The 72,089-nt window shown below is 37.8% G+C and overlaps 1 protein-coding gene and 1 pseudogene across 1 annotated transcript; both read right to left on the reverse strand.

Moving 5' to 3' along the window:
• Window positions 1-8,233: 8,233 nt before the first annotated feature.
• On the reverse strand, window positions 8,234-22,153 carry LOC149263241 (bifunctional levopimaradiene synthase, chloroplastic-like; annotated as a pseudogene).
• On the reverse strand, window positions 21,878-27,502 carry LOC149263242 (bifunctional levopimaradiene synthase, chloroplastic-like). Its single transcript, XM_089387442.1, has 15 exons — window positions 27,298-27,502; window positions 27,059-27,091; window positions 26,608-26,690; window positions 26,198-26,507; window positions 25,860-26,043; window positions 25,543-25,760; window positions 25,332-25,452; window positions 25,025-25,137; window positions 24,690-24,919; window positions 24,308-24,420; window positions 24,110-24,208; window positions 23,804-24,022; window positions 23,151-23,289; window positions 22,828-23,076; window positions 21,878-22,576 (listed from the first exon to the last, which is right to left on the reverse strand). The coding sequence occupies exons 1-15, from the start codon at window positions 27,449-27,451 to the stop codon at window positions 22,265-22,267; spliced, it is 2,577 nt and encodes an 858-aa protein (XP_089243568.1). The 5' UTR covers window positions 27,452-27,502; the 3' UTR covers window positions 21,878-22,264.
• Window positions 27,503-72,089: the final 44,587 nt, after the last annotated feature.

Here is a 72,089-nt window from a genome sequence, read left to right on the forward strand (position 1 = left end):
GAGTTGGACATGCGTGCATTATGATTATGATGTCAAATACTATCAGCAAGATTACATTTATATGCCAAATAATGTGATTAATTAAGTCATGGCATTAAACGTATTTAAAATAAGGATTTGGATACAAATACATATAGAATAATGTTAATCAATTACAATTGTTAATGGACCGATTATAATTGATTAAAAATAATAGCAGTAATAAATTTGAGTTGAATAAGGAAATCAGAATCTATTATGATTGATTGATTGATTGATTGATTGATTTCAATCAATCTGAAATTTCAGACAGACTTGTTTCAGCTAAATTTTAGGCTGCCCTAGGATTGGGGTTTTGCACTGCTATAAAAGGGCTGAGTCTCCAAGGCTTGCAATCACTCATAAAGATTGTCTGCTCCATTGAAGACTGGAAGGATTGCAAGCTCTTGGAAGGATTCAAGAGCCAATAACTCAAGTCAAGACCAGGAGCCTTTGAGGATGGAAAGTAAGTTCCGCTGTGCATTAATTTCAATTTCTTACAAAGGAGTAGATCTTGGTTGGGGTTTAAGGTAATTAGGAAAACCCTCTCAAGTTAAATCCATCAATTGGTATCAGAGCCACCCTTATGTAAGAACTGTCATCTCCCGTCATGTTTTCTGAGTTAATCTTGATTTTTATCAAATCCTGATATAATCGTTACGAATGAAGCCAAACTGATTTTTTTTTTTCGGTTTTGTATAACAGTCTAATGTTTTGAAAAGGATTTGGTATTTTATTTTCTGACTGACACGATGAGTCTATTTTATTCCAATTCTTGCTCCTTTTGACTGTAACTCCATGGAAAAATTCTGCCACGTCTTGGATTTCGCCACCACAGAGAACCTGCAGCTTCCCTTTATGAGGGCCATCTTTATCCGTTCACTGAACCATGATTGATCTGTTTACAAAGGCAGATCGGAGATCGGATTTCGATTTCATGAATTTTTTGAGCTTTACTTTTGTTCCGAAGCAGTTGTGGCCGATTGAACTGATTTAGACATTTTATTCCCCTTAGCAAGAAATATTTACGTTGTTTTTGTCGATAAGTTAAACTTTTAGCTCTTATCTGGGTATATTTTTAAGAAAACAACTTGCAAAATGTTACCGGAAACTACAACGAGAACAGTAAATATTAATATCCAAGGGTGCCATATGATTTCTGAACAACCTTTTCCATCCTTCTGTCTGCGGATTTTTTCTCAACTGTGGAATTAGCCTTGGCCAGGGTAATTTAATATTTATTTTATAGCGAATTATAGTTTGTGGAATTATTTTGGGTAGGGTAATGTAATATCTTTTTATATAGCGAGTTATCGTTTGAGATTCCGGTGGCTGCTGCAGCTATCGGCCGGTGGTGTGATGATGGAAAATTGAGATTTTTTGGTAAATCTATTAAGAGGCTTCCATGACAAGCAAGTCCAGGGCTGTTGAATTTGAAGTTGTTTAACTTGTTGAATTTGAAGTCGTTTAACTATTTTAGATTTTGAAGTTTTTGGTTAGAATATGGTGGAACAATTTTTATTTTTAATTATTTAAAAATTGTTTTTAATGTATAAATAAATGCAGTGCTCTAAAAATCTTTGAGACAGATGCAACATTTAGATTCAGTGCCCTAAGAAAATCTTTGAGACGCATGATTTGATAAGTATGCAAAGTTTACCAAAATAACTTGTAATGCCAACAAAATCTTGCCTAATTGCTGGCAAGTTTGACCCAAAAATATGCGCACAAAAATAAAAATAAAAAAAATTACACTAGAATGTTGACTTTACGTTGCAATGATTGAATCTCCATCAATGTGACTTGTATGTTGGAACAAACGATAAGAACTAAAGACATCAAATACACAAATGGGGTCTGTTTACAGACTAATTATTTAATTGATGGAGATTCCATAAATGTTTAAAAACTTTTGGCTATAAGGGCGAAAATATGGTAGAGTAATTGTAAGTAATTGTAAGTGATTGTAATTTAGGTTATAATAATTATAATTACTATAATTACTATATATACTATGCTATATTTAGGCTAATTATTAGGATTTAGATATTATTTAAAATTGGTATTAACACCAATTAAAGGGTATAATACTGAATTCTAAATTGATCACAATTATGGCATAAAAATTTGTATTAACGTTAATTACTGATATAATACCAAATTCGGATTTTATCACAATAATGCTAATTATGGCATAAAATTTGTATTAACGTTAATTATTAATATAATACTAAATTCGGATTTTATCACAATGATGCTAATCATGGCAACCATAAAATTATTTAGTATTCTCTAAATAAATTATTGAAGCATTTCTAAAAGGTAATCATTGTAGAAACTGTTAAAGTTTTACTAAAACCTAATAATTATTTTGATGAATATAGTTGACATATTAAATTTAAAAGAGTTATGAGATACTGTATTCTATATAGGACGAGTGGATTCTATAGGTACGTCCTAGATTAGGTTTTAGACATAATTTTGGAATCTAACTAAAGATGGTGTTTGGTATACATGTGTTGTTTTCGCATGAGTCAAGCATTGATGTTCGCAAACGAACCGCTCTCTGTAAGACGATTGCAAGGATGACTCATGACAAGTTGAAGTAACGTGCTGGCAATGGACGTGGGTGTTAGCTTTCCCAAAGGAGGGTTGGCGCCTGCTAAGTTGTTTGGTGCATAAGGGTTGCCTGAAGGTAATGATTGCACCCAAAGGTGTTTCATTACTGAATGGTGTTTTGGCTAAAGTTTTAATTGAGCAAATAGTTTTACACATGCCTTTAGATAGATTTTAGAATTATGATTAAATCGTGACGCATCGTATCTAAATTATTTCCTTGTTCTTGAATTTTTTCAGATCCAAACATAATGTTAAGTCTAAGTCAGATTAAGCCCCTCATGGGGAACAATTTCAAACAGTGGGAGGAAAAGCTGAAATTAGTCTTAGGGATCATGCAATTGGACACAGCACTGAGATTTGATCGCCCCAAGCCTAATAAAGAGAGTGAGGTAACTCCTCAAGAGAAGGCTGATATTGCTAGATGGGAGCATTCAGATCGCATGTGCATAATGGTGATGAAGCAAACGATCCATGAGACTTTTCGAGGCATCATACCTGATACAGAGACAGGCGCTATTGAATACCTTAAGGCCCTTGAAGAAAAATTCACAAAGAGTAAAAAGACTGATGTGAGTACACTCTTTGTGAAGTTGGCAACAATAAAATACAAGGGAAAAGAAGGGGTTAGAGAGCATGTTATTGAGATGACAAGACTTCAACATGCCTTGAAAGGGCATAATTATGACATCTCTGATGAGGTTCTCATTGAGTTCATTTTTCTGTCTCTCCCGTCTAACTTTAGTCAATTCAAGATGACTTATAATTGTCAAAAAGAGACGTGGACATTACCTGAGTTTGAGGCTCGGTTGGTGCAGGAGGAAGAGAGACAGAAAATGACTAAGGGAGAAAGTGCTCATGTAGTAACATCTAATCCTAAGGGTAAAGGCAAGAAGCGCAAGTTTACTGCCAAGGAAAAGGGACCTACCAAGGTAGCTGCAAACAATGCCGCGCAGAAAAGCAAAAAGGAAGATACTTCTGCGAAAGCAGGAGAAAGGAACTGTTTTTTCTGCAAAGTGCCAGGACATACAAAGAAATTCTGCACCAACTATCATGCATGGTTGGCAAAGAAAGGTATGTCTCTTGCTTTGGTTTGTTCTGAAGTTAATTTAAGTTCTGTATCTAGATATACTTGGTGGATAGATTCAGGTGCAATGACTAACATCAGTATGTCAATGCAGGGTTGCCTAAGCCATCGCAAGCCAAGTGAGGCAGAGCGCTACGTTTACGTAGGAAATGGCAATAAAGTAGAAGTGGAAAGCATAGGAAAATTTAGATTATTATGTAAGACAGGATTTTATTTAAGTTTTGATGCTTTAGTGGTTCCATCTTTCAGAAGGAACCTAATTTCTATATCTTATTTGGACAAAAATGGTTATGTATGTTCATTTGGTAATGGAAATTTCAGTTTGTGTCAAGATTCTAAGCTTCTTGCTTCTGGTATCCTGTCTTCTTATGATAATCTTTATTTTCTAGATATAGACACTTCACATTCAGAGGCATTGCATATAGATAATAGAAAACGTAAATTAACTTGCGAGAAATCTGCAACATTATGTCACAAGCGATTAGGACATATCTCTATGAAAAGGATAGAACGTCTTGTGTCTAATGAAATTCTCCAACCTTTAGATTTTACAAACTTAAGTGATTGTGTAAATTGTATAAAGGGAAAACAAACTAATAAACGTAAGTATGATGCAAAAAGGTGTAATGATGTCTTAGAATTGATTCATACGGATATCTGTGGTCCTTTTCCAAAGACTACAAGAAATGGTGACCGTTACTTTATCACATTCATAGATGATTATTCAAGATATGGTCATATTTACTTAATAAAAGAAAAGGCGGAAGCATTAGACGTGTTCATAAAGTTCAAAACGGAAGTTGAGTTACAACTTAACAAACGTATAAAGTCCATTCGTTCTGATCGTGGTGGTGAATACTACGGTCGTTATGATGGATCAGGAGAACAACGTCAAGGTCCCTTTGCAAAATACTTAGAGGAATGCGGAATTGTGCCTCAGTATACGTTGCCAGGTTCGCCTGCAATGAATGGTGTTGCTGAGCGACGAAATCGCACCCTTAAAGACATGGTGAGAAGTATGATTGCTCGTACAACTCTACCTGAGAATTTGTGGGGAGAAGCCTTAAAGACTGCAGCATACATACTTAATAGAGTGCCTACTAAAGCAGCTAACAAGACCCCTTACGAGTTATGGGTTGGGCACAAGCCTAGCTTGAATCATTTGAGAGTTTGGGGATGTCCATGTGAAGCTAGGCCTTATAAGCCAAGCAAAAAGAAACTGGACGAAAGAACCGTTAGTTGTTACTTTATAGGCTATTCTGAACGATCTAGGGGGTTCAAATTCTATAATCCAACAGAACATACAGTTTTCGAGTCAGGAAGTGCAAATTTTTTTGAGGATAATGAGTTTGTGGGGGGAGATATGACAAAAGATAGTATTTTTGAAGAAGAAGAGACGAATGCGAATGAGACTATGGACCAAAGTCCTAGTTTTGTTCAAATTCCGATTGCGTTTAGAAATACATCTTTTGACAATGTGCAAACTTCATCATCCCAAACAACTCAGTTAGAAACTCAACATGGAATAGAGAACACAAATGGACCTGAACCCAACCCAAACCCTCACATTGACATGACAAATGTTGATGGCCTAGGGCCTATGGGAGAGTCAGAAGTTGGTAATGATGTTCTTCCTCTTGTTGAAGATCAAGTTGTAAATGAACCTCAAGAAAATCTAGAGCCTGTGCCAATTAGGAGATCTACTAGAGAGAAAAGATCTACACAATCAAAGGATTATGCATATCTTCAAGAACATGAGTTTGACATTGGCATGTTTGAAAATGATCCTGTTAATATCAAACAAGCTGTGGAAAGCTCTAACTCTCAAATGTGGATTAATGCCATGAATGAAGAGATGAAATCTATGTATGACAATGACGTTTGGGATATCGTTCCGTTGCCTAAAGACAAGAAACCCGTTGGTTGCAAATGGATATTTAAGACTAAGCGGGATTCTAAAGGCAATGTTGAAAAATACAAGGCACGTCTTGTTGCGAAAGGTTTCACACAGAAAGAAGGCATTGATTATAAAGAGACTTTCTCTCCAGTTTCATCGAAAGACTCTTTAAGGATTATATTGGCGCTTGTAGCACATTATGATTTAGAACTTCATCAGATGGATGTAAAGACGGCGTTTCTCAATGGTGACATTGATGAAATGATCTATATGAAGCAGCCAGAAAACTTTGTATCAGGTGATGCAGGGTCTATGGTTTGCAGACTTAAGAAATCTATCTATGGGCTAAAACAAGCATCTCGGCAATGGTATTATAAGTTTCACCAAGTTATTAGCTCATTTGGTTTTGAGTCTAACATAGTAGATGAATGTATATACCTTAAGTTCTGTGGGAGTAAATTTATTTTCTTGGTTTTATATGTAGATGACATATTGCTTGCCAGTAACGATAAGAACATGTTGCATCAAACTAAGAATTTTTTATTTAAGAACTTTGAAATGAAAGATCTTGGTGATGCATCATTTGTTCTAGGGATTGAAATACTTAGAGATAGATCTCAAGGTATTCTGAGGTTATCCCAGAGGAACTATATCGATAAGATTCTAACAAGATTTGGCATGCAAAACAGCAAACCAGGAGATACCCCTATATCAAAAGGAGATAAGTTTAGTCTGAAACAATGTCCCCAAACTGACTTAGATAAAAACCTCATGAAAGATATTCCCTATGCCTCAGCCGTGGGTAGCATCATGTATGCACAAGTATGCACGCGTCCGGATATTGCATTCATTACCGGAATGCTAGGGAGATATTTGAGTAACCCAGGTATGGAACACTGGAAGGCAGCCAAGCGAGTGTTGAGATACCTAAAGAGAACAAGGGACTATATGCTCGCGTATCGGAGATCGGAACAGCTCGAGGTCATTGGATACACCGATTCTGATTTTGGAGGATGTGTCGACAGCATGAAATCAACATCAGGATACATCTTCATGATGGCAGGTGGTGCTGTGTCATGGAAGAGCACTAAACAGTCATTGGTAGCCTCCTCCACTATGGCAGCTGAATTTGTTGCATGTTTTGAAGCATCTAATCATGGCGTATGGCTGAAGAACTTCGTCACAAGTCTGAAAATTGTGGATTCTATTAAGAAACCACTCAAATTATTATGTGACAACAATTCAGCAGTGTTATACGCATCCAACAACCGAAGTTCGTCAAAGTCGAAGTACATTGACATTAAGTTTTTGGTTGTAAAAGAGAGAGTGCAAAATAATGAATTATGTATAAAACACATAGGTACAGACTCCATGATTGCGGATCCTCTTACTAAAGGATTACCACCCAAGAATTTTCACCAACATGTTGCTTGTATGGGTGTAATATCTGTTTAGGATAATTAGAAAAATGTGGGAGTCTGAATATGTTTTAAGTTCTGTTTTTTGATGTTCTATGTAATGCAATTGTAAACAATTTTGATGATATATACAAGTTGCATTCAGTTTCAGTTTCATTATTTCTTTCTTTAAAGTTTAAGTTTTTGGCCTCATACAGTAAAGTAAAGGTGACTCAATTAGAAATAGGCACGTCTAATCACACTTGCGTGTAATTTCTAAACTATATGTCCAAATCAGATTCATGTCATTCAGTTATGTTGGCAGCGTGATTTATGTCAGTTTAGTTGCGAATAAATGTGACAAATGTCGCTTAAGTCCTTTGTTAGCATAATTGATGGACAGAATTGTTTAAGAAATACGATAAGTAAAGACAGAAAAGTTGCATGCAATAAAGTTAAGTATATATAATCAAAAGGTTGCACTTGTCCATGTGGGAGATTGTTGGATTTAGAGACGTCTAATTACAATAATTGAGTTGGACATGCGTGCATTATGATTATGATGTCAAATACTATCAGCAAGATTACATTTATATGCCAAATAATGTGATTAATTAAGTCATGGCATTAAACGTATTTAAAATAAGGATTTGGATACAAATACATATAGAATAATGTTAATCAATTACAATTGTTAATGGACCGATTATAATTGATTAAAAATAATAGCAGTAATAAATTTGAGTTGAATAAGGAAATCAGAATCTATTCTAATTGATTGATTGATTGATTTCAATCAATCTGAAATTTCAGACAGACTTGTTTCAGCTAAATTTTAGGCTGCCCTAGGATTGGGGTTTTGCACTGCTATAAAAGGGCTGAGTCTCCAAGGCTTGCAATCACTCATAAAAGATTGTCTGCTCCATTGAAGACTGGAAGGATTGCAAGCTCTTGGAAGGATTCAAGAGCCAATAACTCAAGTCAAGACCAGGAGCCTTTGAGGATGGAAAGTAAGTTCCGCTGTGCATTAATTTCAATTTCTTACAAAGGAGTAGATCTTGATTGGGGTTTAAGGTAATTAGGAAAACCCTCTCAAGTTAAATCCATCAGACAACTCTGGGGCAAATACCATTGTCTAACAGCTTCTACGTAACAGCGTTATTATAACGTAACACACCGTAATGATCAAGCTTATATTCCTTCAACTAAGTATTGAATCTAGGCAACGAGTTGGAAGAGGCAGTTTTTGACATGCTCTTTAATTTCCATATTATTTGGAAGTGTCAAACAGTCTCCATCCATGTAAAACAACTGCGTTACTCTGGCCGAACCAAAAACTAGTCTCCCGCAACTGTCAGGTATTACATCTCTGTTGTTCACAAACTCCTTATTCAATTCATCAAGGGCGTTATCCATAACACTATGCACATGTTTCAGAGCTTATTCTTCAGATATCTCAGGATGGTCCTTCATGCAACACTCTATGGCAGAAGCCAACTCCCCTTGATTTCTCTCAGCCTGCATTTATATTTAACAGTACGGATTTCAGTATAAGAAACATTTAAACATTAGTAGCAATTAAAGGATATGAATGGTCTTATGTTTAATATATGTTAAATATACATGCATTAAATTAATTTAATGAGTAATAAAATCATTTGCAATAAGTTAATTTAATGGTTTCCTTTACTGTTTTTACAATTATATATTAAACACACATTATTTGCGGTAACAGTCAATTGAAAAAGCATTATTTTTATGGGAGGAATGAGATAAAAACAAAAATCAAGGATGAGGATTTTATCGTTTATATAGTATGGTGTCTGATATAAATAAAAAGTTTTCATTATATTTATTAATGGAAATAAGTTTATTTAAATTAATTTCATATTTATATTAATCAGCTTAAAATGTGTATATCAATTATATTAGTAAATGCTCATGTTAATTACAACAGATTTGAGTGAGGTGGATTTATTAATTATAGTTAATCAAAATTAATGAGATTCATCAAGATTAACAATGTAAACCTTAATCAAAATTATATTGTCTATTACATGGTATTTAATATATAAATTGTTGAATATGAAAAATAAATACTAAGTTTTGTTGTCATTAGTTAGACGCACTGTCGTGCCCAAGAGGTACAAAAATCTGGATTCTCGACCAAATTTAGAGAGTACATCATTTGTAAGAACCTCCCCAGTGAAAAGAGCACTTATAAGAACCATTGTTCCCATCGCTGCTGACACACTAGCATTTTCAATATATTCATCATAGGATGGTACGTATCTAGTTGCAGACCATTCTGCTTCTTTAGTATAAGCTGCTAGTTGGACCTCCCACTGACATATACCATATGAGTGAATCATGAATCTATAATCAATAAAAAAAACTACATAACCAAAAAATGATAAGAGACTTAATACATACAACTTTTTGAATGTAGCTTAGCACGTCACACCCTTGCTTCTTGCGTCCTTCTTCAGCGATTTCATTAAACGTATCGTAGAAACCCTTTAAACATGTTTTCATGTCCTGTGGCATTTGATCTACCAATGATAGATCCCATCCCATCTAAAAGGAAAGCCAATGAAGTAAGTATGTACTTAATAATCAAACCAATTGAAATTATGTAAAGCTAGGTATGGGAGGGAATCACACTCTATCATATGGAATTCTTAATCTCATATAATAGAGGGCTCACCTTTCTAAATCATATTTATAAGTTTGATGCATTGTGCATAGATGACCAATCATGGAAAAGTGCTAGGGACATTCAACTACCTGAGGGGAGGGAATGGGAAGATTATATCACCAACTTGAGAAACAAGGCATCTCAATAAATGATAAGAGGGACCAAATTTCAAGGGGGGGGGGGCTTGAAAAAGGGGCATCCTTCCATAAAAGAGATATACAACTACATCCCTAGGGAGGAATTGGGACAGAAGGGGGACTCCTGGATTCATAAAATTTGGAAAGGGGATAACCCCAACAAAATCAAGTGTTCCAGCTAGGTGGCTATAAAGGGGATATGCCTACTCTGTAAGGTAAGTAGTGAGGATAATGCACATTTATTTCTGGGATGGTTGTTTGGGAAGGGATAATGGACTCCTTTGGCATCATGCAGATGGATCAATTCACTACATTAAGAAGTTGCATATGGAAGTGGATTAAAACTCATGACAAATTTTGTTTTCTCCCTCTATATCTCATATGGATCATTTGGAGGAGCAAGAATGCACTCATATTTGAGAACAGGAATCTGATAGTTAGGGAGGACGTAATAGAAACAGTGACCTATTTCTTGGAGATAGGACCAGCTCAAATTGCAAGCAAGCAAAGAAGAATCATTTAGAAAAACATATGGCATACACTCCCACTGGGATTCTTCAATGGTGCTTGCAGTGGGAGGAAATGTGGATGTGGGGTTTACATAGTCATTGAGTGGGGAAAAAGCTATCATTTTTGGTGGGAAGGAGGACAGGGCACGAACAATAAGGTAGAGATAGTGGTGCTATGGGGAGTGTTGATAGCAGGGAAATGGTTAGGGGGGAGTTTTGATAGCACGGAAATGGTTGGGATTGGAGAAACTACAGGTCTATAGGGATGCAAAAGGCATTACCTACTCGGCTAAGGGTCTGAATAATTTCAACTCTCTGATCTTGAATAATTGGATGAAGCCCATCAAGACTATGGTGAGCACATACCAACTCATCAACATTGATCACATATATTAGAGTCAGTATTTTCATACTGTCACAAATGATCAAATATGCTCTTATAAAGTGGTATTAGGGTGTCAAAGTCAATTTTTTTCATTTCAGTGAGTCTTCAAGTAAAAATTTGGTCACTAGGTATCAGGTCTAGGATTTGTTTTCACTCCTTCCAAAGTCTTCCAAGTATTGGTTCATGTCACCATTCAGCTGAGTGTACCATCATTCAAAGAGTTGTCATCATTATTTCAGGTTCCAATGGGTCATTTTACACCTTGTTTGTGCTTCAACTGTGGTTAGGTAAGGCTCATTTCCCTCTCCCAGGGTTTTGAAGGTAATTTTTCTTGGATGGTCAAATCATCGACAAAACTTGTATCCTGATGCTCATACACCTTCCCCTATCCTTAATATACCTTCTTAAACACTTCCCATCACTGATATCCCTCAAATTCATCATTTTCCCACAAACCCTAACCTATTGCTACAATTTGACACTTTGCTACGTTAGGCCTATGTTTTTCCCTTTTGGACCCCTTCCCCTCACTCAATCCTTGAACTTCCACTTTCCCCTGCTTCTTAACATCCCTCCCTACTTCACAAAATTTTCTCAAGAATTTAGAAGCCCCTCATCCCCTTCATTTCCCTTCATTTCTACAAATCCCTTGTTCCACATATTGAGATAGGTTTTATTCAAATGATGTTTCTGAGCAAGAAAAGATGAATTTGACAAAAGTGAGAGAGGCTTTTGTCCATCATAGACCCAAGAAGAAAAAACTCCTTCTTTGTTTACACAGGTGTCATGGTTTTGGAGAAATGTCAAAACTACAGGTGTCATAGGAGAGTTACTGCACTTCTGGAGTGACCTTCGGTAAACCAAGTTTTATCCTAGCTGGAGTGTCCAAATGACTTGCTTGATGGGTCAAATGATAACTAGACACAAAGGGCTTTCCAATGAGCTATCATGAGTGCAATTTGGAGTTGAGGAATACCTCCAAAAGTTGACTGCAACAACACTCTGTATTTTAGCAGCCTCATTCTGCACATTTTGACTAGTCTTGGGAGATTGAGCTTTTGACAGGCAAATGAGCTCCAAATTGAAAAATTCAAAATTTTGTAGAAAGAAGATAGGACAAGCTTTCCAACAAGCTATCCCATGCCTAATTTTGACACTAAGAAGGCAGTCAAAAGTTGTTTTGAAGTGGCGTTGCGCATAGAGACTGAGCGCTGCGTGTAGGCGAGTTTTGGCAGTGTAAAAAACAACTGCGCTGCGCGTTCAGAAGGGCACTGTGTGTTGAGCCAACAAGGGCCAAAAAGCCTCCAGCTACCTAAAAACATCAAAAATCACCCTCTCTTCCCTCAAGCAAGTAAGTTTCCTCACCGTACTTCATCATTGGTTTGTAATTGAAGTTTTTAAAGGTAATTTACAATGGCAAAAGTGAAACCCTAGATTCTTCCTTAATTATACCCTAGAAACCCTAACCCCCATTATTTCTCCCATCACCTATCACTAAAGCCCTGAAACCCTCCCCTATATCACTCCATAACATTTTATATTCCTTTGTCCTTCATCCCACAAGCTATACTTCAAAAAAGGACCCAAGCCCCTCTCCCTCATTTTCATGATTCATACCGTCCCATTCATTTCCTAGCCCACCAAATACCTCACAAGGTCATCTCCCATTCCCTTATTCCTAATCACTCTTGCTCACTCCCTTCATCCCTTTCTAGGAGTGCACAGCCTAAAAATTTGCAAACATGGACAGAAAAGACAGAGACTATGAGGAGGAGGAAAACATTGGCAGTGACAGTTCAACAGAGAGACCTAGGCATCAGAGAAAACCACACAAGGGAGGAAAAATTATCAGGGAAGAGCCATCAAACCTCAGAGAGTTTGAGGCCTCTCATTTGGCTGTCACTTGTTTCAGGCATCTAGGGTGATATGAATTCTGTGAGCAGGTAGAGAGATTTCAACACCACCCTGAGCTCACCAGGCTTTTTGTAGCCAATCTCCGGGACAACAAGGTGACTCTTGTTGGGGTGACGTATACAGTTTCACCCTCCATTATTGCGGATGCAACCAGGATTCCAAATGTAGGGGAGAAGTGGTGTAAGACACAGGACCTGGATGAACACTATTATGAGCCTTACATCAAACCCAGGTACAGAAATGAAGCAAAAAGGATTTTTCCGTTTAGGTTCCTTGAAGATAAGTATGCCCCCATGATGAAAATCATCATGAAATATTTCACTTGTGATGGCAGATTTTCCAGACTGTACACCTATCACATCAGGCTTCTCATGCATTTTACCAAGGTGAGGATGTTAAACCTCCCTTATTTCTTGTTCAAGAATATTGAGAAGATGGCCCACTTTGTGCAGAAAAAGCCATACCCGCAGTAGATGAGTAGTCTTTATCATTATTCCCTAATGAAGATGATTGTGCTTCATCATCTTAACCTCCTCAACATCTCCTGTGAGACATTTATTGCTCATGACATCTTCAGGGGTCCTCAAATTCCTCCACCAATGTCCCAAGAATCAGGAGGACCTTCTAGTAGTGCTCAGGTGAAGACAGATGAGAAGGCCAAAGAGACTAGAGCTACTGAGGTGCCCAGGACCTACATGACATACCAGAGGGGCACAAAAAGATTGTTTGCAGTTGATAGGCAAGTGCTTGCTCCACAGGATGTGGAAGGGACTTTGCCTTCTTCATCAACTCATAGGCAAATTCTTGCTCCATAGGATGTGGAAGGGGCTTTGCCTTCTTCCTCAACACAGCAGGAACAGGTGCAACATCTGTACAAAGGGAAAGAAAAGATGCCAGGGGAAAGTTTTGATGATGAGGAGGAAGAGAGAGACTTTGATTTGACAGAGCATGATGAGCTGGAGCAGCATTATACTCATCATGGCATGGAGAATTGACTTAGAGGCTCAGGATGAAGAAATAATAAATGACATCATCATACAGGAAAAGGAGGCTTAAGTCCAAGCATTGATGGACAATTTGGAGAGAACCAAGTATGTCATCACATATTTGGAACAAGAGAACAAGAGGTTGAGTGACAAGCAGGTCATCATGGAGCTGGAACTTCTCAAGATAAAACAACAAGGTGACAAGGGTGAATCAGTTATGTAAAAGGAAGAGGCACCAGTCACTTTGACTCCTATTGAGAAGGAAATTGAGGATGATAGAGAGATTTGGCTTGAAAGAGTCAATTTTCACCTAGAGAAGTTGTTGCAGAAGGCCAATAGGGACAACCAGATGATCAGGCACATGGCCTACCTCTACAGGACCCGAAACAAAATTTGCAACATGAGGGTCAAACAGATGAAAGCTAGGCTAAGGCGGGCTCTAAATGGAAAAAAAGAGGAGGATAGGCTTAGGTTGCTTGTTGAAGCTTCCCTAGCTCATCAATATGCTTGATGATGGTGCCACTCACCACCAATTTTGGTCAGGTTTGGAGGAGATTTTGTTTTTTGCAAATTTTGGAAATTGCACACAGAGAAATCCGGCTCAATGCGCAACGCCACCGATGCTGCGCTTTTTTTAAGGACACCCAATGGAAAAATGGATTGCATTTTTGGATTCAGAGCAATGCGTACATGCACCCTATGGATTTGCTAAGTTTTTGGAGCAGAATTGGTCCACCAGAAAATAAAAAAACACCCTAAAAATGACTTTTCTGCCACTTTTTAGACACACAGAAGTAGTCTTGGGAGAATAAAATTTTGAGGGGTCAAATAAGCTTTGAATTAATAAATTCCAAGTGTTTTGGAAATTAGACTTGAATAGCTTTCCAATGAGCTATCATGAGCTTAATTTGGATGCCGGGAAGGCCTCCAAAAGGCACCTGAATGTGGCGCTGCGCGTTGGACTAGTGGCACTGCGCACAAGGCAAATTTTTCACAGGATGGCTATTTTTCTGTGTTTTGACTGTGTTCATGGATTTTCTCTCATGGAGTATGTTTTACTATTGTAAATGATGACTTAGCTTGTAAATATGATGGATAACTAGTAGTAGAGGGTAGATTCATTAGATTAAAAGTCAATTTGAGCTCAAATGAATCAGTTTTTCACTTTTAGAGGCAAGTTGTTAAGATGCCTATATTCCAGTTTCTTGTTCAGTGTTAGATTAGCTCCTCATCTTAGGGATTCGACCCCTGAGGATGGGAGGAGGTTGAAATAATGCCTATATCTTCTTCTTCTTTCTCATTGTAAAGGGTTGGACTCAACTTGATGCTTATGCCTTGATTGTACATCATTTTGTAGCAGTTTAGCAGGAGATTAATAAAAATTGCAGCTATTTATTTGGGATCCATGTGGTATGAAGTTTAGTTCAGTTTCTTCTCTTGTGATCATATGTTAGAATGTTTTGTGTACTTCATTAATCATTTCATTGCTTCTAAGTGAATGTTTTCAAGTTGATAGGCAGCATTCATAACATCACTTCTCTACTTTGGGGAAATTTTCACCATTATATGTTTTCTATAGTCTAGGAAGGATCCATGGTAATCACATGCTCTTCCTAGCTCCTCACCAGTCTTAAAACACTTCACCCATCAAGCCCTAGAGTGCTAAGCCTTATACCTACCTTGCCCCATTGAACACCCTGCAATTTTGACCTAATTCCCTAGCCCTAACTGTCTGGCTCCTCTTGATCTAGCAAAACCCCTTCAAAATCAAATCAAACCTTGTGCTACTATACCTAGCCTAATATCATTTTCCTAATCCAGTCATCTTGGCTGAGATCCTTACGGAAAGAGCCCTCTCCCGGCCTAGTAGGGCTAGCTACTTGGATAAGCGTTGTTTGTGGTTACCCTAGCATTGCCTTCTTTTAGCCCTGAGGTTCAATTCAAGTGATAACAACATATATAGAGAAAGAACTGGACTGCAGATTTACTTTCCAAAATGGGCATTGGGAAAGATCGTGGTAAGTTTTTTTTTACAGCATTTGAACATGGGGTTAAGATAAATGCTGGAAGTATCAACTCCTCAAAGAGTTAGAAGTAAATGCAGGGAATGAAAGACAAAAAGGTTTTTCTTACTGTAAGAGGATGAACACATTCTGAGTTTTCACTTTATCATAAAAGATATTTGGACTAAGTATGTTGGATAGTGAACTAAAACAGTTAGGATTATAAAACTAGAAATTAAGGTTAGCAGGAAAGAGACCTCACTATCTTTTTGGAGGTAATGTATGCTGAAGAAACAAACTGTAATAAAAAACATGACATATGTACTATCTGTTTTATTTTTAATACAAAACCTTTTTTTTATTTAAAAAAAAAGCTACTTAGACTGTAAATGGGTATCCTTGTGCAATGGATTGCAGGGCTGGAAAATATCTTGGAATCTAATTGTTAGGAGAGATCAGAACTAGATAAATATGTTAGAATCTCACTGTCACCAAAAATCAGAATTAGATATTTTCAAATCTATAAAGATAGATTGGTTTAGTTGCTACGAGTTTTATGGTTTAATTTGGAACATGAATATGTATGCCTGAAAACTGTTCCAGACACTTTCGTTAAAAAAATAGGAATAAAAAAGTTAGTTCGAATCAACTAAAAATTTACCTTTTCACAGATTCTGTAAACAGGTTAAGATTGTCTAAAGTTTCATGCTTGTCATAAAGATCATCTAATATGACGGTGAAAATAGCAGTTTTTGTGTAAACGGCTCTGCAGGTAGCAAACTCTGGCTCAAACAAAAAGGACGCTGCTGAGAAATATATTTCGGCCACACGTTCCTGATCAGTGAAGCCGAGCTCTGAGAAACCCGATGAATTCCATCACCTTTGAACAGTGAAAAATATATTGTTAGCTTTCAGTAAGGAAGATAGACTTAATATCAATGAAATGTAAAGGTGGAGTAATTAGTAGCACCTCCGAATATCCTGAAGCTCTTGTCTGTGTAAAGCTTGCAGTCGATTGAAATCCAATTTTGCTAATTCCAAATATTTTTTGTTGAAAACATTTGGCATCCTGGAAGATGGAGTTACAGAGGGAAGTAAATATTAATGGAGGTTTTATACAAATAAAAACTATTTTAAGACATTGCTGTTGTTTAATAATTTATTTCTTACCGTTTTTTTCGGTTACATAAAGGAGTTGACACAGTATCTTTATTCTTCTCCATAATACTAATTGGAAAAACGGAAAAACTCAATCATACGATCTTGAAAGTTAAATTTACTAAGTGGTTTTATGAATCTTACATATACAAAATTTTCCCGACCCAGAAATCCTTTGGTCCATAATTTTCAACATAGCTTCTAGCCTCCAGCCTTGGCATACTTCTATGCTAGGGATATTTGAGTGAATACTCCACCTGGAGAAAAAATTATGAAAGATCGATTGAATATATTAAACTGTAAATTGAAATAATGGTTTTTAAAATCTAATTTAATCAACAAAAAGAGAATTCAACTGTTTGAACTTGCACCTACTGACCAAATCCTTGAAATGTTTCCAAAATCTGGAATGATTAGAATAGTCAACAATATTCTGACCAAATCCTTGAAATATTTCCAAAACCTGGAATGATTAATAGCCAACAATATTATGTGCCTACCTCTCCCCGAAGATTCTTTTTAATAGCCCATTTGTCAAAGGAATCCACATACTCCAAAGCATGCTTCAGATACCTTTCCGTATAGAGTTTTGCTTCCTTCATGATCGTTTCTCACGGAAGTGCAACGTGTGAATAAGGATTGACATTTAACATGTCTGTAACTCCTCTCTGTGATTGACCCAAGAAGAAAAAGAACTCTCCATTCTCATCTCTAAAATTTTTTAGAACATCTGCCAAAAATGTTGGTTGTATAGTTCAACAGCCTGAATGAATTCAAAAACAAGGCCATTGGCACAATTCCCAGCAAAATATAATAGCTCTCTACACCAACATTTTACCTGAGGATACATTGTATCCATGCAGTCTCAAGATTCGAAGGCCCATGGCTGTATCGTCGATACACGGACAGCATTCTCCCTCCCCCATCCAATGCCTCTAATTTCGTCCCAGTGGCGGCACAACAATTTCAATCCGGATGATGACTCATATTTGCTACTCGAAAACTTCGTGTGAAAATATTTAAATATAATGAGTCAGTACATCACCGAGGCTTTCAACTTTCAAAAAATTTCATATATAATAATAATTACCATGAGCTGATCAACACCTGAACCTGTAAGCATAATCCAACGCGTCCTTGATCTCCTCTTTGAAATGGCGATCAATCCCTAGCCTCTCAACAGTATCAACGGACCACAGACGTTCAAATAGATCAACCAGATATTGACAAGGCACTGCAATAACAAATTTTCCACAAATCAATTCTATGCAATTTTCAATTTGAAACATAATAATTTTTAGAGGTTCATTTTTACAAATTGTTGAGAAATTTGGCTCATTTTACAGGAGTGTATAATATGGAAGGTTGTTAGTCTTTCATCAAAATTGAAATTAAATAACTATAAAAAAACATTTAAATAATAATTGGATCTCTCAACTCATATTACATCTGTATTTAGAATAGATCTCTCGACTCATATTAGATCCTTATTTAAAATAAATCTATACTGATATATAAAAAAAAAGACTTCATGAAATTATAACAGTATACCATGGTTGCCAAATTTGTTCAAGACGAAATTCAAGAATTCCAAGCATTTTTTATTCAAATAATTTTTTTCAGCAAGAAAAATAGTCTATTTTATATTATGTTAAAACAATACATAATTATGAAGGATAAATCGTCTTCATAAGCCCTTTGGAATCCACAACATAACTACATGGGGTAGAAAATATTCTACATACATACAACTGAACTATAGATTACAATTTGCAACAATTGTGGAACTACGATTTCTCTGTCATAAGTACAAATATATCACAGAATTGTCAAAGAGACTCTAAGCTATAGATATGTCCTAAGACATTTACATATCCTGTAATTCAGTGTACAATTGGCATTCCTCATGTGTTTTGTTTACAGTAGCTGAACCAAAATTTGTATAAAATTTTAAACAAAAACAAAAAAAAAACAGGGTTTTTTTGTTCAAATTATAACAGTATACCATGGTTGCTGAATTTGTTCAAGAAGAAATTCAAGAATTCCAAACATTTTTTGTTCCCAGTATGCATGAACACAACAGCCGTAGATGCCGGCAAGCCCAGAAATGATCCATCCCTAGATTGAAGTTTCATTATTTTCTCCCACTCTACTATTTCTTGCAGTCCTTCCAAAGAATACAGTAACGTCGTTGGAAAGGTATAGAGAAGATTAGTAGGAAGCCTAATCCAAACACCACCAAGGTAAAAGGTAAAGTTAATGAGTTAGTTATCACTTTAACTAGAGATCATGGCATGGAAAATTTATCAATGACAGAGGAGATTCTAACCTTTCAAGCTTAGCTTCCCGTTTTTCAATGATTTGCTTGATGAAAGGCAGTTCATAAGGCAGATCCAGACCTAAGGCTTTAGCTTCTTTTAGCATTGCAGGAAATACTTTTTCTTGAGGAGAGCATGAAGGAAGAGAGATAGAAGGGGGGGAGAGGGGGAGAGAAGGGGGAGAGAGGGAGCTAGGGAGAGGAAGAGGGAGGGAGAGATAGATAGATATGGAGAAAGAGTGTGAATGTTTTGGGGTGATACAAAAAGACAAGAGAGTCAGAGGGAGATAGAGATATAGATGGAAGGTGAAGAGAGGGAAGAAGATCTATATATATATATATATATATATATATATATATATATATATATAGAGAGAGAGAGAGAGAGAGAGAGAGAGAGAGCATGTGTGTTGGGGGGGATGGGGGGGGATGAGATAGAGAGACAAAGAAGGAGAGATGGAGTGAGCTATAGATATAGATGGTGGGGGGGAGAGTGAAGAATATTTCTTGCACTAGATGCATTGATTTCAGTGTAGATGGTGATTTCTAATCCTATTTTATTGCTTGCACCGAAGGAGATAAACTAAATTAGAGGGGAGAGGAGGAATGAAGAGAGAGTGATGGAGAGGAGTGAGAGAGGGTGAGAATGTTGAGAGAGAGAGAGAGAGAGAGAGAGAGAGAGAGAGATGGAGGGGGAGAGAGGAGGAGGGAGAAATTGACAAGGTTAGAGGGCAGAGAGAGAGAGAGAGGGATAGAGAGGAAGAATGAGAGAGAGGAGGAGAGAAGGAGGGAGAGAGAGGAGGAGAGAGGCAGGGATAAAGAGATGGAGTTGGAAGGGGAGAGAGGGAGGGAAGAGGAAAGACATAGAAAGAGAGAAGTGGAGAGAGAGAGAGAGAGGGAGTGACAAGGGAGAGATGTAGAGAGTGTGTGTATGTTTGGGGGTGACATAGAGAGAAAAAGACAGAGAGATGGACGGAGATATAGATATAGATAGAGAGGGGAGAGAGGGAAGAATATTTCTTACACTAGATGCATTGATTTTAACATATATCATGATTTCTAATATTATTTGATTGCTTGCACTAGATGCATTGATTTCAGTGTAGATGTTGATTTTTAATGATATTTGATTGCTTGCACTAGATGCATTGGCTTCATTGTAGATGTTTATTTATAATCCTATTTGATTCCTTACACTAGATGCATTGATTTTAATGTAGATGTTTTCTAATTTTATTTGATTGCTTGCACTAAATGCATTGATTTCAGTGTAGATGATTATTTATAATCCTATTTGATTCCTTGTACTATATGCATTGATTTCATTATAGATGGTGGTCTATAATCCTATTTGATTTCTTGCACTAGATGCATTGATTTCAATGTAGATGTTGATTCCTAATGATATTTGATTTTTTTAGATGCATTGATTTCAGTGTAAACGTGATTTTTAATACTATTTGATTGCTTGCACTAGACGCATTGATTTTAGTGTATATGTTTTCTAATTCTATTTGATTTCTTCCACTAGATGCATTGATTTTAGTGTAGATGTTGATTTATAATTATATTTGATTGTTGGCACTAGATGTATTGATTCCAGTGTAGACGCCGATTTTTTATTATATTTGATTTCTTAGACTAGATGCATTGATTTCCGCGTAGATGTTGATTTCTAATCCTATTTGATTTCTCGCATTAAATGCATTGGTTTCAGTGTAGATTTTTTCTTCTAATCATAGGTGATTGCTTGCATTAGATGCATTGATTTCAGTTCAGATGTTTTTTTCTAATCATATTTGATTGCTTGCATTAGATGCATTGATTTTAGTGTAGATGTTTTTTCTAATCATATTTGATTGCTTGCATTGGATGCATTGATTTCAGTGTAGATGTCGATTCTTGATTTGAAGTAACTCGATGTATGATGGTACATTAATTTATAAGTGATTTGATTAACATTGTGATTGATTTTAGTTTAAGCACAAAAATAATTAACAATGTGCATTGATTTTTGTGTTATAGTAATTCAACCTATTAATATTGGAGAGCAAGGGATAAAAGGTAAGATGTTTACTACAATAGCTTGAGTTAAAGGTTTGATTGGTTTATGATTTCAACTACACTTTTCATATAATCGATATGAAAATATGTCAAAACTAACAAGGGTGACAATAAGAATAGTAGAAGAAAATAGTTGAGATTGATCACAATGAAGAATATTTATAATTGACCACATTCTTATTATTCACATTTTTTTCATTTAACACTATTACATTGTCACTTTGCATTCAAAAGTTTTATTTCTTTATTTTTCATAATTAAAGTTATTAACAATCTTAATCATCTCAATAGATTGAGATAGCACAACAAATTTAAAATTAAAACTACTCTTCAAGATATATTTAGTAATACTTGGATGGACACTATTAAGAACTAAGTAGTTGTGAAAAACGATGATACCTAAAATTAAATGAAATAGACGTGCAGTATCAATCCTCCTGCAAGCTATTGACAAGTTTGTATTCCTTTTTCATCACCAAGTAGTTACTAATAGACAATTACATACACATATAGAAATATACCACAAAAATTGTAACATTCACAAATATTACCATCCAAATCAAAACACATAAACACACAAACCACCCAAAGTATCCAAACACAGACACACACAAAACACTCAAAACATCCAAACACAAATTTAGAAACCATTCAAGGTAAACACAATAGACTAAATTAAAGAACATAATCATTGGTCATTTCAGGCAAAGAAAACATAATGTAAATTTTAAAGTATGAAGTTTATCTCAAACATATACATAATAATGATAATATAAAATTATGACATTGCTGCCCTCATTTGGAAGCAACCTAGATCCATCTAACTCCGGATTGATCATGCCTGTCGATGGATGATAGATCCGAAATTAAATGGATCAATACTGTTATATTATCTAAATATACTTGGATGTCATAAAATACTGAGTCTGAGTCGTTTGATGGCAATGTCTCTTGCGGAGCCCCTCATGGCTAGTGGTAAAGAAACAAGACAACTCTAACAAATACTAATACCAGGCAACAACTTCTATGCTTGCGTTAATATAATGTTAACACACTGTCATGAAGAGCCTTAAATTGATCAAGAATTGAATCTAGCTACAACCGGTTTGAAGAGGCAGTTTTTGACATGCTCCTTAATTTCCATATTATGTGAAAGTATCAGACCGTCTCCATCCATGTAAAAGAACTGCATTATTCTTGCTGTTTCGAAAACCAGTCTCCTGCAATTGTCGGGTACATCTTTGTTGTTCACAAACTCTCTATTCAACTCATCGAGGGCGTTATCCATGACACTATACACATGTTTCAAAGCTTTTTCTTCAGATATCTCAGGATGTTCCTTCATGTAATAGTGTAGGGCAGAAGCCACCTCGCCTTGACCTCTCTCAACCTGTATTTACATTTACCAACGATTTAAATATTAGAAACATTTAAACATAAGTGGCAATTAAAGGATATGAAGGCTAATATATGATAAATATTAAAACCCATGTAATAAATTAATTTAATAAGTTGGTAAGCACAAATACACATTATTATTATTATTCTCATACCAAGAATAAAATTAAAAAACAATAAAGCAATGATTTTCCTATAACATGGTGTGTTTAATGTAAATTGTTGACTATGGAAAATAAATACCTGATAAGTTTTGGTGTCATTCACCAAAAGCCCTGTCAAGCCCAAGAGGTACAGAAATCTAGATTCACGACCAAATTTGGAGAGTACATCATCTGTAAGAATCTCCCCACTGAAAAGAGCACTAATGAGAACCACTGTTCCCAACGCTATTGACACGCTCGCGTTCTCTATATATTCATCATAGGATGGCACATATCTAGTTGCAGACCATTCTGCTTCTTTAGTATACGCAGCTAACTGCACCTCCCACTGCCATATACCATATCAGTGTAATCAATACAAAACTACATAACTAGAAAAATTATGTGAGACTTAATACATACAACTTCTTGAATGTAGCGTAGCACGTCACACCCCTGCGTCTTACGTCCTTCTTCAGCGATTTCGTTAAAGGTATCGTAGAAACCCTTGAAACATGTCTTCATATCTTGTGGCATTTCATCTACTAGTGACAAATCCCATCTAAAAACAAAGCCAATGAAATACGTATGTACTTAATTCTCGTAGGTTAATATATACAATCTAAAAAACAAAGCCAATGAAGTACGTATGTACTTAATTCTTGTAGGTTAATATTAGGAAATATTGAAATATATACCATCTAAATAAAGATGTCTTTTTCAAGAATATTAAAATATATGTTTGTAGATTTTAATGATTAAACTAGTGCAAATACAAAATGATAAACTGAGTCATAACTTCAGATGAAAAAGAAAAACATAAAAATATCTCTATCTTTATAATTTTAACAATCAGATCAATTAATAAATTAGGATGAAAAAGACAAAATACATCCATCTTTATAATAATCAAACAATTGAAATTCCAAATTTTAAAGTACGTATAAAGATTCGTGAGAACCTGGTGACTGTAAGATTCTCGGATATTGGGATATTCTCGAATCTAAATTTACAAGTATAAAGATGCTTATTTTCATAGAATATCTTTTCTTTTTCAAGTAAACCAAACCGTTTACCTTTTGACAGATTCTGTAAACAGGTTGAGATTGTCTAATGTTCCATGCTTGTCATAAAGATCATCTAATATGACGGTGAAAATAGCAGTTTTTGTGTAAACGGCTCTGCAGGTAGCAAACTCTGGCTCAAACAAAAAAGACGCTGCTGAGAAATATATTTCAGCCACACGTTCCCCATGAGTGAAGCCGAGCTCTGAGAAACCCGATGAATTCCACCACCTTTGAACAGTGCAAAATATATTGTTAGCTTTTGGTAAGGAAGATAGACTTAATATCAATGAAATGCAAATGTGGAGTAAGTAGCACCTCCGAATATCTTGAAGCTCTTGTCTGTGTAAAGCTTGCAGTCGATTGAAATCCAATTCTGCTAATTCCAAATATTTGTCGTTGGAAATGTTTGGCATCCTGGTAGAGGGTGTTACAGAGGGAAGTAAACCAATGGAGGTTTTATAGAGGCAAAAACTAAAAAACTCAATCATACGATCTTGAAAGTTAAAATCTTACGTGTACAAAATTTTCCCGACCCAGACATCATTTGGTCCATAATTTTCAACGTAGATCCTAGCCTCCAGCCTTGGGATACTTCTATGCCACGGATATTTGAGTGCATACTCCACCTGGAGAAAAGTTATCAAATACCAATGATAAAAAGGGCTTATGAATTAATTAATCTATATATATATAATTTTGATATATTTTTAAAATACTCAGTAATCTATATATATATATATAATTTTGATATATTTTTAAAATATTCATAATAATCATTAATTAATTATAATCTTTAAAATATAATTAATTATAATTTTGAGATATTCTAATTTAAAATATTTCCAAAATCTGGAATGATTAGGATAGCACATAAAGAGGCAGCAATATTATGTACCTCTCCCCGAATATTCTTTTTAAGAGCCCATTTGTCAAAGGCACCCACATCCTCCAGAGCATGCCTCAGATACCTTTCGGTACAGAGTTTTGCTTCCTCCATGATGGTTTCTCCCGGAAATGCAACGTGTGAACAACGATTGACATTTAACATGTCTGTAACTCCTCTCTGTGTTTGACCCAAGAAGCAAAAGAACTCCCCATTCTCATCTCTAAAAGTTTTTAAAACATCTGCCAAAAATGTTGGTTGCAGAGTTCAACAAACTGAATGAATTCAAAAACAGGGCCATTGGCACAATTCCCAGCAAAATATAACTCTTTACACCATCAATTTACCTGAGGATACATTGTATCCATGCAGTCTCAAGATTCGAAGGCCCATGGCTGTATCATCGATATCAGGGACAGGATTCTCTCTCGCCCATCCAATTCCTCTTTCGTCCCAGTGGCTGCACAACAATTTCAGATATAATAATTATGAATAGTAGTTGGTTTGAAATATATCAAATAAACTGATATGTGATTAATCCTAAAAATGATCGTAATATTTATCAAATAAAATGATATGTGATTAATCCGAAAAATTATCACAAGAAACAAAAATAATTCGCGGAAGTTTTTAGAATGCCCAGAAACATAATACCCATAAACATAATCCAATGCGTCCTTGATCTCCTCTTTGAAATGGCGATCGATCCCTAGCCTCTCAACAGTATCAACGGCCCACAGACGTTCAAATAGATCAAGCGGATAGTGACAAGGAACTGCAATAACAAATTCTTCATTCTTAGCATTTTTCACAAATTATATAAAAAGAAAAGGGCCTTCCTGAAATCATATTGTCATCTTGATACCATGGTTTCCGAATTTCTTCAAGACAAAATTCAAGAATTCCAAGCATTTTTTGTTCCCTGTACGCATGAACACAGCCGCTGTAGATGCCGGCGAGCTGAGAAATGATCCATCCTTGGATTGAAGTTTCATTATTTTCTCCCACTCTACTATTTCTTGCAGGCCTTCCAAAGAATACAGTAACGTTGTTGGAAAGGCATAGAGAAGATTAGTAGGAAGCCTGATCCAAACACCACCAAGGTAAAGTTAATCAGTTAGTTATCACTTTAACTAGAGATCATGGCATGGCAAATTTATCAATGACAGATGAGATTCTAACCTTTCAAGCTTAGCCTCCCGCTTTTCAATGATTTGCTTGATGAAAGGAAATTCATAAGGCAGATCCAGACCTAAGGCTTTAGCTTCTTTTAGCATTGCAGGAAATACTATTTCAAATCCACTTGGCCTGTGGCTATCAGCCTCCTCCTCTATTTTTCCAGCTTGTGTCTTGAAAAATTCAATCCCTGAAATATGTACAAGTTAAAAACTCTTCACAGGAGAGAATATACCATAATTTTGTCACTGTATGAAAACAAGGTAAGGGCAATGCTGATATCGACATATTTCTACTTCAATCCGTCAATCAGTCACAAGGGCTTTGATCGATGCAGTACAAACCTTTTTTTACTTGTGAGTCTCCAGTCTGCCATATAGTAAGAGTAATAATAGATGCAAGAGTAGCTAGTATTCTGTCATATGACAAGAAGTAGAATTCTTCACCCCAAGAACCATCTTTCAACTGATTTTGAAGAATCCAATCAAGTGTTTCAGGAAACTGAGGCTTCTCAGAGCCATCAACTGCTGGAATCCTTGCTACCCAAGCAGTATCATATGCAGAGGGATTAACTTCCCCATAGCCCATAGATCTAAACATATTCTTAATCTCTGATATTAATATCTCGATACGCTTCTCGTCTGATGGTGAAACCTATAATTATTTCACGTCATCAATTATAATAATGGAGGCGGAGCTGCTACAGTACTGATGTGCATTAATCAATCGACAGGCACTGACATTACTTACTAACCTTGTGAGATGGCATTAGAGATTCGATAACATGATCCTTCCATAAACCTGGAGGATATTCTCGTTTCACCAGTAGTGTAGGATCTGAAGGTATCCAACAAAAACAGTCAGGGATCACGAGATTATAAACATTTAAATTGAAAAATTATTTCCAGATCCATCACATAGGTATTTGGTTGTAGAAATTTGGAATTTGACATATCTCTTTTCTTAAATATAGATCACACTTCGTGGTTCGAAAGGTAAATAACAAAATACCTGAATGACATATTATATGTTAGATCCGGAATCATCGATAACAAAATAACTAAATGATGAGTCGATAACAAAATAGCTAGACCGAAAGTAATTCTCAACATAAATCAAATCGCAGTCTTATTAAAAATTAAATTATTTTCTACCAAATGATATAGCAGATTTTTCAGTAGACTGGTAAGTGAGGGAGGCTGTACCTTCCCCAACACAAGCAACAATCTTTCTTGAACCTGCATATCAAGATACATTAATCAGTTGAGCTGAAATTAATGTGATATAAAAATAACCATAGTAGTTATAGTGGAAATTATCTAGTGTCCTTTATTCCCAACGAAAACAGGAAAAATAGATTATCATTCTTCATTTAAATGTAGAATGATAAAATAAAAAAAAGGAACTATATCTCAGAAAAACACAATAGAAATTATATAGTCACCTTTAGTACCCCATCGTTGGTACAGGTTTCTCCGTTTGCCAGCACTAGTTCCTGCATTAAGCGAGCTATGGAAATGTGGAATGCACTGTCTGTTACAATGGTGGTGAGGTCCAGTATGAATGTGGGATGACAATGAAGAGCAAGGCAAGGCCATCTTCCTAAATGCAACACCAGTTGCAGAGATATTGAACTCAATCAGATGATATGTCACCTCATAAGAATTTCTTATAAATAAATAGTAGTGGCCTACGTACAGTTATCTTCCCACAAAGGTCAATAGATTCCCATAATTTGTCGGATCTACAGATCCTTAAGTTTGTCACTTGTTAATAGTATTACTTGGACGGTTGGACATTCATAATACATCAAATCAATGGCGTGGCGGGCTAGAGTGAAACAACTTTTGAGAATTTGTGACTGTATACATAAATGCTGAGCGGTTCATTCCTTTGTACAACTTAATTTGTTGTCGCTCTGCGCTACAAATTTACCTTACTTCAAAATGAAGCCAAAATTACCTTACTTCAAAATGAAGCCAAAATGGATATTTTTGCAATTAAGGTCAAGATAGGTCGTTTTAACTTTCTACGATGCAAATGGCACTCAAATGTCCCCTGATATTTACAATGGCATAAAACATTATTAAATCATGGCTGCCTAGAAATTATCATAGTTTATAATGTCCCCTGATATTTCATAGTTTATTGATATGAAATATTTAATTTTCTTAATAGAAATTATATTTTATCATTTGTACCACCTATTTCTTGGCGTACAAACTATAAAAAGTAAAGTTATTTTTTATGGGACAATTTTTTCCATCGAAAATATTTTGAGTAACTTACAGACTTATGAACTTAATCCCTATCATACGTTAATATAGATTAAATTTCCTGGATAAAAGTTCCCAATCATAATCTCTCACCACTTACATTCATATAAGCTTTCCATTTATAATTATGTTGAGGAACAATTTCTTTGTATTGAAAGGAAAATTATCTTAAACAATTCCACTACTTCACTAATTCAATATTTCAATTCGAATAACCCATAGGGTTTTGGATTGACGGTGAATGATTGCATTGTTAAGACACTCCTTGCGATAGGTCAATGATTCAAATCCCTCATGCGTGCTTACTTACAAAAAAAAATAAAAAATACTTCCGTTCAAATATTTATTGATTCTAGAATTTAGACATTTTATCTTGAACATATCTTAATGTTTCTCATGGAAGCACTTATCCATTTCTTCAACCAACAAATTTATTTGATTGTCACCATTTTCCGAGATCACTTTAACACTCACCTATATCAAAACCACTACACCCTCAAAATAAAAAAGTGGAAGAAAATTCATGTTATTGAAAAATCTACAATAAGATATTAAAGCACTTGACACAAAAATTTAGTTTATTGAGAAATCTTTCACTAATAATCACATTAGAAATATTTTGGTGATGTGTTTCGAACCATCTAGCATGGTTCATCTTCAGGACAAGATGGAGAATCATATCATGGCACCATATTAAATAAAGAGAACAATAAATTATAATGGTTGAAAAATAACAACTAGTTTCAAAGAGAGAAATCTAACTGTTAGAACATAACTGTTAAAAGTATTTAAATATAATAAGTGATAAACTACCAATGAAATAAAAATATTAAAAAATAAAGATAAAAACAATAAATAAATGTAAATAATAAAAATCAAAATCAACATATTTTTTGGTCAAACTTAAGGAATTAAAGGAATTAATCCAATTAATAAGAATCTAAAATAATAGGTTAAAAAATGAGTAAATCAAGGTAAAGAAATAAAAATAAATAAATAAACAAAAAATAATAAACAAAAAAATAAATAAACAAAAATAAGAAACAAACAAACCATAAATAAATAAATAAAAATGAAAAATAAAAGAAGGCTTCAAAATATAAAATGTCAAAAAGAGAAAGTCAAAGTTAATCAATAAGGAAGAGATGAAATCAATGAAGGAATAATAGTAATATAAAATCACAACTAAACCAGGGATATTGAAAAGTATTAAAATGTTTAATAATAATTTGAAAAGGATTGAAACAAACAATAAATAAATAAATAAAAATGAAAAATAAAAGAATCTTCAAAATATAAAATGTCAAAAAGAGAAAGTCAAAGTTAATCAATAAGGAAGAGATGAAATCAATGAAGGAATAATAGTAATATAAAATCACAACTAAACCAGGGATATTGAAAAGTATTAAAATGTTTAATAATAATTTAAAAAGGATTGAAATAGTTAAGGAAAAAAAGAGATTGATCTCTTTTTCTTTTTTTTAAGGATTGAAATAATTAAGAAAAATAAAGTAAATAAAATAAGAGATTCATCTCTTTTTTTATTTTATTTTTATTTTTTTATCAAAGTATCTCAATCTCTATAAACTTAGGAAGACAGGGTAAGGACCTAACAATTGCTAATTTTCCAGCAATCATCTCTATTCAGATAACTAGGCCTCCTTTCAATTTCTATGGCCTCCATAAACTTATGGTGATGGAAATGATCAATCCTTGCAATGACCCAAGCCTCTTCAATCCAGATGTGTTGTTTTGTCTTCTCCCCATGTTGTACCAAAGCTGAGGTGCGAGTCCTCCCATGTTTGATGTCGGGTGCGTGCTCATGAATCCTTTGATTTATTGAGTGGTCACTTTCACCAATGTTGGGTGTCCCAAAAGAACAAAAAGATTATGTGTCTTCTTGTGTATTTCTGTGCAATATTTTGGAAAACTCCCACATTTGTTCAAATGCAAATTTGCTTGGCAACTAAGTTATTGTGTACCAAATAATTTCTTATACCCAAATCTAATGGTGAACATTTGTGGAATATGATTACTTTGAAAAACAACATAACTTCCAATGTTATTTACGTAGTTGACAATGGTATTATGTCTATTTGGAAACCATTTTAGTAGTTGCCATATCTAGTTTTCAAAATCCACTATAAAATTGAAGTCAAGTCTAGTGGCAGAGAATACACATAAAGTTGAGAGGCAATAGTGATTACATAATATATATGTAAATTTAACATTCTCTTCTTGATTAGACTCTTGCTGTAATTTTTATTTTTATATCAAGAAAGAGTGGTAATAGAAGAGTTGGTACAATTTTTTCTTATAGATACTTCATTATGGCCTATGGATAGTAGATTTCCTTTTATATCATGATCTCTAAATGAAGGTAAAACTATAGATATAATTTTATAAGTGATAGTATTTGTCTCTTTCTTGCATCTAGAGAAACGAAAGATGCCTATGAGCAACAGATAAGAAAGTAATATGTGTGCAAAAAAAAATTGTATTATCTTATAGTTTTTTTTGTGGTTGAGTCCTTGAATGATATTCTAATCATGTATAAATTAATTTATTAAATTTGACTCATCAAGAGATCATGGATTGTATTGTAACTAAAAATAATTCACTTGTTATCCATTTCATATGCTATTTGGTTTTGTCATGTTTTAGTTGTTATAAGGACAAGTAACAAGGAGGAGATAACTAGGAGGAGAATAAGTAACCCTAAGTATGGGCATTATATGAAATAAACATTCTTTTATGAAAGTATTTTATTCTTCTTTTTTTAAATGGAAAATATAGGAGGTATTTATGATTGGATAGCCAAGTCGGTTGATCACTCCTTCATTTTTCCTAGTTGAGATCTAATGGTTAGGTCGTAAGCATGTTGGTACTCTTAGGAACGTTGAAACACCTTATGGGTGCATGGTGTAATTCTATCTTTTTATCTTTCCTCGAGGCTTTACTCCATCCTAGTGTTGGTATAAATTATGTATTGTAAATATGGCTATAAAAGTGTTGTCACTCATACTGTAATAAAGTTTCATGAACACAAGAAACATTCCACACAAACAATGATAAATTTCAATAAGATGCATTAGTTAAAAGTTAATTAGTAAATGTGCTAACACATATAGTGGATTTCCAAGGGTTGTGTTACAAGAAAGTTTTAATACATTGTAGATATTTATTTGTGCAATGAGACCCTCAACCTTTTTTTCTCATGTTGTTGTAGGTATATGTAGGATTCTTTTACATGCATTGGTTCATTAATATTGTTATGCATTTTACCATTCTCTTCATTTAGTAGCATGCATCCTTTCACATATCAAATCAGGTTTCTATGAAAATGGACAACTAAGAAAGCATGGTCTATTTGGGACTTACTCCATTGGTGGTTCTTACTCGTTACCTACTTGACTAATAGAGGAAATTCAAAAAGTAACACATCACGTGATAGGACATAGGATAGGAGGTAAGCAAGTAAATAGAGGGGGCATGGATTGAATAAGAGAATTTTTTTTTACTTGTCTATGTATATTCAATTTGAGTAGAAAAAATTTACACCTACTTTAACGATTCTAGTCCCTATTAGAAGATTTGAAAAAAGTGATCCTAACCAAAATAAATGAATATGTTCTATTAGGCTATATTCATCAATTAATCCTTGATAAAAAATAGCATAGTGTCCACTGTATGTAACCTAAGGTGTGTGCATGATATCAAATAAACATTCTTTTATAAAAGTATTTCTGCCATTTTTTTATTACAAATATAGGTGTTTATGACTTGATATCCAAGTTGTTTGATCGCTACTTCATTTTCATAGTTGAGATTTAGCGGTTAGCATTGTCTAAGTATATTCAAATTGAACAGAAAATGTTTGCACCTACTTTCAAGGTTCTAGTCCCTATTAGAAGATTCCAATAAGGTGATCTTGACCAAAATAAATGAATATGTGTTATTGGGCTCTATTCATCAATGAATTCCTAATAACATATAACATAGTGTCCTTTGTGTTTGTGGATGTCCACTTTTCTTTAAAAGAGATTGATATTGATGCAATTTAGACAAATTCATTAACGAAGAACCCAACAAAGATACTTAATTTTCTTGCACTCTCTAATAAAGGCACTAGTGGAGGTAGAGAAACCATTTTATATGCAAGAAAAATTGTTACAAAATAGCAGTTGTAGGACTCATTGACCTTGAGATAATTATGGCACCACAACTGCATCAAAAACTCAAATAAATTCAGGCTCCTTTAACTTCACTTGATGAGATCATGCAAGAGACCTAGCTGTCATATGGGTTCATAAAGGGTATTGTTGCTTCCTTAGGTGCCATGAATGATATTGCTACTATCTCAGAAAACCCTTTGGAATCAATGACATCTTGTTGTCATTAATGAAAACACTATGTGCAACAATGATATGAAAACAAAAAATTAATAGGGGAGTCTTTAAGACAAAAAAACTTTGTTAGGAAAGAAATTTTTAAAAGTTAGATGTAGATAAAGGTATCAAATGCTAGTGTTTAGAAAGGTGAAGTACATTGAGTTTCTCGAAGTGGAATACCTCAAATGGGGAAACCCACAAAAATATCTTATCCACCACATAATAGCAATATTGAATCAAAGGACTACACTAGTGCTTCCAAACAAACTTGACAACCAACTCATCATTCTCATCTCCAAAGGAAGAGAAAAGAACAATCTAGGAAATTATAGAATGATAATGATCAACCACATTCTTTCGCAAATGACTGAAGGGGTATTGGAAAAAAATAAGAAATTAGGTGGATGAAAATGAGAAGAAATCCAAGGACCATGCCAGTTTTAGATCAAAACATTCCACCATTGTACATGGTGGAGAAGATTTGGGACAATAAAGATGAAGAGCTATCATGTTTCTATGTTAACTTTAGGGAAAGCATTTGACACAATCTTAATGGAGAAGCTATGATAAAGGTTCACTAATTTAGGAGTCCTAGTTGAATAGAGGCACTAGTACAATGATCTTGGAGCTACATAGATTAGTGATATGATGCAGTTGTGGTGCCATAATGAGGTGCCAAAGCTGAGGTGTGAGTCATTGACCTTGTGATAATTAAAATTTCCTAATTGTTCCAATAATTGGTTGACATTTGACTCCCTTAATTCAAGAAGCCATAGAAATTAAAAAAACAAAACTTATAACTTTTAGGAAAATGGAAGACATTAATCACATAATTGCCTCGATGAAATTATAGGCACAAAAGTTTAAACTAGCACAAAACCACCTCAATAGGCACAAAGGAAATAGAGAATCATTTTGACACAACTTATAGTTATGTTTGTAGGAGAAGCCATTTGAGTAAAAGGAAGGAAAAAAAAGTATATATAGAAAAAGAAATTGTAATTATTTTTATACATGGAATATTAAATAGAATAGGAATGAGAACTCTTGGTAACTATCATTAAAAAATTATTATTGCTGCAAATAGAGACCAATAATGAATAAGTCAAAACAAAAGAAAAATCAATTTTATGTTGTGAATATGGCAAATACTTTAAAAAATATTAGATGAATGTATTTCCTCAAGATGGAAAGCATGATTAAAAAACAGAATACCAACTCAAAACTCTGTAAACAGTTCCATACGTTGAACAAAATTTGGAGGGCTCCAATGAGTCCAATCAAACCTGAGAAGGCCTTCTTACCCTTTCCTTAGATTTTTCAGGATTGGCTAATAAGACCCTCCAAATAAAGCAAGAAACATATACCTTACTTTCCCTGTTTTCTACAAAAAAGGAATTTTCTTAATCCTTTATAATTTTCCCATTTGGAGTGCTTTGGCATCATATCACTAATCTATGTAGCTCCAAGATCATTGTACTAGTGCCTCTATTCAACCAGGACTCCTAAATTAGTGAACCTTTATCATAGCTTCTCCATTAAGATTGTGTCAAATGCTTTCCCTAAAGTTAACATAGAAACATTGTAGCTCTTCATCTTTATTGTCCCAAATCTTCTCCAGCATGTACAATGGTGGAATGTTTTGATCTAAAACTGGCATGGTCCTTGGATTTCTTCTCATTTTCATCCACCTAATTTCTTATTTTTTTCCAACACCCCTTCAGTAATTTGGGAAAGAATGTGGTTGATCATTATCATTCTATAATTTCCTAGATTGTTCTTTTCTCTTCCTTTGGAGATGGGAATGACGAGTTGGTTGTCAAGTTTGTTTGGAAGCACTAGTGTAGTCCTTTGATTCAATATTGCTATTATGTGGTGGATAAGATATTTTTGTGGCTTTTCCCCATTTGAGGTATTCCACTTCGAGAAACCCAATGTATTTCACCTTTCTAAACACTAGCATTTGATACCTTTATCTGCATCTAACTTTTAAAAATTTCCTTCCTAACAAAGTTTTTTGTCTTAAAGACTCCCCTATTAATTTTGTGTTTTCATATCATTGTTGCACATAGTGTTTTCATTAATGACAACAAGATGTCATTGATTCCAAAGGGTTTTCTGAGATAGTAGCAGTATCATTCATGGCACCTAAGGAAGCAACAATACCCTTTATGAACCCATATGACAGCTACGTCTCTTGCATGATCTCATCAAGTGAAGTTAAAGGAGCCTGAATTTATTTTAGTTTTTGATGCAGTTGTGGTGCCATAATGATCCTATAAATAATATGATTCCATAGACCTTTCCAATATTAGGATGGTTAGAACAATTTGATTTGGCAATGAAAAATCAATTAGGGTATGACTTGTGGCAGAGGTAGATTAGAGGAGATGACGCCAGGAGTAGATGTCATCATGGTGATGTGGCACCACCTAACACTACCATGTGGCGGAAGAATTTAAGTTTTTTAATTGATCAAATAGGCAAGTGGATGACACGTTGCACTCCTCTCAGTCTGCCTCATGGCATGATGACACCATCATGCAAATAACCATGGAAACCCCTAGAACCAAGTCACATGGTTGGGTCACATGAGGTAATGGACCAAGCACCTTAGGTCAACTTGCTTAAAAATTGTTTGAGCCTCGGGTCCTATGGTCGATCCTCCTGGCCTCTGGGTCCACATAGAAAACTATAAGTGCATATGATTGAGCAGCATCTTTACATGAACTAAATCATGGTGAATCAATATAATGATGAATAACTATGTTTTTGTGGTATATTGGTGCAAATGGATGGTATTTGGTTGATGGTATGAGTTTTAGCCGAGAGTATTTTCATTGTTGATTGATTTAGCCTGCAGGGGCCACGTTCTTTGGTTACAATATTCATTCACCAAAATTTTAGTTCGAGCCCGAAGGGGCCATGTTCTTTGGTTACAATTTGTGTTCAAGCCTAGAGGGGTCATCTTCTCTAGTTGTAGTGTTTGTTCGGGCCCAAAGAGGCCATGATTCTCTGGTTAAAGTATTTGTTTGAAGCTCAGAGGGACCATGTTATTTGGTTTTAGTTTGTGTTCAAGCTTAAAGGGGCCATGATTCTCTACTTACAGAATTTCTCTGAATTCCAAAGAGACCACATTCTTTGGTTGTAGTATTCATTGAAGGCCAGAGGGGTCACAATCTCTTATCACTATTTTGCTTGAGCCCGGAGGGGTCTTTGATCTCAGTACACAATATTTGCCCAAGCCCAGTTGGGCATTGTTTCACTTTGATGATTAGCCAAGGGATAACAGGAATTAGCCAAGTTTGAGGGAGGCCAATCTAATTAGCCCACGTTAGATCCAAGTTGGAGAGGAAAACATGTTGAAAGTCAATCGACCTCAAATATGATGTGGTCGAGGCATGACACATAGCCAATTTTTATTGATTCCATGAATGTTGTATATTGGTACATGACCCTAACACGTCAGACCAAGTGTTGGCATGGTTTAACATACAATAGGTCCACACCCTTGCCCCAATTTAGAGTCAAATTTGTTACAACGTCAAAAGCATATGCATAAAATATTCATTGTACAACTAAGTTGGTGGGGAACTGGCAGTGGATTGGTCGAGACCCTGATTCGAGTTTTAGAGTAACTGAGTCAAATTATTTTTTATTATTAAAAATCATTTTGTCAAATGGTAACCTAATTAGTGGCATAAATTTTGTAGTTCCAATGCCGTATTATGATCATTTTTTCTTATGTGCCTTGAAACAATCAATTTGTATAATGGTTAATTAATTGTATAGTTTGAAATGGTTATTTTGAGCTTTTGAGCTCATTATTATGCCAAATTTAAATATAGAAGTTGTACAATGATCAATGTTTAGAGGTGAATGCATCCAAAGGTATGAAATTCCTTGTTGACATATATTTGATGATAAAAATATTTATTTCATGTTTTTTAAGGCTTATGAGTAGGTTAAAGTGGTTTTAGATATATGGCAAGAATAACTTTCGAAATGAGTCATATATGACTAGATTTTCAAACAGATTGAAGTAAAATTATGAAAGGGTATGTTAGAGTATGGACAATAGCATGACAACTAGTGATAGTGATTTATATGATAATTTGTGGCAGTGATTGGATATTGTGATAGTGGTTTCAAATTATGACAGTGATTTTAGATTGTGATAGAGATTGTGGTGATAGTGGTTGCAGTTGTTACAATGACAATACATGTAGGCTACAATTGCATATTGTGACATTAATTTATGATTTAGTGATTGATGATGGTAGTGGATCTAGTTTGAAAGATTTTGAAAAGAGGTCCAAAAGGAATTGAAGAAGGAGGTGGGTGCCTCCATTGAGGTTGGAGTTCAATCAGGTTGGAGCCTAGAGCAAGCTAGAGCTTTCTCATCATTAAGGTTGGTGTCTAAATCAGCTTGGTGCTTGCTCATAATTGAGGTCAACGCCTCATTTAGGTTATATCCTAAAGTGAGCAACTACTTGTATTCTTTTGAGCTTGGTACTTCAATTAGGTTGTAGCCTACCACAAGTAGCAACTTCCATATTTTGGGGGTGGATGCCTCCAACAACTCAAATCCTGCAAATCTGTCTAATGAATTGAAGATTAAGAAGAAAATTTTTGTGGTTTTCAACCATATGGGTTTCCATGTAAAATCTTATGTCTCTTTGTGATATTGATGGCTTCTTGATGTGTTGATAGCTTTATGGTGCATTTTTCTATTTATTGATTTTCTACTTATGGTTATGGTTCATTGCAATATGAATGTTTGTTGATGGAAAGTTATGAAACTGTAAAATTTCTTTCACACTGATTCAACCCCCCCTCTTAGTGTGAACTTTCATCCAAAAAGTGATATAAAAGAGGGTTATATTTGGGAATAATTGACTATTGGAATAATTGTTGGATCCAACTATGCATTTTGGAAGATAGGAATGGAGACCTATCTCATCTCCTTGGCGGTAGAAGTTTGCATTAAGGGAATTTTGAGGTCTAAAATGAGCCTCCTAAGAAAAATTTACAACCAAAAATAAAATTTATAAGAACCAATAGGATTCAAGATGATGATGTCAACCATCGGGGATGATTCACCTTTTTTGAGTAAAAAAGTAAGAAGATTAAAAAATAATAAAATAATAAAACTACTTTTTCAACCTGTATTTTCAACTCATCTCCCTAAGGTTTTACTTAATTTTCGAGTAGGAGTACTCTTTGGATTAAAAATTTAATTCCTCATCCAAGGAGTACCCATGTTTCATACTTTCGATGGGCCCTGCAACATGAAAAACGAGATTTACATGAAAAAACATGATTGCAATTACATTTTTCATGCATTTCTCATTTTTCTTGTAGTAGGCTCCATTGAAAGTATGCAACATGGGTACTAGTTGGATGAGGAATCAAATTTTTCATCCAACGAGTGTTTGCGCTTGAAATTTGAGTAAACCCATAGGGAGATAAGTTGAAAATACAAGTTGAAAAAATAGTCTTTCCTTTTTTCCCTCTAAAATTTGATGATGTAATATGATCTTATTTTATTATTTCCACTATTATTTTATAATTTCCTGAGGAGGCCCATTTTAGACCTCAAAAGTCCCCTAATGGGGCAATTATGGAGAATGATTATAAAGTCACCAATACCATTCCAATGAATGCAAAAATAAGGCACTCTACACATTTAATGCACAAGCTAAACATCTTATCTTAAGTGGCATGGCAGAATCAAAATTCAGCAAGTTAATGTAGTGTAAGTCAGCCCATTAGGTATGGAATAAGCTCAAAACTTATTATGAAGGGGATGTGAAAGTTAAAGAAGTTGGGCTACAAGCTCTCAGGGGTCAATTCGAAAGTTTGAAGTTGGAAGAAGATGAGAATATTGTTTCAAATTTTCTTCAAGTAGAAAATATTGTAAACCCCATTATAGGTCTCGGTGAAGAAGTCAAGGATAGATATTTTGTTCAAAATAATTTGATATCCCTTTCATCAATATTCAATCCCAAAGTATCATCCCTTGAAGAACTTTCATAAGTAGGAAAGATGATTGTGGATATGCTTCATGGAACTCTCTCAGCATATGAGCTAAGAATAAAAGAGGACAAATCAGGAGTCAAGGAATTAGCTTTCAAAGAAACCAAAGAAGATAAAAGCAAGAAGATCAAGAAAAATCTAACTCTGATGAAGAAGAAGCTAATTTTTTTTGAACGCTAAAAGGAGGAAACGACAAGTTCCAAGGCAGGCTTCCTTTAAAGTGTTTTGAAATTGGAAGGATAGGTCATTGTGCATCTGTTGTTGCTACTAGAACAATAACACCCTCCAAATTTTGGCCCACATTCAATTTTTGGAGCCTCCCATTGATCGTGTGAACTATTGTTTTATGTCGTCAAATTTGTTCCATGCTTGTTCTCTAAGTTTTTCTAAGATTTCAAGTTCGTTTCTAAAGAATACCGAAGTGTCATCTTTTGTTAGAGGAAGACCACGAACACCTTTAAGAGGTAGTTGTAGCACATTCTCTTGAATTAGTTGATCCTATTTTTTTATTAGAACATGTGTTGGACACATTCTCATGGCATAATGCACCTTTTGGTTACAATCGACACTTGTGTTGTAAAGATATACCCTAAGTGTCGCACTTGGAGATAAATGTCACTTTACTATCATTTCATTATATGCTTGCTGGTTTTAGGTACGTGTACCTTCTTATCATGTGATTTATTTAATATGTATGTGTGATCATATTAAGTATTTGTTATATTTTTTTACTCTCTTACCTTTCAGATCTCACACTTAGTCAATTTTGGAGTTTTCCCCTTTCCTCACCTCTTGCACAACTCATGAGCACATTCAACTTCTAGCCAAGTGATGAGCGCATTGTGCACTCCTAATCCTCAATGATGAGACCCTCACCTCCTGGATTTGTACAGTGCACTGAATTAGAGGATAGTCTCATTCACTGCACATTGAGCAACTTCATAGCATAGTCACTCAACCTTGTTTCTTACACTTTCCCAGTGCGCAAGCTTGTACCAGCCTTCCTTGAATTACATAATGCACATTATCAGTGGATAGTAGGTCCATTTATGGTCCCTTTTAGTGCTCAAATACTCAATCACTTGAGCCTTTTCCTCAGGCACTATTCACCGCACAGTTACAGTGCCCAAGCTTTCCACCCTTGCCTCCTAAACTTGCCCTCTACATATTGCCTTGACCAAATGTTTCCTTAATTTCACGCTCCGCACTTTTAGTGAGCAGTAGGGTCATATTTCATCCCTTGCAATGCTCAATTACACAATACCTAGACCCCTCTCCTCAAACACTATGCGATACACATTCTCTGTGAGCAAGGTTGCCATCTCTACCTCTAGGACCTATGCAATGCACATAAGCTTGCTTCTTCCTTCCTTGCCATTGTACACTATGCACTCCTATTGTTGGGTATGTGTTATGTTCTTTCCATGAATAGCACCACACATTGTACATTATGTTGGGCTTAATGGGGGGCTCACAGGGGGGTAGGAATCCCCCTTGTCGAGGTGTTTGTGAGGGGGTGGTGGCTCCCTTGCATGGGGTCTAGGGCAGTGCCCCAATAATTATTTTTTGTTATGCAAATCCAATAATAGTCGGGGGCAGAACCAAGGATGGGGGTCAACCCAAATATGGTGGGAGGACCTATCCATGGTGTTGGACATGGTTTTCGCACATGGTTTTACACATTATGATTTTTTCCATGGTATTTTGTAGATTTGGTCAAGGGAACTATGATTAGGTTATAATCCAGGGTTAATGGATTGAGAGTTATGAATTCTTAAGCACACACACACACACACACACACATGCATATATATATATCTATATATATATATATATATATATATATATATATATATATATATATATATATTGTAACATTGAAAGCAATATAATGAAAAATCAATCTGGTTTTCCTAGTTTGGGTTCTAGGAGAAAATCTATTTATATATTTACGTTCTCGCCATTCTATATTTTTCTGTTTTAAGAACATGTTTGTAGGTGATTTTTATACAGGGTTAAAACCTACACCTAGTTCCCAATCCTTCACTCCTTGCCTCTTGATCATGCACATTGCACCCAAGAATGCTTCTCTCTCAGCCTTTGCGCATTGTCCCTTCACAGTCAGCATATTGGATGAGAAAACAAGGTATAATAGGTGATTATGGGACTGGTATTATCATTCCATGAGTGCAATTCATTTGTAGGTGTTATGATCCTAGCATGGAAATATGATGCTCAAAGAGGAAAATAAGGGGAAGCTGTAAGAAGACACTTGTGGAAGCTAAGGGCATAGGAACCATCTTACAAGGAGATAAAGGAACTTTGAACTAAAACAAATGGATGAAGACAAATATGTCATGGAAGAATCTAGTACTATAACCATACCCTTTTGGAGGGTCAAGATGAAGCACAAGCAGATCCATCATGAAGCATTGAAGATGACATAGCAACAAAGATAAGAACTTGGTATTGATACACTGCAATGAAGTCTCATGTCATAGTCGCCAATTGTAACTCTTCAAAGTGTCATCACAATAGTGTTGTCTTCTCTCATGTATTTTAGCCACATTGTTGGTGGAAATCAATTATGTAATTTCAAAAATTGGAAAATGTAAAATGTGTGGAAGCCCAAGGGTCACACATGGAATGTGTAGAGTCACTAGGAAATCCAAGAGTCACGAGGGAGGTTAAGAGTCACAAGGGAGGTGAAGAGTCACCCCATAAATAAACCCTCATAGCTCAAGAAAAGGACTTTTCACCTTGACTTCTCAAGCTAGGCATAGGAGATAGGATCATACTTTTGAGGAGAAATTGGTGGCTTAACGTTCCACTATTGGAGTTAGTGATATATCATTGTAATTGTGTATCTTGTATCTTTCAATTAATAATTTGAATCTCTTAGAGCCAACACACTTTCAAGCATATATTGTGAATGTTGTAAGACTATTCTTTCTTTCATTGTTTGCAGTGTGTTTTCATGTTTATATATAGTAAGGAAAATGAACCATTATGTTGGCTTTAGTATACATATTTTAATTATGTGTCTCTTTCTCTTATGATCATTGTTTCTTTGTGAACTATTTCGCAAGATAATTATGATTCTTTTATATATGTGTGTGTATTTATTAGCATAGTACTGTCACTTTTCTTCTAAATACTCACTTGTTCTTTTCATCAGTGGAAGAACCTTTATAAACATTACAATTGAGTACTTCACAAGGCTAACTTACTTGTTTATCTTGAAAGTATATGTGTACTCTCTTACGTTGTTTATTGCAACCAAGGAAAATCATTAAGATTATGGCAGTCAGGTCTATTTCCCAGATAGGGATCCTACTCCAAATGGTGCAAGCTCTAGTTGGTACTTCATATTGGGGAGACCCCTTGTATCTTGGTGGCTTCCAACACCATCAACATTCTAGCTCTAGGAGGAGGGAAACCTTTGTAAGGTTGATAACTCAACACATCCAAATAAATATCCTTTAGTTCAAGGTAGAAATTGTTCGAGTTCGACTCCAACTGACATATCTAAGAAAGAAGAGTCATCTCACCAAATTCTAGTGTACGCTTACGAAGTTACTTATGAGAAAGTCCAAAGGATTCGACCTATCACTCATCACTTTGGTAGATCTCTTGTATTACTCCCCGTTATGTATGCTTTTACTCATAAGAAATTAAGGAAAGAGACAACCCATCATGGTGTTCTAGTTTCTTCAGTGGAAGATTTGGTTACTACTACCCTTGAGGACTTAGCTGACTCACCTAAAGAATATTATCATCAAGGGGATATTCCACCACATATTGGGGAAAATATGGAGGGAGACAAGGAAGACTTTCTTTTTTAGATGATGAAGAGCCAAGGGATAATGAACAACCAAATGATAATGAAAATTTGAATAGTGAAGAAGAAGAGTCGTCAGAATCAGGGAGTGGGGAGGAGGAAGAGAAAAAATACATGGCTAAATACCAATTGTATTGGATGCCCCAAGGGCCTCTTTCTCTCCCAGGACATCTTCATCGCTTACCAAATAACTCAGAGAAGTTACTCACAAAGTATGATTGTGATAAGAATATGAAGGTTGAAGATCACATTGATGACTTCTACTTAAATCTAAGGATCTTAGAGGTATGCTATGATTATGTTTCTTGTATATTAATTAAATACACTCTTAAGGGTAGAGCGTTAGTTTGGTATCATAGCATTCCTACAAATTCAATCCATAATTGGAGGGAGTTTAAGAAATTGTTCTTAGAGAAATTTGTTGATGATAAATCTCATGCCGTGTTACTTAAAAAACTTGGAAATATAAATATGGGGGACAAAGAGAAGGTTAAAGATTTCAATAAAAGATTTACTCTTATTTTTAACAAGTTCCCCACTAATGTGCAACCAATTACATTGTTTCCTTGCCCATTAATATTTTTGTCTTTGTGAAAAGAGCCACAAAGGAAGCATTGGATCTTAACATTGTAGAAGCAATTGTTGTAGAAAAGGAATTAAGATCTATCAGCGTCATTATTGATTAGGAGTATTCAAAGGACTCCAAGAACACTAGGAAAAATTCTTAAGCCTCATTTTCTAAAACTAAAGAGAAGGATCCTTTTGACATGGAAAGCTTGACAAAGTCCTTGAATTTTTTGAATAATGAAGTATCTGAGCTCAAAAGGAAGTCAAGTGAAGTATCTACCAGTAATAATTCCTTTAAGCCATTTTTAAAGAAGAACACCAATAAGTTTTCTATGTCTGCATAAATATCTAATGTTCTATTTAACTTTGAGAATTTGGGCATGGATAATAATTGCACATTTCATTGAGAATTACATTCTCAAAAAAACATGCCCACAATGGAAACATAACATGAATTGTGTGGTTGCCAATGTCATAGAAAGCATGTTAGCAGAAGAACATCCAGAGTAGACTGAAGAGACCAATGAACCCATATTGATGGAGGAAAATACAAGTGTTGGAAATTCATTTTTCACTTTTGATATTATTATGAATAACGATTGACAAGGTGCTTGTGAGCTCCCACCGGGTGAAGCTCCTCCACAACAACAAACTAAGCAATACAATCTAAGGATTAAATGACCAATGTTTGAGAAAGATGCAAGGAAGCAGTTATTGAGAAAAATATTACCTCCTAGCAATCCTTCTCAAAGCTTTCAGATGAAATCTGAAATCACTCAGCCTTCTAGGAATACTTCGAGGAATAATAAGAAAAGGCCTGTCACTTTTGAGGTGTCAAACAAAGTTTCAACACCTTCCACTACAACACACCTTAGTTTCAACACCTTCCACTACAACACACCTTGCCAAGGATTAAGACATTGAGTACAATATTATTGAGAATATGAAGAAATATCTTGTTGATATCTCCATCTATAAGCTAGAAAATTTGGCAAGCCAACGTGAGTTGACCATCCAAGCTTTTGCATCTCAACCTCCATCAGGTAAGACAGTATATGCTTCCCAAGCTTCGTCTGGCAAGTCTCCCACTATCCTCGAATCAATATTTAATGTTTCCAATGAAAATTCTAGATCTACTTGCCCCCATCTTCTCTTAAATTTTGAAATTTTCAATTATAATGTCCATAATTTCCTTATTGATTTATGATTCATCTACGAATGTTATGCCTTTATTTGTTGTAAATAAAATCAATGCAAAATTGGAAAATACTAATGGTAGAATCATACACTTAGATAGATCATGGGTGTGGGAAATTGGTGAAATAAGCAATGTTATAATTCTCTTATCTTCTGATCGTAGAGTTCACCAATGTATCGACATTGTTATTGTGGACATTCCAAAAGTTGATTAATCGCTTCTAAGTAGAGATTGATCTCACAAGTTACAAGGATATTTTACCACAGACTAGTCTTATTTGTGGCTTCCTTATAAGCGCAAGAATAATCATATTCGAGTCGAAAGTGAACCTTTTACAAAGCATACTATTATGGTTCTTGAAGCACACAATGAGTTGACTAGCTTTGAATAAGAAATATTTGGAAATGATTTTTTAGAATTTTATCTTGGATATAATCTTGTACAACCATCATCTGTATCACCAAATACACAGTTTGAACTCCTTCCTTGAAATTCAACTGGTGCTAATGATCTTTGTAACATAGATGTAAATACTATTAGTGTAGAAACTATGCTAGTTGCTACTAATGTTTGGACTTTGTTATTTTATGGTTCAAAAATGCAGGAGCATTCTAGAGATGGTTGCATTCTGATTGACCCTCAGAAAGAAAAGTAATTGAATTCATGTTGAATGGAGTTCAAGTGTAAGAACATGTTGTAGCGGTTACAACCACCCTCCAAAATTATTCCTATGCTTCCATTTTGGAGCCTTCCTTCCTATCTATTATCCATGATAACGCTTAGGAATAATTTGTGAAGTCTATTGGTAAAATTAGCTAGGTTTTTCAATTTTTCTCAAAATAAAGTTCATGATCATAGTGTTTTCGGTCATCATGTCATGATGTGGGATCCATATAAGTTCAAAAAGGGTCAACCATAAGAGTTAAATTCCAATATTCCATGTGTGTCGAGCTTATTTATTCATGATTGGCATTTTGATAGTTCTGTAGAAATTCATAGCAACTCCAGTTAGGTAAACCGAGGATTTGCTATGAAATTTCATGACACTTTCGTAGCGAATCTATCTCTTCGAATACCTATCCCACTATGAAATTACGTTGAAGTACACAACTATGTTAAATGTTGGAGTAACGGTCCTTTTTGTTTGAAAAACATGATTGGTCAGTCTTATGGTTGGTCATGGATGCACATTATCAGTATTTTCTCCATTTTCCCTACATATTGACACCGTGTAGCTTCTTGTTGCTAACTCATTCATTTGTATTTAGCTTTGTTGCGATAAGCTTCATGTTTTCATGGAGTTGGTTTGCTATCTCTCACATGGGTCTAGCTCTCATGCAGTCTTGTTGTTTCTAGGTTAGAATCCACTATTGTCTAGCTATCTCGAGGTTGATTTGCAGGTGGCAAGAAGGTGAAAAGGAGGAGCCCTACGTGTTACGTCCATGCCACACAAAAAAATTATAAAGGAGGTTTAGTGGTGCATTATGAGCCTGTGCACATGAAATTGCTGAAGGAAGACCCTACCTTCATTCAAGCATTTTCTAGCATGGGATGCCTACGCTTTTGCCAAAAGCTACAGGGTTACCATGGGCAGATTGCCAAAGACTTTGCTGTAAATTTCAATGGAACATAAAAAAAATGGTCTTCCTAATTTTGCAGTGTTCGCTGACACAATTTCCCATGCTACAGAGATTCCCAGGTCATGATAAATGTGGTTTAAAGTCTAGAAGATCAAGATCAAAAACTGTGATGAATTTCTCAAGGAGGAACACAAAAGGATTGATATGACTGCAGGCACTCCTAGAACTTGCCTTAAAGAACATTTTTCCAAGCTCTTAATGGTCATCCAAAAATATTTCACATGTGAAGGCAGATTTAACATGGTGTATTAGTATCATTTCAAATTTCTACTCCATTCCACAGGTAAGCAGCCTCTAGACATTCCATTTTATCTATTTAGAAGTTTGGGAAAGATGGCAGATAAGGTCCAAGCCAAACCTGATGCAAGTGACACCTTTGTTTTTCACCATGGCCTCATTAAAATGCTGGTTGTAGAATAGCTAAATAGGTTTAACAAAGATTGGCTTACCTTATTGTTTTTGAGTTGCTATGAGTTAGATACTGCCACCCCTTCTAGGAGAACTCCAAAGTCTAAATCAATAACCCCTAGAGAAGAGAAACAACCAGAGGTAGAGAAACCTATAGTAAAGGCTTCCATAAGCACCGAGAGGAGGATGACCAAAAGAAAGAGTAAAGAATAGAGTAAAATGAAGGGTAAGCAAACTGATATCCTAGAAGCCATTGAGATTAAAGAAATTCGACTTGAGCAGCCTATAGAAGTGACCAAGGCTGAAACTAAAAATAAGAGCAAGAGAAAAGGAAAGGCAAGGATCCTGTACGAGAAAAAAGTGAAATAGAGGTTCTGCAAGAACAATTGAGAGAGGATAGACAAGAAATCATTAATTCCAAACTTGAGTTTGAGGAGTGGCAAAGGGAGGTGTCAAAGTAGATAGGTTTTATATGATGAAATTGCAGAAAAATAAAAAAAGATGATAAAGAGGACTTTGCCTTTGCATAGAATGTTGGAACACATGTACAAAAGGAACAAATGGCTACAAGAAGATAGGAATAAGCTACAGGGACAAGTCAAATCATTATAAACTCAAATTGAAATGATTAAATATGAGTTCTTAAAGAGAAATCTCAAGATTATTCTTGAAATAGATGCTACTCCTTGAATATGGTAAGACTTTGAATTTTTTCTTTACTATGTTTAACTAGTAAAATCAGCCTTATGTATAGTTGACCAAGGTATTAGAAGTAATAAGGAGGCACTAGAACCATGAAAAATAGAAAAACATAGAAATTTCAAATTTTGTAACAACTCCCCATAGTTAAGTTGAAAATTTAATACGAAACTGTTGTAGCTTTTCATGGAGGATAAGTCAAACTAAAAACATAGAAAAGGTAGTTATAAGGGCATATATTTAGCTTAAAAACATCAAGGAAAACATTAGAACTTGCAGAAAGAGAAGATGCGTAGTAGAAAGGTGTTTTTTTTTAATTTGCTACTAAAGTTTGCTACAAAAATGTCAAAACTCTGTTTTTTTTTTAGTTGTTTTTGAACACAAAGGATGGTGTTTCCCCAAGAGGGAGAGTTCTCTAACAGCTCTGGTGAAAATTCCATGTAAGAAAAGTTAATAAAGGAAAAATAATAACCACGGTTGATGGGACACTTATTCCGAGCTGAATGTTGGGATAAATCATAGTGATGGGGATCACTTTTGATTAATTAATGGCTAAGGAAATTGGAAAAGGAAATGGCTAAGGATTTGGAAAGGAAAAATGACATTTTTGGCATATTTATTTATGAAAATAATGTAAATTAGGAGAAAAAGTAGGTGAAAGGTGACAGGTTCCATGTGAGGAGGAAAATGAAGGAAAATAATGGAAAATGGAGAAAATAGAGGCCTCATTCATTAAAAAGGCTTATGAGGATCAGTTTGTAACCTTTTTTCAGTTCAGTTTTGGAGCTCTCTCATTATTCTCTCTCTCTCTCATACTCTTGGAGACTTAGAGCTTTCTTAGAGCACTCTTGGAGGGTGTGGCATACTTGGATTTTTGGAGAAAGAAAGCAAGAAAGAGAAGGAAAGTGCAAGAGGACATCGGGATCAAAATCTAAAACGGGATTTTCTTGCACGTAATCAGTTGAATGTATGTTTTCCTCACTAGTTTTGGCATGCATGAGATATGCATGTGGATTTTTTGTCAGGATCTCCCACTAACATGGAGGATTTCCTGGATTGACAGTGGATTTCCTAGCCTTGTTATTTCCTAAATAGCCATGGAGATTGTGGGTTTATTTCCTTGTTTTTTTTTGTTGGTTCTCATGTTTCCTTAGATTGGGTTGAGTCACTAGTTCTCGTAGCCTTGGTTGGACAAATGATTTGGAGCCCTATAGTAGCTTGGGTTGAGTTACTAGTCGTGTAGCCTTGGTTGGAAAAATGCTCTAGAGCCCTTGGTGGGTTGAGTTACTAGTCTTGGAGCCTTGGTTGTAACAAACACTCTGGAGCCCTGGATGGCTGGGATAAAGACTGATCTGATGATGGTTTTGTGATGTCCAACCATGAGGTGGAATCATTGTTTGATGGGTTAAGGTGGATGGCCTCTGGAAGCCCTTGATAGTTTTAATTGATGTGTTCTATGATATCCCACATTCATGCTTGGAATATGGCACGGGGGTGAATGGCTAAAGAGAGATTTGGCTCAACCATTCTACAGTCAGGTGGAATGTGGAAGTCCCATCTTGCGTTTGGATTTTGTATCATCAATATGAGGTTATTTCTCCTTGTATTTATATGAGTATTATACTAGTTTATATGTGGTTTATATGGTTGTGATTTCAATAGTATTTATGCTACTATTATGCTGGTTATTTATATGTTTTATGATAGAAGCTATGTATGGCTCTCAGCATGTTTTTACATGTAAATGAATGATCAATGTATCTATGACCTAATGGATGAAATGGAAGTTGATTTGTTGAGGCATCAATGCTACTTAGCGATTCTCAGCTAAGTATAAGACCCCTATGCTAAAATCTATTATTTACACATGTAGATTACATTTTCATGATATGGTTGACAAAATGTCTGTCATTGATAGTAGAGATCCACTCAAGGTCTCATTCAAGTGATTTATTTTATATTGACATTTCCTTGTTAATTCACTTTTCTGAAGACATAATTCAATTCAGGGCAGTGACCTGGGCTCTGGGCCTGAAAATGTGGTTTAATTCGTGGGGATGTTTCCAAAAAACTTAGCAAAAGAGTCCCTGGACTCTGGCTTGTAGGCCTATGAGAGTGTCCATAGGTCCCTCGACACTAGCGTTCCCATAGCATGAGAGCATCCAGAGGTCAAGTTGTCCAAAAGTTCAGTGGGACCCAAGGGCAAGCTCCCTAAAGGGTTGGTTTGGTTCCTGAGGGTCCTAAGGCTGATGTTGAATGTCTTTATGGTGTGTTTCTATCGGTTCCACTTTCTTAACATGACTTAGGAGGTCGAATCATATCATAGTGGCCTCTATTTTCATATTTTCCCCAGCTGGGCAATTGCTTGGGTAGATGTGGGAGGAGGGCATTACAGATTCTACAGAAAGTTATCAATAATGTCATCCTCATATAGTTTCCTACTTCCTACAGTAATTTCTAATGTACAAACTAGGTAGGGGGATGACTGATAGAAATATTACTCTTCTTCTTCCTCTACCCACAAAGGTAAGTCATGCTCAAAACGGGGTTGATGAGGTGGGTATAATACAAGTTGCTTTGTGAGATGCCCATTTTTAATTGTCATGATTCTAGCCTTGCAACTAGTGTAAGCATCAACAGTGGATAACTAAGGTCTCCCTAGAATGAGATGATATCCATTAAAATTTATTTTTAGGTTGGAGGACAAATAAATTTGTTGGGTACTCCCAGGAGTTAATGGAGACCCTAACATCCTCAATAAAATGCTCAGGGGCTACTGTGGATTTGGATTTAAGTTACAGCATCGTGGTGGTCTTTCTCAAGGCTCCTTGGAGGTTTAGCTTCAACATAGTTTCCTTGGTCATGACATTGATTGTAGCTTCTTGATGGTGCTCGACCTGCCAACATGTCAAGGGGATCTCCCTGGTAAGAAGTCCCAATTAGACCTCAGACCACTTAGTGTAGGAGTCCTAGCAGTGGGTCATAAGGAAATCCCTTGACCGCAATCTCACATAGAGGCAAGTAAGATAACTCTGTCAGTAGCAAGGGTGTGACTAATGCAGTGAGTCAAGGAATGAGTATGAGACGTTCCAACACTTCAAAGGGAGAGGAAGGTGAAGGTGAGTTCCAAGTTGAAAGGGATCCGTCCCAACTCAGCTAGGAACACACAACACAAAGGACATGCACAACTTCCAATAGATCAGCTGACACGGATGCGACAGTCCCAACATACAAGGTAATATAACATGAACATCACTCACGGATCAGTCTGAGATGAGTGTGACGGTTGATAAAACAAGGTTCAGAGAAAGGTCTGTCTGATGTCCGACAGAGAAGTTGACATGGACGGTCACAACATTAACAACATATGCAACACATTAACAACAATATTCATATAATTGCATGTGAATTAGTTCATACGCAAGTACGTAAGTTAAACAACATATATCATTAAGGCAACCGGAGCAGTCCAACTACAATAACAACATATGCATGAAAATGTGCTGGCTTTTATTATATAAAGAAGTGTAAGTCACAATCATACAATACACCATGTAAACCTGCTAGCCCTATCAGTAGAATGTTACAACCACATCCGCCTGCTCCTCCAAAGAGATGTACTAGCTCTGTGCAGTGGAGAAGCTAAGGCGCGTTACAATACTATCCAAGCCTTCTTCAAGATAGTCTTAGTAGAAGCTTGGCTGACCAAAAGCCCATACAATGAGTTATGAGGGACTATTTATAGCAAAGGGTGGGGTGACCCTTGACATTCCCCTTTGTGACAGTTTAACTACCCTCATGACTCTTCACCTACTCTATGATTGTTACATCCAACTATTGACACTCGACTTACACTTGACATGACTCAACATTACAATGCACATGTACTCATGTGAGACAACATGGCTTGAGCAAGCCTTGCAAGACATCATTGACACTCGGTCCATTGTGGTGAGACCAACTCTTTGACATGCTTGTGATGGTGAAGTTGGTGAGCTGATACCAAGCTTGGTCATCCGTGATGGTGTGCATGCATGTGATGGTGACATTCTACTAAAGTGAACTCTTGCCTCTACTGCAACTGGTGCATTGGTTCGGCCCCTTCATCCAACTCGTCTGCTAACATGCGCATGGTTTTCTTGGGTATGGTTGAACCAGAAACACATTGATGTATAGTGTCCATGCTAATCTTCAAGTGTGTGTTGGTGGTCATGTGCATCAACTTGCCAAAATGCATGTTCATCCTTAGTTGGACTTGCTTCTTGTCTTCACCTTGGTGAGTGTGTTGAATGGGTTGGATTACATGCGTGCACTCGACGCAATGAATGTTGTTGGATCCTTTGCATGTGATTAACAACACTTCTCACCATGTTTGCTCTGTGTCAACTGCTCGAATGGATCCTTAACTTGTATTGGCACAATTTCATCCATGAGTGAATGTTGCGCCCACTGTTGTTCTTGTTCTTGTTGCAACTCATTGGACTGTCTATGCAACTTCATGTTCTTCCTAAGTTGCTGCTTCAACACATGCAACTCCTCCTTCATCCCATCTTCTGCCTTCATGTTATCTTCATGTCGTGCCGTCACTTCATAGCCTAAGTCTCCAAATTTGCTTTCATTATCAGTCCATCTTCTTGATCTTGCAACTTTTCTCCGCCTCTAGATTGTCAACAACCTTCCTCTTGTATTTGTTGTGTTCGCTGCATTTTCTGCATCCATTGCATTCGGTGTGCTGCCTTCAGCTATTTTTCATGATGCTTCTCACTGTGATGCTTTTGCTTGATGTCCTTGTCCATGAACAACTTGATGTTGTCATGAGTAGGTAATCCCATGGACACTTGATCGACTGCATCCCCAAGTGTGCTCTGAACGGTGTCTTTGTCTCCACTCTCCTAGAAACCATTGTACCTGTACTAGTGAGAGGTAGAAGAACACCTATGATACCAAGAGACATGGAAACACTCATAGCAAGCAATCTGTTAGTCGAAAACCAAAATGAACATGTGAACTAACTTGCAGCATACCTGGGTGAATGATCATGAAGGTTGTGCAATTTCGACCGGGAGGTCAGGAGATCGACTACCAAGACTGCACAAGGCATAGTTCGAGCTGTTGAGATACTGACTGATTGCTAGAACTGTGCAATGCACAGTCCAGTCGGGTAGTTGGCTGCTGGGATTGTGCAATGAGCAATCCCAGTTGGGAAGGACTACTGGCCCAGGGGCAGATTTGTGCAAATTTTTGGGCCAAGTAGCCACTGACCTCCAGAAATGGGCAATTTAGTCCAGCAGACTAGTGCTGGGCCAAAATGAGAAAATTTGGAGAGGAAGGTGAGCCTTCCTTCTCCAGATTGCACAATGTAGCCTTGATGAAGGTAGAGACCAGGCCAAGGTTGGCTCGAATCACCAACGGTCAACTGAAAGCTAGTAAGTTGATGAAATGCATGGTGACACTAAGTGATAGCAGAAGTGACAAATAGTGCATGCCAAACATGAATGAAGGATTGAGCAAATAAATCAACATGCATGTGGGTGAGGCCGTTTTCTGGTTGGGTGAACGTCTGTGCAAAACAGTTTCATGCATGCGACAGTAGTGAGATAGCAACAAAAATTGAATAGAGCTAGGACAAGCTAGTATACATGTAAAAGATGGTAAGCATTCAAAGAGATCAGGAAAATAATATTCATACAAACGAAAACCCAAAAAGTGACAAAAATGAAACACAAGGCATGGGAAGTGAGCTTACCCCAAAATAGCTGAGCTGAATGTGCCGACTGCTCCAAGATTTGATGTGGGATGTCAATGATACAATGTTGATGTGAGGAATGAACTCTGAAGCATTCGTTGATGAGTTTTGATAACATCGAGGTTTTGATGCGTATGCCACAAATCTAGGGGAAGAGACACTTGGAGGGAGGTTTCTGAATTACTCCTTGCATGTAACCTCCAACTGATAAACATAGATCCTTGAAATAAGGGATGCCTTTGCATGCTTCTTTGGGAGAAATATCCCATGCATGCAAGTCTATTTTTCTCAGTCCCAAAGGGAACCGATCAACTCAGTAGAACATACAAGTGACTGCTTGACTGCTAGAGAAAAATGCACTTTTCTGACTGCAAGCTGGGCTGACTGCCCAAGGGAATTGCATAATTTCTGGGCCCAGCAGCTGACTGCTGCCCAAATTTGGCAAATCTTGGGTTGAAATACCTGTTGATGGGAAAAATTGCACAATTCCTGCTGGGAGGGTTGGCTGGCAGGATTGCACAATCCAGGAGATCAATAGGTTGTCAGTGGGAATTATGCAATTCCTGGAGGGAAGGCTAGTTGCCCTCTAGAAATGAGAAAATTTCACTGGGAAGCTGCTCAGCTTGCAGCTGGACCAAGTCCGTGTGAGCAACCTGTGAATGGAAAAGATCAAACTATGATCGACAGGCTTCCTTTGAGCAAGAAAGACATTGAAGCTTGAGGACTTGATGAAGCAAGGCAAACCACTGTGATGGTTGGTAGGGAAGCTCCAGAATAGGCTAAGGAAAAATTTTGGAGGGTGGTTGTAGCCGCTACAACACTTGGTGACACACTGGTAGAACTCCAGCTCTCCGAATGGACCTTGTTCGTGAAAAGCAAGTCTAACACCTCCAGAAGTATTGTTTGGTTGTTAGCTCATCTTGGTTTCACACTAACTTGATCATAAGATGTAGCATCTGCCAGACTCTTTGTCGATTCACACACATTCTAAGCCAAGGCAACACAGTTGTTTCGATTGGGGGTTGACGGGTATATAGGTGCACAAGAAATATAGTCGTCAGAGTCTTAGTTTCATCTCTGGTGTTGCTCCACTACCAACAGGCCTATACAGTACCCCGGTGGAGTCACATAGGAACACAAGCATGGCTCCGCTACCAGCAATCCTGGTCAGTACCCTGGCAGAGTTACTTGCATCACCTCCCTGCATAGGAAGCCTTCCTCTTCTTTTGCCTTATTCATTTTTCATTTTGAATTTTTTTTTACTTTTCATTTTTTTCATTTTTCATTGTCCATAGCACTTATTCATTTCAGAGGCGGAAAAGGGATCCTGACTTATTGAGAGCAGAATAGGTTGTTCCAATATAGAAGTATTTTATTGTATCTATGATGTGCTTGTTAAGGCTTTCCCCCTCACCTTACTGTACTTGAATAAGATGACAAGGGATAACCCAAAAACAACCGACTAGAGTAGTTGACACTAGTTAGTGCGCAAGCATTGTATTTTCACCAAGGTTCACTTCAAACAGTACGTATTTTCCTTCGACATATCATTGACTAAAAGTAACAAGCTCATCATATAGAGTAAAGATGACAGATAACCAAGTAGTGATAGTTGTACAAACCCTCTTGTACTTCACCAAGCTCATTTCATGAGTCACACATGGTTTCATGCAAAGCAACCTACGAATGAAAGAAACGAATGAAAAAGAAAAGCAAGAGAAGAAGTAAAAGTGAAAGGAAAAGAAGTAAACAAACAAGAAAGCAAACAAAAAAGCAAACAAAGCATGAAAGTAAACAAGTATGCAAGAAAAAAACTGAAAGCAAACACTACTCCTACTCCTACACTAACAGTGCATGGGCCTGATCACGTGAAGTGATAGTTCAAATGCAGCCACCAGTGCATTGATACACCCATGTGGGTGAAGGATTGGTCCGCGAGTAACCCAGTTGTGAAGACCAGCATACAAGAAATATATGACAGTGAAGACAGCCACACTTCATGTTTCAAAGTGCCCACGGGACATAAGTGAGTGCATGTGCATGACGAATAGTTCGTGGACTTATCATGGTGTTGTTTGACACTACATGCAACATTGAAGCAAAAGCACACTCTTGACTGAGACATCCAAGAAAACGAAAGAAACAAAAATAACTTGCGTTGCGCATGAGTGTTTGACATGTAAGACTCTTCCAATGCATGAGAAATGGGATCGTGCGATTTGAGTGGAGGAAGTGTGATCTGTGTGTGAGATGGATCTTCAATGCATACAAATGAGTGATGAGGAGCCTTGGGTGATTGAACAATTTCATGATTGGAAGTGAGACTAACCCCGAGAGAGTGAGGACCTGACATAACCATCAGCTCAGGCTAAAGTGCCTCGACAATCTTAGGTGTCTCAACTTTATCATCAGGTAGATCATCATAAACCGATGGCTTCGAAAGATCAATTTTGATAGATTCATGATCATTAAAAAATGGAAGCAAACGGATCACGACTGCCACGATCAGAAAAGTCAATGAATTCTTTGGCATCCTCATGATCAGATGAATCAAATAGAAGGGTAGATGAAAAATGAATGAATTCATCCTTTGTGTTTCTGAAAAAGACAAATGAAGGATCAAGTGGATCTTCAATGAATAACTTATCCTCTTCGTTGTCGAATTATGGACTAGCATTCGGTGAGTCCTGCGAGTGATCAACAATGGGTGTATTTGTAGATGAAGATACACATGAAAAATCATGGATGGTAGGTTCACCAATGATGTTAGGAAAGAACAGAGGGGGATCGAACAAAAGGGAGTCATCCTTCATCGTGTGTCGATACTCAAGCTCCCACTCATACTCTTCATGAACGACAACACATGTTGGTTGTGCAAAACCAACTATGTCAGTGGGTTCTTCCTCATTAACAACAAGTGGAGAGTCCAGAATGGATGAACACAAGACAACATCATCTGGAGGAACACCTGGGTGCAAAGATGGAGGTCGAAAAGAAAAATGCATATGCAAGATCGAAGGAATCACAACCAACTCTGCACGAAAATTGAGTGTAGTGATGTTGGGAGGGTGTGAAGAATGAACAGATGTGTGAATATGATCCTCAACATCATAGGGCGATGGTGGAATTTTTGAATGAGAGGGAGGCAGATAGTCCATTGAGATAGTGCCTGCTCCCGCATGAGATTGTACAGTTCCATCAATGAAGGAGGTTGAGCGAGGCTTGACATCAAGCTTTCTCTTGGGACGGGAAAATTTCTTAAGGCAGTACTCGAACCGGTCCCAGAGATAAGCGAACTTCATTTGGCTCTTTAGAGCTTGAAACTGTAAGTCACGGAAGCACTGCCAAAAATCAATAATAGATTCATGCGGAGCCCTTCGTTGCCGTAACAATTTTTCGGTCAAGATGGTCTGGATCAAAATGATGGAACGTGTCTTCAATAAGATCACATAAGTGTTGACATGAGTACACAGTGTCAGCCGGTAGGTTGAGCACCCAATGAAATGGGGATTCACGAAGTGTGAATGCAAGCAACAGACTGACCTGTTCATCAGTAAACTCATCTTCTTCATAAATCATGGAAATGAAGTAATGTAAGTGCTCAGGCCAGGCCACTTCACCTTCACTATCATACATGTGAGTGGATAAGAGATTGAAAAGCTTCCTCGAGATGGAGACATATTCATGATTCAAAAAACACCTCGGGGGAAGAAGAATGCAAGACTCCATGAAAGATATGAAAAGGTTCAAAACTGGATGAGAGGACATTGCTTGTCATTAGGCCCTCCTTCTAGTGCCAGAAATGTTGACTGTGCTGGACCCGTCAACATGTCAAGGGGATCCCAGTGGTAAGAAGTCCCAATTAGACCTCATACTGTTTGGTGTAGGAGCCCCAATAGTGGGTCGTAAGGTAATGCCTTGACCATGATGTTGCAACAATGTAAACTTTGAAACGGGAACTATAAACTCAAAACGGGAACTCTGGCCAAAAAACCCCGAAAAAACATCAAAAACAGTGCTAAAAAAAAAAAGTGTGTATACTGGAACGATGTTCTTATTTTTTAGGCATCAATTTTGAACATGTTTTAAAAATGGCAGTGACTACGAAATTTACTATGAAATTTTCATGCAAAATATAGCTTCAAAACGAAAGTGATGATACTGGAACGATGCTTTTTTTTTAAGGGTCAATTTTCAAAATTTTAAAAAAATGCTAGTAAAACCAAATTTTTATGTGCCAAACAAAGTTGTTTATGAGGAAAAAAACACATTAATGTTTTTGATAGAATATCATTTTTCTTTCCTAAGTATAAATTCAACATGTTTTCAACCATAACATGCTAGATACAAACGAAATTGAAATTTTTTCAACTATAAAATTAAAAAACCATGACATTATGAACAAATTACATTACTAAATGAATTCAAAAGTCATTATTTGTATATTGAATAAAACATACATTATATCTCTAATTTAATATTGCATTGTAGATATTTTAAACAATAAAATTTATCATAATTAAGACATATAATCCAACAACATAAAAATGCCTCATAACTTCTCATTTAACACCATATGGAAATCATTAATTTTATTTGAAGATACGATGCATACATCAGTCATATAAACTGTCTTAAACAATTATTCAAAATCACTCATATTTTCTTACACACCATCAGAATTCAAATATTCAGATGAGTGACTGGATGCTAACGAAGATGTTCCATATTCTTCTCTTTCATCAACTAGTGCCCCATCTGAGTCTACATGCATGCCCAACATTTCAGGTTTCAAAATTTTTCTAGATTTACGACTGGTTTCAGCAGACTCCCATCTCAACACTGTTCCTTCTGGTAACAACCTTTTCAGAATCTATCGTCTTGAAGTGAAGAGTTCCTATCTTTGTTAAATTGAATTCATAAACAAGTATGTCAACATCCTCCAATTTTAATATGTCTGTGTAGCGGCGATTTATATTTGTACCCTTTCTTTTTCTCTTTCCACCATTTTTTTGTCAACTACCATCTCTGGCTTATACACACCATTGAATGGGTGTGTATTTGTGGCATACCAATGTACTTCAACACTTGTAACATCCTCATTTTCTATAAAGACCTTTATAAATTTAGAAACCCAGAATGGATAGCCATTGGGATCTCCATCTGCTACCATTGCAATCATGCAACCCTCCTTAATATCCTGTAATGAACCCCTGTAAAGGTCTTCCATGGCTTCACGTTGTGCACGAGATCTTCTGGAACCAATATACATCTCTATTTCCGCTGCCTGTGAAGAATTAATAATACCTTAAGATTGTTGCTGTTCAACAATGTTTATTTCCTCATGTTCATTCGACACATTTTGTGGCCAAATAAATGGATTTTTCCAAGGTATATCTTCATTTGTTGTTGTAAAAATGATATCACTTTGATTATTGAAAAATGACTCCCACCAAACTGAATCAGTAATGTCAAAGTACTCATATGTATATCTAATACATTTTTTAATTTCTTCCAGGTAATCAGAATAATTTATATCTCTATTCTATCTACGTGCATTCTGAACTTCACCAACTGATTGTAATAACAATATTTTTGATGCAAATATTGGATGATCTGGAATGAACTTCAAAAATTGCAAACCTGATGACGGTGCCCATTCTGCAGTAGTTGAATACTTCTTGCCCCATATTAGTGTTTTCCCATCAATTTTTTTGATACGAAATTGATGTTGGAAGCTAATGTCATTAAGTTGTTCAATGCATTTCCCCTCACCATATGATCCCAGAATAAACCTTCGCATGTCAATAGTTTCTTCCAACACATCAAAAGTAGGCTCTGGCATGTATGATTTCTTAATACATTCAATTAGTGATGGCAAGCTCCCAACTTCGTTCCTCCTCAATGTGACTGAAAAACGACTAAACATTTGATCAATATGGTCATGAGTGTGCCCAAAAAGAAGGAAACCAACCTTTACCTTTTGAAAAATTCTCAATTCAACAAGCATGTTTAGATATCCAAAAACAACCTGATTTTTGTTTTCATGGCAAGTGTTGTCCAATTGTAGATACAAAACTTCAGGAAGATTACCAGACCAATGAGAAATCACATCATGAATTATGGTTATGGTCAGATTTGCATCATTATGAATATTTGGAGCTGTGAAGTACACCCTTGGCAACATTTTCCCATTGAAGACCATACAATCGACCAAGTGAAACTGAATAAAATTTTCCTCCTATAAATTTTTGGGTGTGCAAACAAAATGTGGTAAAAGTGTTTTCTTCTGGTCCATACCATCAATTATCAAACCCAAATATTTATTTGGATTATCATAACACTTATTTCGATGCTTGTACAACTTCTTCCTTTCGTTTGTTTTTTGTTCACGATGATCCTGAAGTTCTTTGACAATTAAATCTACACAACATAAAAGAAATTCATTAAGAAATATGTTTTCATAGTTGATGACTATACAATTTTAAAAGTTAAAGTTATGAATTCTTACCTCTTTTTGACCCTTCACATTTGTCCCTTTTTGATTTAAGAGAAGCACATGTACTGCAAATCCCCATCCTTGTCTTCTTAGGAATACAGACATTGTTGAATTCTTTCTTCCATACTTTCACAAAATATTGATATGTAATAAACCGACCATGTCCCTCAGCACCTTCTGCATATTCTTTGTATAAGTTGTAGATTTCTCGTCTTCAAAAATTATCTGGAATATGTATTGTCTCTCTATTTGGCATACACTTTCCATGATTTGAAAAGAAATCTTTCATCCATGACATTCCAGTATTTGATAATGGCCCAAACTGTCTTTTATGACGTATTTCTGTATAAAATGTTGGATCCTTTTCCAATTTTTCCTGAATTCTCGAGAGACGAAAATTCCCAATCGAATGAAACATTTTGAAAGCTTTTCTACAGATAAATAAAGTCCCAATATGATAATCATAACCTGACAATTTAGATTGCATGCACCCAACTAAATATGAATTTTGCATGCTTTTGTTCATTGACAAATATCTCTTCCTGCTTTCTAATGCAAATTTGAAATCCATATGTCTCAAGCAATCTTTTTGGCAACATTCACTTGAAATGAGAGCGCTGATAGAACTTCTTCTCATTAGATATTCTGCTCTACCACTTTTATAACTAGAACAACTTGCATTGATATGAAAAGGTCTGCTCCTACTCCTCGATACAATATTTCTTGGCAACATCTCCATCATTGGATCATCACTTGTATAAGGATTTTCATCATCGTTAAGAGGAATTTTATCCACACTATGATCAGCTCTACTTTTCAAATATTTTCTTGGAGGATATTCTTCATCTTCCCCTTCTTCAGTGCTACTGTCGTAGTCCTTAGAATTCGGACTCAATGGAAAATCTGACTCGATGTTTAATGGATATTCTTCCTCATGTGCATTGTCAGTGCTACTCTCATAGTCCATAGAATTAGGACTACGTCGAAAATGTGACTGTTTACTTATTGAAGATGCTACATCCTATCCTTTGTCACTGCTACCTTTATACTCATTAGAATTAGGACTAAGTGCATCATCCTGTCCTTCATCACTGCTGCTCTCATAGTCCTTAGAATTAGGACTAAGAGGACACAGTGACACTCCATTCTTTTTAAATTCATCATCACGCTCTTCATAACTGTTGCTCTCATAGTCCTTAGAATTAGGACTAAGTGGACACCGTGACACTCCAATCTTTTGAAATTCATCATCCCGCTCTTCATCACTACTGCTCTCATAGTCCTTAGAATTAGGACTAACTAGACACCATGACACTCCATACTTTTGAAATTCATCATCATGCTCTTCATCACTACTGCTCTCATAGTCCTTAGAATTAGGACTAAGTGGACACTTTGACACTCCATTCTTTTGAAATTCGTTATCACGCTCTTCATCACTGTTGCTCTCATAGTCCTTAGAATTAGGACTAAGTGGACACCGTGACACTCCGTTCTTTTGAAATTTTCCATCATGCTCTTCAAAACTGCTACTCTCATAGTCCTCAGAATTAGGACTAAGTGGACACCGTGACACTCCATTATTTTGAACTTCACCATCATTCTCTTCAAAACTACTGCTCTCATAGTCCTCAGAATTAGGACTAAGTGGACATCGTGACACTCCATTATTTTGAACTTTACCATCATGCTCTTCATCACTGCTGCTTTCATAGTCCTTAGAAGTAGGACTAAGTGGAATCTGTGACTCTTTATTTATTTTAAATTCTCCATCCCCTCTTTCATCAGTGCTACTCTCATAGTCCTTAGAATTAGGACTAAGTGGAGGAATTGACTTTCTATTCATAGTGGAAGAATTCCTGCTATATTCATCAATATGAATAGAGTTGTTACGTGATGAAGATGTTGATGGTGTATAAATTGAAGCTTCACTATTAGAACAATCCATCACTTTCAAAAATAAGATGTTGAATGATACAAAGGGAGAGTCTCTTAAAGATATTATATAGCTTAAAGAATGAAATTTTCCCTCCAAAAAGTTTCGCGAAAATATTTCCCTCTAAAAATTTTCGCAAAAATTTTCCCTCCAAAATGTTTCGCGAAAATATTTCCCTCCAAAAATTTTCGCAAAAATATTTCCTTCCAAAAAGTTTGTTAGATTTATTTACCTTCATTATTTTATTCTACAATTTATTGAAAAATGTAAACTAAATTTTTTTATGAAATAAATCATTAAAATTAAAATTGTAAACTACAACTTCTACATTAATTATTTTAATAGTTAAAGTATATAATATTTACTAAACAATTGATTTTTTCTTTTAATTTTTATAATATATTATAAAACAAATTAATCCCAAATTCAACATGTTATAAAACAATTCTACAATATTCACTTTATAATATTTTAAAACAAATTATCCCACATTAACCGTACGGTAAAACATCTGCGTAATTTCACTTATATATTAAAATTTCATTATCACTATTACTCACATCACATCCAAGTTTTCTGAAAAACGTTGAAAGACTCGTGAATTTGTGGAGTAGCTACATTGCTATCAACAACATATTCAACGAAGAATTTTTGCAATTGAAAGGTAAGTAAAAAAAATTTCCTTGAAAATTTTCATATTAAACTAGTTTAATAAAAAAGAATTTTTCTTTTTAAATTAATAATTTTTCTGAGCCAAAATAACAATTACGTCCGTCGTGAGCATGGTGGGCCCGATCAAACTCAATCCCCCAATAGCCGTGGGTGGGGTGCCGTGGTGTCACGGGGTGGGTGGGGAGGTCGGGCGAGCGGGCAGGGTGTGAGGACGTGGCGGGGCAGTAGCAGGTGTGGGGGCGACTCGGTGGCTCGCCCGCCTGTCGCGGGGTTGGGCAATTCTAAGAATCGCCCAACCCCTGCGGCGGGCGGGCGAGCTGCAAGGGTGGGCGCCGCAACCCGACTCGCCCCCTACCTTCCACCCCCCCAACACCCTCACTCCCTTCACCCACACCCCGCGCCCCTACCCCCTTAACCCCCCCTCCACATTCCTCCCCCTCAACGCCACCCTCATCCCCTACCACCAACCCCCGAGACCCCTCACCCCCACATCCCCACATGATTCGCTAAGCCTTCCATCCCCACCTGCACCACGCCCTTCCACCTCATGTAGCCTCCCCACCCACACTCTCCCCACCACCTGACCTGCACACCCTCCCCCTCACCTCCTTCCCACCCATGTGTCCTCCCCCTAACCCACCCTCGCAACCCCCTCATCTGCACACCCTCCACCTCCCCCCCTCCCGTGTTCCCTCCCTCTTCACCCCCTCCACCTCCCCCTCCTTCACCTCCCCCTCCTCACCCACGTGCCCCCTGCCGCTCCCTCCCTTCCCTCCCCTCATTCCACCTCGCCCCCCTCACCCACCCTCCCTCCCTCCCCCCTTCTCACGCCCTCTCCCCTCCCTCATCCCCCTCCCTCTCCCCGTCCACTGCCCCATGCCCTCTCGCCTCCTCCTCCCCCTCCCTCTCCCCGCCCTCCCTCCCTCCCTCCCACAGCCCACCCTCGACCGGTGTCACCCCGGCGGCCCAACCCCCTGCCCGACCGGTGGCAGGGCGATTCCGAGGCCTGCGCCACCCCGACAGCCTGCCCCCCTGCTCGACTGGTGGCAAGGCGATTCTGGGAATCGCCCGACCGCCGGTTGGGCGGGGGGGCGGGCCGCCAGGGTGCACCAGAATCGCCCTGCCGCTGGTCGGGCGGGGGAGTGGGCCACTGGGGTGGCGCATCCTCGGCGACCTGCCCCCGCCCGACCGGTAGCTTGGCGATTCCGAGAATCGCCTGGTCGCCGGTCGGGCGAGGGGTCGGGCCGCCGGGGTGGCGCCGGCCGAGGGCGGGCTGTGGGAGGGAGGGAGGGAGGGAGGGAGGGCAGGGAAGGGGAGGGGGAGGGGGAGGAGGAGGGGGCGGGGGGGATGAGGGAGGGGAGAGGGCGTGGGAGGGGGGGGAGGGGTGTCACACCCCTACACTGGCGGTACTCTTCCAACCGCACTATAGCGAGGTGCGGCACTACCAACCATTTTCTTTTCACCAATACTTACGATTGTAGACTACACCTAACATTCCATACTTAGTTTATTTTTCATTACCAAGTATTATCTTTGTCCTTTATACAAGTGAAAGCCCATAACATTCACATAAACAACATTATACAATAGAAATGCACAACAGTATAAAGGGAGGGGCAACTCCCTGCAATATGAGTCTGCCCAAATCAATATATATAATCTTCTTTTATAAGTACAAGTTAAATCTTGGGAAACCCCAAATTTACACTTAGCCAAATTTCGGACTTTGGCAAACTCGGTTGCCCAGCTCGTTGGCACCTCCGCACGGTCACCGCATGACTCACCAACCCTTCGTTCACCTCGTCGCATGATCGTGTTATTTGCCCAACTTGGGCGCGCCTTGTCGTAACCAAGTTGCCACACACAGGCACTTTCGCACGAGTCACACCTTCGTTCACAACCTCAACACTTCACCGTTTCCACCGTTTTGTCGTGCACGGTGCGCCCTACCCAAGTCCCTCGTCTGCACGATTCTTCATTTCGGTGTGCATGGCGCGCCCTCGCCCGGCTGCCCGTCCATACGTCCACCCATTCACCCAAACTCGTTCACCCGAACAACTTCACCTGAGTCACCACATGACTTCACCCGGGTCGCCACACGACTTCACCCAGTTCGCCTGAACGACCTCACCCGGCTCGCCCGAACGACTTCACCCGGGTGGCTCAACGACCTAACTCGGCTCGCCCGAACGACCTCACCCGGTTGGCCTAAATGACCTCACCCGAGTTTCCTGCTCAACGACCTCGCCCGAGTTCTGCCTGAACGACCTCACCCAAGTTCTGCCCGCAACCTCGCCCGAGTTTCCTGCACGAGTTTTTCACCCGAGTTTTCTTCACGAGTTTTTCGCCTGAGTTTCTCGCTCGAGTTTTTCACCTGACTTTTCTGCACGAGTTTTTCACCCAAGTTCCGCCCGTTGTGCGGGCTCATCCATGCACTGCAGAACTCCTTCATTTAAATCGTGATGATCGAATGATGATTTGCCTCCACAAACCATCCACTAATATATACGGGTGGGTGGCGGGTTATGTCACCTGGCCGACCCACGTCCAATGCCCAAGACGACTCGTTCAACATGTTGCCTCCGCCCGAGTGGAGGGTCGGCTCGCCAAACTCATGGGACCATCCTCACAACTTGCCCAACATCGTATAAACTTGCCTCTTGGTTCATTCATTTTGCATTTCGCACAAGTCCTTGTCACGGTGGAGTCGCCCTGCCCATCGCATGAACTGCAGGTCCATACATTCTCCCCCACTTGAAGTCATTGTCGTCCTCGACAATATCTCATCCCGGCAACCATCTGTCACCAAGATTACCATACCAAGGCATACACCCCATCGGTATGTCATATATTGGAAATCATCTCAATCCATGATCATCAACCACCCTGTCACAATCTCTACATGCTGCTCCCCATCGTGGAAGGCTGGCCCCTCCATCTCAAGCTACATGCTTCCTACAACATATCGTGTTGACCTCATCATGTGTCGTCATCATGTGAACTGTTGCCATGATAATGCAACAAAATTCCAACATATCTCTGTGCACTACCAGTCCCCATGTTTGAACTAGTCAGGTGATCAGTCCAACTATCACACTCAAACCATGAGAGTGAACATCCTCATGCCACCATTAGTTGTTTCTCAGAACATCCTATCACATCCTCAACTCGATCAAGAATCCATCTCCATATAAGTGTAAGCCACGCTCAGGTCCATGAAGTAGTCCTCATCTCATCTACAACATGTTGTCCATGATGTTTGGTACTAATGCGCTGCATGAAATCAGCCACTTCTACCCCAACATCATCATCCATCTGCAAAACATCCATCTCCTCAAGGTGAAGAGATCATCTCATGAAACTCCAACTCTCAATGTGCCACATCCAGGTCCATGAAGCAACCTCCATCATATCTGCAATGTGCCATCCCTCAAGTCTGTCATAGCAACAAGTATACACCTATCTCATCTCCCATGTGCTACCCATGATCATAGATCAATCAGCTCCCATGTGTCAAAGTGGTTAAGTCTCGGCTCAACCCATGCCAAAGTGTTGCCACCAAGGCATCATCATCATTGTAACTCCATCACTCCAAAGTGTCTCATATCGATCCTCCACATCAAGTCACTCTTCCAAGCCACACCCACACATGTACTCGAAAGTATGCATCCCATTCTGCATCAAAGTCTCTAACCTCAGCTCCTCAATGCATCAGATCCTCTAAGTCCACCATATATGAAGTCCCTAAAAGTCACAACCTCATGTCATCATGAGCTCCATGAGTCATCTCTAACCAACACTCTAGCAAGCATACAAGTCTTGGCCCAAAGGTCTCTGCAAGATGCCTCAGCTCTCCATGTAGTAAGAATGCTCCATAGCCTGCTCACAACTCCATCCAAGTCCATGGCCTTGTTGTACAAGAGTGCACAACCTCTCCATTGGCTCATAAGTAATAAGTCTCCATGTCACACTAGCAAATCTACCTGCACAACATCCATGCCTTGGCACTCCCCATTGGATGCCCATAAGTGACACCTCTATAAGTGCTCCTGCATAATGTCCCTGCATAGACTGCCATGCTCCATGCCTCCAACCTGATGTCCATGACTAAGTTGCCCATGTAGTCCAACCAAGTAGACCCATCACAACAATCGGTCATCCCCATCCAAGTCTGCAATCTTCGGTCTAGTGAACTCGGTCACCCAACCATATCATCATCATCACGAGTCTCTTCCATCATAGCTCCCCCACTAAAGGTTCCACCAAGACTTGCTCTTGGTCTCGGCCATGAGAAGTCCACCCAAGTATCATCATATCCCAGTGTGTGCCCTCCAATCTGTCCATGAGTCATGCCAGGCACTTAGCCAATTCTCCATGTGGCTAAAGCATGACCCATTCATCCACAATGATCATCATGTTCCTCCCTTGTCACGGGCCTTTGTACCTTCTACCATAAGGTCACAAACAACCCCAACAAGTCCTGCAATAGTCAACAATCCTTGCTTCTCCATACAAGGTCTCATTGTAGACATCCATGGTAAGATCCTCGCTAGCATCGGCAAATTGATTTTTCCCTTCCCTGCATACGGTCCATCTACCAAATGCTCAAATGAAACACAAGTATCAGTAGTACTTACATCATCATCATGAGGCTCCTCCATGCAAGTATCCCCATCCATCCATGTCTGCAAACCCACGATCCTGGTCCAATTTGATCATCCTCAAGTTCATCCTCCATCATTGTCACATCTGTAACATCTTCAACCATCAAGACTTCCTCTTCCTTGTCAGCACAATCTACAACTTCATCCTGCTACATTGTCCAACCAAGTTGAGGAAGTTCGTTTTCAACATTCTTTTCCAAGACTTCAAGTTCCTTTCGAATCCAGGGGTTCTCTTCTTTCAACCGCTTCAACCTGTATAAGGTAAGCAAGAGCTTCCCTTCATATTCTTCCAGACCTGCCATGTCTTATCATTCAGCTTGGTCCAAGCACCAAGCTTCACCTCTTCTAAACCTGTTTCACCATTCACCTAAATCACCCTGATATTCCACTTGTCACCTGCAAAACTTGAACTCCCTTTCAAGTCTTCGGTCTTCATAGAATTAGCTCCTTGATTCAGTTCACCAGCTCTGATACCACCTATCATGAAGTGCAGGTGTGTATTAGCTTCAACGCTTCAACACCAGCACCAGCTCCCCGGCACTAGCTCTGATACCACCTGTCACGCCCCTACACTGGCGGTACTCTTCCAACCGCACTATAGCGAGGTGCGGCACTACCAACCGTTTTCTTTTCACCAATACTTACGATTGTAGACTATGCCTAACATTCCATACTTAGTTTATTTTTCATTACCAAGTATTATCTTTGTCCTTTATACAAGTGAAAGCCCATAACATTCACATAAACAACATTATACAATAGAAATGCACAACAGTATAAAGGGAGGGGCAACTCCCTGCAATATGAGTCTGCCCGAATCAATATATATAATCTTCTTTTATAAGTACAAGTTAAATCTTGGGAAACCCCAAATTTACACTTAGCCAAATTTCCAACTTCGGCAAACTCGGTTGCCCAGCTCGTCAGCGCCTCCGCACGGTCGTCACACGACTCACCAACCCTTCGTTCACCTCGTCGCACGATCATGTTGTTTGCCCAACTTGGGCGTGCCTCGTCGTAACCAAGTCGCCACACACGGGCACCTCCGCACGAGTCACACCTTCATTCACAACCTCAACACTTCACCATTTCCACTGTTTCGTCGTGCACGACGCGCCCTACCCAAGTCGCCCGTCCGCACGATTCTTCGTTTCGGCATGCACAACACACCCTCACCTGGCCGCCTGTCCGCACGTCCACCCGTTCACCCAAACTCGTTCACCCGAACAACTTCACCCGAGTCGCCACACGACTTCACCCGGGTCGCCACACGACTTCACCCGGTTTGCCCGAACGACCTCACCCGGCTCGCCCGAACGACCTCACCTGGCTCGCCCGAACGACTTCACCCGGGTCGCCCGACAACCCACTTGGCTGACCCGAACGACCTCACCTAGTTCGCCTGAATGACCTCGCCCGAGTTTCCTGCCCGACGACCTCGCCCAAGTTCTGACTAAACGACCTCGCCCGAGTTCTGCCCACGACCTTGCCCGAGTTTTCTGCACGAGTTTTTCGCCCAAGTTTTCTGTACGAGTTTTTTGCCCGAGTTTTTCACCCTACTTTTCTGCATGAGTTTTTCACCTGAGTTCTGCCCGTCGTGCGGGCTCATCCACGCATTGCAGAACTCCTTGATCGAACTCGTGATGATCGAATGATGATTTGCCTCCACAAACCGTCCACTAATATATACAGGCGGGTGGCGGGTTATGTCACCCGGCCGACCCACGCCCAACGCCCAAGTTGACTCGTTCAACATGTTACCTTCACCCGAGTGGAGGGTCGGCCCGCCCAACTCGTGGGACCACCCTCACAACTCACCCAACATTGTATAAACTCGCCTCTTGGTTCATTCATTTCGCATTTCGCACAAGTCCTTCGCATGGTGGAGTCGCCCTGCCCGTCGCACGGACCGCAGGTCCATACAAGGGGGGAGGGAGGGGGACGGTGGGGATGAGGGAGCAGAGAGGGTGAGGGAGGGGGTGGGGGAGGTGGGGAGAGGGGGTGAGGGAGGGAGGGCGCGGGGCAGGGGGAGCGTGGGTGAGGGGGAGGGCATGGGGGGGGGAAGCCGGGGGGGGTGAGGGTGGGGGAGCGCGGGGTGGAGGGTGAGGCAGGGGAGCATGGGTGAGGGGGAGGGCGTGGAGGGGGGAAGGGGGCCGGGTGAGGGGGAAGGAGAGGGAGCGTGGGTGAGAGGGTGGGTGGGGGTGAGGGCGTGCGGGTGAGGGGGCGGAGGGTGCGGAGGGTTCGGTCAAATATTTTTTTATTTTCAATTTTTTTTATTCATTACATATATTTTTTTTGTACTTATTAAAAAAATCAGACATATATTAAATGAAATATTAAAATAAATTGTTTTAAATTTGAAAATATTATATTTTTGGGTTTAGTAGATATCAAGATGTAAATATCATTTTGAGCGTAAAGTTTAAAAAATGTTTACATGATTTTTTATTCTTCTACATTTTTATTAGATATAGAATCAAGATAGATATATGAAGGTTTCGACTAAAAAAATAATAAAATGTAAGAATTTTATTGTTATCACTACTTTCATATAATATATACATAGTTAATTTTGAAATGTTTTATTCGTGATTTACTTTTTCTACATTATAATGTTAATGCATACCTTTTTAGAATGTGAGGGGGGCGGAGGATGAGGGACAGGGGGGGTGTACAGGTGAGGGGGAGGGCATGGGTGGCTGGAAGGGTGGGTGGAGGGCGTGCGGGTGAGGGGCCCGGAGTTGGGGGGCATGGGCGAGGAGGGCGTGTGGGTGGGGGGGCGAGCAGAGAAGGGGAGGGCAACGGAGGGCGAGGGCGAGTGGAAGGGTCGACAGGGAGGTGGAGGCTGTTGGCGGGGCTGTGTGGGGATGTCGGGTGGGCGAGGGTGTGCAGGAGTGCCTAGTGTGTGAGGGGGTGTGTGAGGGGGTGGGGGGTGTGGGAGGGGTTGGGTAGGTGAGGGGGCGAGAGGGGCAGGGGAGAGGCGGGTTTGTGTGAGTGGGTGTGGGAGTGTGTGAGGGGGAGTGAGAGGGGTGAGGGAGAGGGTCGGCATGGGCGCGTGGGGGTGGAAGGGGGCCGGGTGCGGGTGGGGATCGGGAGGTTGGAGGGTCAAGGGGGCCAGGTGCGGGTGAGGATGGGGAGGTTGGGGGCCAGGCCACCCCACCCGTCCCCCCGTGAACGCTCGCCCCCACTCACCGTCCGCCCGTCCACACCCGCGCACCCATCTCGCCCACACCCACCCGGCCTGCCCACCGACCCCACCCGCCCTCACCCGCCCAGCTACCCACCCCGCCCCGCCGTCCCTCACCCGACCTCCTGCCTGCCCATCGACCTGCCCGATGCTAACCCGCCCACCCACCTGTTAGGGGTGGTTGAGCGATTCTGATTATACAAATAAAAAATTTATGATATATTTTCGTTGTTAATTTAAGTTAATATGTTTTTGTTATTTACTGATTTATGCGTTTCTATTTTTCAGGAAAATGGCATCAAAGAAAATTTTTGTGAATCTTTCTGGACCAAAGACTCTTAAAGGTGTATCTTCAAGAAACATTGGTGAATGAGCTCCACCTAAGCTCATGGCTACAAATCTTTCAAGTGCCTTAAGTGATAAGAAGATGATTTCAGACTAGAAGAATTCAAAAAAGATGAAATTTCCATCAGGAATCTGGTATGTGAAAGAAAGAGAAAGAACAAATGTGAATATATATCTATATATTGATATACCGAATGATAATGGAATTTTTGAGGTGATGGGAAGAGTCATAGATATGTGTTCGGTACCAGACACTGAAGTTGTTTACATACTTACAAAAGCTCCCAAGTCACATGAAAGGATTAAATACCGACTATCATATTCATTGTATGACATGAGAGAGGTATCTACAAAGTTGTGTAAACAAATCGTAAATGAGATGACACAAAACATCATAAGTATTGTTATTTATATTTGTATTTTGCGTTCTTGAAAGTGTCTCGCTATATTTCTTTAACTTTGTTTTTTATTGACATATGATATTTTGTTTGGCAGAATTTTCTTGAAAGTTGTTCAATTAGTTTGGGAGACATTCATTTCATAGAGAATGATATCATGAAAGTTGTCAGCAGTTTTTACTCAGTGTCAGAAGAAGATATGGAAAACAAGCAAAATGTAGTAATTGATGATGCTACAAAACTACACCTAAAGAATAAAAAAAGAAAGGCCTCTGGTGGATAAATCTAGCAAGGGTAAACAAGTTACTTTTGAGGACGATGAAGTTGAAACTGAAAGTGAAGCATATGTTGCCATTACTGAAGATGACATTGGAACTGAGAAGAGTCGTAAAAGACCAAAAGTAACAATGCACAAGAATAAATTTGTGGGAATGTTATGACGAAGAAAAGTAAAGTTGAAGATTTTGAAGTAGTCATTACCAGCAGTCAAGAACCTAGTGAAACTTCAAAAGAAAGCAGAGAAATCATTACACCAGGAGCTGATTTAGAGGATGGCATTATCAAAACAAAACAAAATGCCATTCGAGAGAATTTGACAAAGAGAAACTTAGTTGATGGTGGTCTTACATTTCAGCTTAATGTCAAGCAAACCTATAAGGCAAGTGAAGGACAATGTCAATATCAAGTTAGAAAGCCACATCATCTACATGTTGACAACTTGAAGACATTGATGAGGTACAATCCATATGCTCATGTGGTTAATTATGTGCTTCTTGTTGATCCACCTCAAGTTCCCAACAAAGAAGCATTTGATAAGTCAAAATGTTTTGAATACAATTATTATGTGCTTGGGGGGAACCATTCTGTAGAAGCTCAAAGACAATTGATGGAGGAATATCCTAATAACCCACATTTTGAAATAATGAAATGTATCATTTACGCTGGTTTATCAGATAGAGAAGAAAAGTTAGTGGCATGGAATCATAATTCAGATAATGAATATAGGATGTCTATGACTTTCATCCAAAGGGTTAGATTTATTCATAGTGAATTTGAAGAAAAATGTGGTGGGGATAGGATAAATGTTACTACAGATTTCCGAAAGGAATGTTGTATGGAAATAGGCTATCAAATTGAAGAGAAAACCAATTGAAAAGGTGGAAAAGGAAACAAAAATAGTGATTTATTCAGAGGTTTTGATAACATTTTCCAATTGGAATTTAGAACTGGAGATGTTTGGAAGTTGATTGATGATATTTTTAGCATGTGGGAAGACATTGCCATTAAAAACCAGAGGGTCAAAAATTCTAAGCCATTGATATGTAGCAACAGTAAATCAGCGCCTGAAATGAAGCAACTTCCAAACGATATGACTATCACACCTTGGAGGGCGATGCAAGGAATGAAAGATGAAAAAATTGTCAAAACAATATTATCTCGTGTGAGGTCAGGGGAATTATCATTGGAGGAAATGTCTGAAGAATTTCAAAAGTAAGTTTGTTGAATTATTTTTATTTATTTCTAGATTATAATTATATTTTAAATAAAACATGTTGTTCTTGGTAGTATTTGTTATACATATCATTATATTAAATTTTTGTTACCTTATCTATGCAGTCACAAAGTTTACATGAAAATTCAAGAACAAATGGTTAGATTGTTGAATGAAGATAGCTGGGATGATGTTGTACGCAACTATCCAGATTCAAGTTCTACATCAACATTAAAAG

This window comes from Pinus tabuliformis, chromosome 6 (assembly GCF_031772625.1).
Source record: "Pinus tabuliformis cultivar Carrire ecotype Pingquan chromosome 6, CPIR1, whole genome shotgun sequence".
Taxonomy (NCBI): Eukaryota; Viridiplantae; Streptophyta; class Pinopsida; order Pinales; family Pinaceae; genus Pinus; species Pinus tabuliformis.

What these genes read in the sequence shown, in the direction of transcription:
- LOC149263242 (XM_089387442.1), bottom strand. Translation starts at nt 27,451, where the DNA reads ATGGCCTTGCCTTGCTCTTCATTGTCATCCCACATTCATACTGGACCT. An exon ending in CGGGAGGCTAAGCTTGAAAG is followed by an intron (nt 25,761 to 25,859) that starts GTTAGAATCTCA and finishes TGTTTGGATCAG; the next exon opens with GCTTCCTACTAATCTTCTCT. An exon ending in AAAAGAATATTCGGGGAGAG is followed by an intron (nt 24,421 to 24,689) that starts GTACATAATATT and finishes ACTTTTCTCCAG; the next exon opens with GTGGAGTATGCACTCAAATA.